The sequence below is a fragment of the Gossypium arboreum genome, chromosome 7, assembly GCF_025698485.1.
Source record: "Gossypium arboreum isolate Shixiya-1 chromosome 7, ASM2569848v2, whole genome shotgun sequence".
NCBI classification, from domain to species: Eukaryota; Viridiplantae; Streptophyta; class Magnoliopsida; order Malvales; family Malvaceae; genus Gossypium; species Gossypium arboreum.
In genome coordinates this window covers 91,449,300-91,521,388 of record NC_069076.1, presented here as the reverse complement: position 1 = coordinate 91,521,388, position 72,089 = coordinate 91,449,300, and the positions used below count along the sequence as shown (strand labels likewise).

Sequence of the window (72,089 nt, the reverse complement as noted above, 5' to 3'; positions counted from 1 at the left end):
CATTAGCCAACATAGGCCAATTCACATGGCTACAACACTTTATCAATACAAGCCAACACCTTTGGCTAAATCATAATATCACATACTCAACATTAAAACCCTATACATGCCATAGACTCGAAACACTAGGATTTACTTACACCAATAGCGTTAACTCGACAGTGTGATAAGATCTCTGACGGCCTCCAACCCAAGCAAACCTCATGGGAAAGAAGGGGGGGTAAGTTTTACGCTTAGTAAGTTCATATGAAAATAATTAGCAGCCCATTTACATGTTTTATCAATGTTTACAACATATACTCAAGTTCACGACAAGCTATCTTCCTGAGCAACAATAACTAAATTATTTATAACTGGAGCTAAGAAACTCTAAATTAAGTTCCGTTAATTTTCCCTAAAACTAGACTCATATACCTTTCTACCATAAAATTTCAAGAATTTTTGGCTTATCTAATTAGTACAGTTTATTCCTCAAAGTTACACCTGATTCATTGTCTGATAGTTCAGACCCTTCTGCATTAAAGTTCAATTATCTTATATATCAGGACTCAAATAATGTTCTCGTCTATTTCTCTTGAAAGTAGACTCATTAAGTATTCTAAACATATAAATCATAACTCATAAACATTTTTTTACAATTTATAATGATTTTCTAAAATCAGAACAGGGGATCTCGAAGTCATTTTGACTCTGTCCTATGCAACTTCGAATATCTCATTATAGGAAATTCTTTTGCTTACACGGTTTCTTTTATAAGAAACTAGACTCAATAATATTTATTCTAATATTTTATACAGCTTCTATCTTATTTTCCACTATTTTTAGTGTATTTTCAAAGTTACACTACTGCAGTAACTCAAATCTGTCAAGGCTAAGTTACTCATAAGCTTAGTGTACATACTTGTACAACTTGTAACATAACTCAAGTACATACATGTACCAACTCCTATTAAAGTATATAATCATACCTTCTTTAACATGCCCTCCTCAGGGCTTTCATCACATTATCCATTTCATTACCCGTTGAATACTCGGGATGCTAAAGGATGTTCGGAATTATCATACGCCGAATAGAATGCCCAAGGCCATGTCCCTCACATGGTCTTACATGGATCCACATATCATTGCCATATCCCAGATATGGTCTTATACGAGGTTTCATGTTAGTGCCAATGCCATGTCCCGGACATGGTCTTATACTAGCACACATATCATCACATTTTCATTGAATCCAAGTCAATTCCAATAGAGGCATACATCCACATTTTGTACAATATCAAGTATTAAGCACATCATAATGAAATTGAGCATTACTTTCATACAAAATTCTAATATTTTAGGCCATACACTTAATGCCATAACAATAAAGAATTTTAATTTAAGCATGATATTGCATTATTGTTACCATACGAACTTACCTCGATACCACAAAGGTAAAAAGGACGTAATCATCCCTTAATCGATTTCTTTTCGTTCTAAGTCCAAATCTCGATTTTCAACATATAAAACATCACATTTAGCTTATTAAAACAATGTACTAATCAAATTAGTCCATTGACACACTTTGGCAAAATTTACTATTTTGCCCCTCTATTTTGCCAAAATTACCAAATTGCCCCTAGGCTCGAAAAATGATTTTTATTCAATTTATTTACTCCTTAAGCCTAGATAAACCATTTTCATAACTATGGAAACTCACAAAAATCATTATTACACACACTAGCACCTTATCTTACAACTTGGCAAACTAGCCCATTTTAAGGTGTTTTCATGCAATTTCTTTCACAAAAGTTGTTTATTAGAGAAATAGGACTCATAATCTTCCATAAAAACACATCAAACAACATATTTACTCTCATGGAAAAACCCTAGACTCTTCATCATTTTTCAAACTAGACCCCTCATATGAAAGCTCATGCTTTAGGGGTTCCAAAAATGTAAAAATCATCAAGAAACAACCAAAGATCACTTACTTGTTAGGGCTTAAAGTGGCTGAAAGTTTAAAACTCAAAACCCCCATTCTTTGCTGCCATTTTTGTGAGGAAGAAGAAGAAATGAAAGAGAAATGGCATTTTATTTCTTTTTCCTTATTTTATTACAAATTAGTCAATTAAAACACCTAAAAGCCACAAATTTTGGCTTTTTGACCAATTGGTCTCCCCTTGGCCGGCCACACACTTAAAAAGGGTCTAATTGCCCTTTAAATGCCTCCAATTTTAGTTCTCTAGTCTATTAATACATTTAGGCATTAACACACAACTTTTACTTTTTACGCAATTTAGTCCTTTTTTGAAATTGGACTAGAAATCGCTAAAATTAACTTACCAAAATTTACATGCACTTATAAAATTATATTATAACACATAAAATAATACTAAAATAATTTTCTCTGGCCTCGGAATAGTGGTTCCAAAACCACTATTTCGACTAGGCCTAAAATCGGGCTGTTACACGCTTTCCTAGGACGTATGTCTGTTCAGGAGTCAGAGGACAATGTGATTTCGCCAACTTTGGGTGGCGATAACCCGGAGCTTGGTACTGAGACATTGACTCGGGTAGTGAGGGAAGTGCTAGAGAAAGTGTTTGAGGCTAGGATAATGGGGTCTAGTGAAATGCTTCAAGCTAGGTGCATAGATTGTGGGAAGAAAAGAGATCGCAGTCCTCCGGGGTTGGAGCCTCGTTCTGTGAAGTGTGTTAGAACACATTCGAGTGGCTCACATTCTAGTGGCTATAGCAGTTTTGCAAAGGTTGGCAGTAGTGGTGCGAGCGCTCCATTTTATGAGCACTGTAAGAAGCATCATCTGGGCAATTGCTGGAAAAAGATGAGAGTATGTTTTCGATGCGAGCCCACAGAACATCAGATTAGGGACTGTCCTCGGCAACTTTAAGTCAGGTATGGTTGTGTATGTTTTGATGTTTTGATTAGAGCATAGAAATTGTGTGTGATAGGATAAATCTGTATCTACTTCAGTAGTTAAGTGTTTTGAGTGTGTGTTTGAGGTCCTAAGTTTGATATAGTTCTGTTCGAGCTAGAGTGTGTAGCGGGAGCGTGGTGGTATAGCTTGTGTTAGATCACTGTTCTGTTAGTTGGAAATTTGGGGGACGAAATTTCTTTAAGGAGGGGTGAGTTGTAACACCCCGAATTCTAGGCTGGAAGTTTTAAGGTTGTGGTTATGGTTAGTGAGTAGGTTGTGCTATTATGTTTAGTTGCATGTTTAAGTGACAGAATGTGTCTGCTGGTCTAGTGGATAAGTGAGTGTTAGTGTACGTCAAGGTTCTATGTTCGAGTTCTTGTGTGAGCGTTTTGGAAAAGTATTTTAAATTTGTTTTGTTTTGTTAAATAGTAGTTTTGTTTAAGTTAAAATATATATATCCATTTATTTATTATTTTTATTTATTTTTCTCTTCTTGGCTGGACATTTTCTTTCTTCTTGTTATTTTCCTCTATCTTGGTTTTCTTTATTTTTCCTTTCTTTGTTTTTATTGAAAATGGTTTTGTTGGCATATTTTGAAGAATTTCACTCTTTCGGTGTTGAATCAAGTGTGGGTTCCTAATTTTTCTAATGTATTTGTGAATTCTTGTTTCAACTCCGTGAAAGTCGGCATTTTATGCGTGTGTTCGCAAAACGATTATTTACGTTGTGGTATCGTTGTCTTATGCTTAGAATTTGTATGATTTGGTATAATTTCGAACTATTGAGGGATAGAAAGTGCTTTGTGGCTGAAAGCACATTTTTTGGGGCTATTTTAGGGTGGTTTTGTGACCATACGGGCGTGTGCTAATTCATACGGTCGTGTGCTTTTGGGAATTAGGTTTTTCGGGCTAATTTGGGTGCCACACGGCCGTGTGGCTGATTTAAGCATTTTTATCGATTTTCACATGGCCGTGTCCCTTGGGTGCACGAGCGTGTGTGATTGGGAATTAGGTATTTAGTGATTTGGTGCCACACGGCCGTATGGCTAATTTGGGAATTTAGGAATCCCACACGAGCATGTGTTTTGGACACAGGACCATGTCTGTCCTATACTCTATTTTAGCATATTTTGGACAGAGATTTACACGGCCTGCTCACACGGTCGTGTCTCTGTTTCACACGGGCGTGTGCCTTAGCTACAAGGTCGCGTGCTTCCCTCCACATGGGCATTTTGACCCCCACATAGCCTAGGTTTTTCCACACGACCGTGTGGCTCTAAGTCACTTATTTTGGTTCTGTGTGTGTTTTTTATCTGAGAATGTGTCTGTGTGTTTCGACCTTGGCTGATCTTTAGACAGAGTGGCTAAGAATTTTGATCTGGGCTTCGATTATGTGTTATTTGTGACTGTTGTGTGAGATGTTTGATTTTGAATCTGATCTGTTGGGTATGTGTGCATATCTGCTTCTGTCTGATTGTCGATTGATGTGTTGATTATTGTTGTGGGATTGAACGCATTCATGCACTTGCATAAAGTATTTTGAGATTGATTGTGAATAGATGGAAGACTAATTCTGTTTTGATCTGACAGTTTATCTGCAAGCTTATTTGTATAACGGATTACCGCATTGCACTATAGTGCACATACGTCAGCTCTGCTGCGTATTGGTATCTGAGTGGCTTAGTTTACATACATGGTGCGTAGGGTTGGATGGGCTTTTCGAGGTCCTATGTGATTTGTTTCGGTTGGATGAGCTTAATCAGCTCTTATGGGGTGTGATCGGGGGACAGAGAGGTGTGTTGGTTGGATGGGTGGGTTTTATTACTTGACTGCATTTCATACGTGTCTGTTTGAGTGTTCTGGGTGCAAGATTATCTGACTGTATTCTGCTTAACTATGTGTGAGTTGGTGAGCTTGAGTTGTTGCGTTCTATTGGAACGTTGGTTCCAAGTATGCTTTCTGACTCTGTGAGTGTCTGTAAGTCGGTTGCGCTCGGGAATTGAGTTCTTTAATTCTATTTTAAGTCTCATTTTAAGCTCACACTTAGCTCATGTAGCTCACCCCCTTACTGTTTCCCCTTTCAAGTATGCTCAGTTTTGGTAGCTAGACTCAGTATGCAGAGATCTCGACCAATCTTTCTTGAAAATAATTTATCGATTACCTTATCAGCTTTCGTTTGATTTACCATTTTGATCTGTAGGCCAGGTTTAGGGTGTTACAAGAGAAGAAGGCTTTAAATTCATTATTTATACCAATTAATCTTATTATTTGATAAGATGAAAAGAGTTATATTCAATTATTAAACTATTAAAATTCATTATTTAAATATTTTATAATATTTCCTTCAAATAAAATTTGTCATAAATTACATCCATCAATCAAAAATTCCAATCAAAATATGAAACAAAATATTAATCATTTTGAAAATGTTAAAACTACAAATTTTATTAAAATATCTACTCATATACTTCAACATATATTTGCTTTGTCGCAGAGCATTACAAGTTGGATTTTTATATATTGCACATACGTTAGCTCTGCTGCGTATTGATATATGAGTGGCTTAGTCTACATACAAGGTGTGTAGGGTTGGATGGGCCTTTTGAGGTCCTATGTGGTGTGTTTCGGTTGGATGAGCTTAATCAGCTCTTATGGGGTGTGATCGGGGGACGAAAAGGTGTGTTGGTTGGATGGGTGGGTTTTAATACTTGACTGCATTTCATATGCGTCTGTGTGATAGGATAAATCTGTATCTACTTCAGTGGTTAAGTGTTCTGGGTGTGTGTTTGACGTCCTAAGTTTGATATGGTTCTGTTCGAGCTAGAGTGTGTAGCGGGAGCATGGTTGTATAGCTTGTGTTAGATCACTGTTCTGTTAGTTGGAAATTTGGGGGACGAAATTTCTTTAAGGAGGGGTGAATTGTAACACCCCGAATTCTAGGCTGGAAGTTTTAAGGGTTGTGGTTATGGTTAGTGAGTAGGTTGTGCTATTATGTTTAGTTGCGTGTTTAAGTGACAGAATGGGTCTGTTGGTCTAGTGGATAAGTGAGTGTTAGTGTACGTCAAGGTTCTAGGTTCGAGTTCTTGTGTGAGCGTTTTGGAATAGTGTTTTAGATTTGTTTTGTTTTGTTAAATAGTAGTTTTGTTTAAGTTAAAATATATATATCCATTTATTTATTATTTTTATTTATTTTTCTCTTCTTGGCTGGACGTGTTCTGTTTTCTTGTTATTTTCCTTTGTCTTGATTTTCTTTATTTTTTCCTTGCTTAATTTTTATTGAAAATAGTTTTGTTGGAGGATTTCGAAGAATTTCACTCCTTCGGTGTTGAATCAAGTATGGGTTCCATATTTTTTTAATGTATTTGTGAATTCTTGTTTCGACTCCGTGAAAGTCGGCATTTTATGCGTGTGTTCACAAAACGATTATTTACGTTGTGGTATCGCTATCTTATGCTTAGAATTTGTATGATTTGGTATAATTTCGAACTATCAAGGGATGGGAAGTTCTTTGTGGCTGAAAGCACTTTTTTAGGGCTATTTTAGGGTGGTTTTGTGACCATACGGGCGTGTGCTGATTCATACGGTCATGTGCTTTTGGGAATTAGGTTTTCCGGGTTGATTTGGGCGTCACACAGCCGTATGGCTGATTTAGGGATTTTTATCGATTTTTACATGGCCGTGTCCCCTGGGTACACGGGCGTGTTTGATTGGAAATTAGGTATTTAGTGATTTGGTGCCACACGGTCATGTGGCTAATTTGAGAATTTAGGGATCCCACACGGGCGTGTGTTTTGAACACACAACCATGTCTATCCTATACTCTATTTTAGCACATTTTAGACAGAGAGTTACACGGCCTATTCATACGGTCGTGTCCCTGTTTCACACGGGCATGTGCCTTAGCTACACGGTCGTGTGCCTCCCTCCACACAGGCATTTTGACCCCCACATGGCCTAGGTTTTTCCACACGGCCGTGTGGCTTTAAGTCACTTATTTTGGTTCTGTGTGTGTTTTTTATCTGAGAATGTGTCTGTGTGTTTCGGCCTTGGCTGTTCTTTAGACGGGGTGGCTAAGAATTTTGATCTGGGCTTCGGTTATGTGTTATCTGTGACTGTTGTGTGAGATGTTTGATTTTGAATCTGATCTGTTGAGTATGTATGCATATCTGCTTCTGTCTGATTGTCGATTGACATGTTCATTATTGCTGTGAGATTGAATGCATTCATGCACTTGCATAAAGTATTTTGAGATTGGTTGTGAAGAGAAGGAAGACTGATTCTGTTCTGATCTGGCAGTTTAACTACAAGCTTATTTGTATAACGGATTACCGCATTGCACTATACTGCATAGATGTGAGCTCTGCTGCGTATTGGTAACTGAGTGACTTAGTCTACATACATGGTGTGTAGGGTTGGATGGGCTTTTCGAGGTCCTATGTGGTGTGTTTCGGTTGGATGAGCTTAATCAGCTCTTATGGGGTGTGATCGGGGGACGGAGAGGTGTGTTGGTTGGATGGGTGGGTTTTATTACTTGACTGCATTTCATACGCGTCTGTTTGAGTGTTCTGGGTGCAAGATTATCTGACTGTATTCTACTTGACTGTGTGTGACTTGGTGAGCTTGAGTTGTTGCATTTCTGTTGGAACGTTGGTTCCAAGTATGCTTTCTGACACTGTGAGTGTCTGTAAGTCGGTTGTGCTCAGGAATTGAGTTCTGTAATTCTGTTTTAAGTTCGGTTTTAAGCTCACACTGAGCTCGTGTAGCTTACCCCCTTAATGTTTCCCCTTTCAAGTACGCTCGATTTTGGTAGCTAGACTGGGTATGCAGAGATCTCGAACAATCTTTGTTGAAAATAATTTATCGATTACCTTATCAGCTTTCGTTTGATTTACCATTTTGATCTGTAGGCCAAGTTTAAGGTGTTACAAGAGAAAAAGGCTTTAAATTCATTATTTATACTAGTTGAGTTTAATCTTATTAAATTCGATAAGATGAAAAGAGTTATATTCAATTATTAAACTATTAAAATTCATTATTTAAATATTTTATAATATTTCCTTCAAATAAAATTTGTCATAAATTACATCCATCAATCAAAAATTCCAATCAAAATATGAAACAAAATATTAATCATTTTGAAAATGTTAAAACAACAAATTTTATTAAAATATATACTCATATACTTCAACATATATTTGCTTTGTCGCATAGCATTACATGTTGGATTTTTATATGTTTAGGTTTGATTCAATATTTCAATTACATTTAGAGGTATTATAATAAAATCATCTATTAAAGTACAATTATTTGGGATGAAATTTGAAAAATTCAAGCTCGTTGGATTATCACACTAACTTTTAAATTTCATTACTATCCGAGTTTGTTTTTGAGTTTAATTTGAGATTTCTTAATACTAATTAAAAATTTAAAAATACTATTAAGCTTGTGAATTACTTAAATCTAGTATTCAATTACTCAAATCCAATCACCGTGATAACTACAATAATTTGTGAGAATACGTATTTCAGATAATTTGTTTTTGAGTTTAAATTGAAACTTCTTAATACTAATTAAAAATTAAAAATGTTATTAAGCTTGTGAAATACTTAAATCTAGTATTAGAATACTCAAATCTAGTAGCAGTGATAATTAGAATAATTTCGAGAATATGTATTTTGTATAGTTTGTTTTTGAGTTTAAATTGAGACTTCTTAATACTAATTAAAAACTTAAAAATGTTATTAAGCTTGTGAAATAATTAAATCTAGCATTAGAATATCAAATCCAGTCACCGTGATAACTAGAATAATTTCTGAGAATATGTATTTCGCTTAAGAAAGTATGTAATATTAGTAATAAATTAAAAAAGATAAAGTAATTTATAGTTTTACATTAGAGTGAATAATTTCTCGCTCGTAAATTTAAATTAAATTTACATACTTTCATGACTTTATATACAACTAATTATTTTAATAAATCAACCATTATATTTAGTGGTACACTTCAAGCATGTACCATTTCAAATAGATCTTATATGCTATATTAAAATTCTGTTCAATTTTACCAAGCAACAACGACAAGCACTTTTATAGTATCTTACTGTTGGCAGTTAGCAAGGTAGGGCTATCACTCTTCCAACAAACAGCGCTGATGAAGTGCGAGCCAATGTCTTCATCGCCGTCATCCATGTCCTTAGAACCAAACCTATGCCATTTTACACAAGTTTGTTTATCACTGCAAGTTTCTCTAATAACAGATTAAAAAGAATGTCAATTGCTTTTATTCCTCACCTTATGGTACACATAAACTTCATTTGTTTAGCTGCCACATGCGATGTACTCACTGTTTACAGTAAGACCAACAAAATTCTTCTCAATTGTATGGCCTCTAAAACTACAAAGCTGCAAGTTAAATCATACATATTGTAAACCCTGAAATAAACATACGAATATATGGAACATATTCTAAAACACGGTTCAATTTTTTTATATATAATATTAGGATCTAGATGGGCGTAATACAGTTTGAACCCATACAAAACGAGTATCTGGCAAGAGCTTTAATCACCATTTCATACAAGTCAAAACTGGAACTTGTATAAAATTTTTAACCCACTTCTAATAATATACAGTCTATCTTAAAAAAAACAAAAACCCAAAATAAAGTTGTTTAAATTTGACTGCTTCTCAAGAAGTCGTATATATTTTTTAAAATTATAATAGTTTCAATAGAATGAATCATTATAAGCACTAAGCTGAATAACAACCTCAACAATTAACTCAATTCAAACTAGCAAATAAGAACAAATTAAATTACATAAGTTGAGACTCGAACGTGAGACCTCAAAGTTTCTAAGACCCTAAGCTCGCCATAGAGCCAAGGTCTTACTGGCAAGAGGTCATATTATTGAATGCAACAATTTAGGGACCAGAAATTTGGGGCTTAAAGCAATAAGAGTCGAAAAAAGAAGGCATCATTGTAAAATGATGAAACATATAAACATGTGTATATAACTTAAAGGTAGCCCATATCAGAATTTCAGAACAGACATGGTTCATCACAGAACGTACAGGAATAGAACAAAAACTGCTCTAACATAATCACGTATTTGTAATTATATCAACTGCAAGGGGTAAAAGCACCTGGTTATAAAAATGAATAATTCCGTGGACATACTGCAATGCAATGTAATAACACTGGCCTCCAGCTTTTTGCACCGAACTTTCAGCTGCTTCATTACCAGAAAATAAATCCATGACATGATATAAATACAAAACCAGCAGCAATTGTTTCCTTTAAGTAAATATATATATACCTGAAAATTTTTGTCCAGATTTGGTTTACCTCAACTCGTCGTCAGTTCGCTCCCTGCATGCATGCACCTATCATATTTTTCAATAAAATAATAATATATTTTCTAATTAATTTTCCAATTCAATATTTTAAACTTATGTATGAAAAGAAAACCATCCTTCAAACCTATAAAATTGATGCCAAGATGTATGCGCAACTCAATGATCACCCAAAATCTGAAAAGTACAAAGTGCACTACTTAACATACCATCTATATATGTACGTGTACGTGTAATGTATATGTATATATGAAGTATTAAATTATTATTACACAATTAAAATGTATATAATTTGGGTGATTAAATTATTACACAAAGAAAGATATATCTTACGATCTCTTGCATATAAGTCCATCAAACTCCACCTCTCGTACCTGAAATTTTTTTGTTCAGAAACCATTCACTTAGTCCAAAATGTATGAGAGGGTGGTGTTAACATATGACTAAGGTGGTCGTTTTATGGGATTCACAGAACAACAGAAAAGTACAAACTTCATCTAGTTTTCTGTCGGCCAATGTTTCAGCACTTATGGTCAGCTCGCCGGAATTTTTTTACCGGCATTTGCCTAGCTGGCGGTCAAAGAACTGTCGGCAAAATCAATACCGATGATTTTTTGTACACTTCAAGCATTTACCATTTCAAATAGATATTATATACTATATTAAAACTCTGTTCAATTTTACCAAGCAGCAACGACAAGCACTTTTATAGTACCTTGACTGTTGGCACTTAGCAAGGTAAGGCTATCACTCTTCCAACAAACAGCGCTGATGATGTGCGAGCTAGCGTCTTCATTTCCGTCATCCATATCCATAGAACCAAACCTATGCCATGTAACAGGTCTCGCAATTTCCCGCAATATTTTGTTTATCACTACAACTTTCTCTAATAACAGATGAAAAGAATGTCAATTGCTTGTGTTCCTCACCTTATGGTACACATACACTTCATTTGTTTCGCTGCCACATGGGATGTAGTCACTGTTTACAATAAGACCAACAAAATTCTTCTCGTTTGTATGGCCTCTAAAAGTATGAAGCTGCAAGTGAAATCATACATATTGTAATATATGCAACATATTCTAAAACACAGTTCAATTTTTTATTATATAAAATTAAGGTGAGGATGGCGTAACACAGTTTGAATCCGTGCAAAACAGGTATCTGACAAGAGCTTAAATCATTGTTTCGTACAAGCCAAAACTGAATTTTGTATAAATTTCTGAACCCACTTCTAACAACATACACTCTATCTTTAAAAAAAGAAAAAAAAAAACCAAGATACAGTTGTTCAAGTTGGACTGCCTCTCAAGAAGTCATATCTATTTTTTAAAATTATAATAGTTTCAATAGAACGAATCATTATAAACACTAAACTGAATAACAATCTCAACAATTAACTCAATTCAAACTAACAAACAAGAATAAATTACAAGACTCGAACTGAGACCTCAAAGTTTATAATACCCTAAACTTGCCATAAAGCCCAGGCCTTACTGGCAAGAGGTCATATTATTGAATGCAACAATTTAGGGACCAGAAATTTGGGGCTTAAAGCAATAAGAGTCGAAAAAGAAGGCATCATTGTAAAAGGCTGAAGCATATAAACATGTGTATATAACTTAATGGTAGCCCATATCAGAATTTCAGAACAGACATAGTTCATCACAGAACATACAGGAATAGAACAAAAACTGCTCTAACATGATCAAGTATTTGTAATTATACCAACTGCAAGGGGTAAAAGCACCTGGTTATAAAAATGAATAATTCCGTGAACATACTGCAATGTAATAACACTGGCCTCCTGCTTTTTGCACCAAACTTTCAGCTGCTTCATTACTAGAAAATAAATCCATGACATGATATAAACACAAAACCAGCAGCAATTGTTTCCTTTTAACTAAATACATATACCTGAAAGTTTTTGTCAATATTTGGTTTACCTCAACTCGTCGTCAATTCGCTCGCTGCATGCATGCACCCATCATTTTGTTTTCAATAAAATAATAATATATTTTCTATTTAATTTTCCGATTCAATATTTTAAACTTACGTATGAAAAGAAAACCTTCAAACCTATAAAATTGATGCCAAGATGTATGCGCAACTCAATGATCACCCAAAATCTGAAAAGTACAAAGTGCACCACATAACATACCATGTATATATGTATGTGTACGTGTAATGTATATGTATGCGTATGCGTATGTATATATAAAGTATTAAATTATTATTACACAATTAAAATGTATATAATTTGGGTGATTAAATTATTACACAAAGAAAGATATATCTTACGGTCTCTTGCATATAAGTCCATCAACCTCCACCTCTCGTACCTGAAATTTTTTTGTTCAGAAACCATTCACTTAGGCTTAGTTTGGATGGGCGGTGTGTTTACCTCCGATGAAGTTAAAAACAGCGGTGGCGGTGAGATTAGTTACTGTAGCGGTGAGATTGGATACTGTAGCGGTGAGATTAGAAACAGCGGTGGAGTGTGTGTTTGGATTCAAACGCAAATGTAGCGGTGAGGTAAAAATGAAAATGACTATTAAGGACATCATATTAGAATTGATATATAATAGAAGTTTTAAATTATTTTACTTATATAAAATTATTAAAATATGTGAATTTATAAATTTATTTAATAAAATATTAAAATGTATCTTTTAATATTTTATTATAAATATTTTAATGAATTATATAATCAATTTAAATTATTTATTAGATAAAATGATAATAATTTTTATTTTTATTTTTATTATATAACCAATGTTTAAAACGAATGAAATCATCGATTTTCTTCCATATGCTCCATTCTTCCTTTTGCCTTCTAAAATTCTAAGTTCGTTCTCCATTCTTGACAAGTAGCTAAAAGCTTGAACTTCAAGCATTTTTCCTTCATATTTTACCCGGGTATAATACGTTGCTGCTGGTGCTCTGTTTGAAATTCTTACTTTACCCGGTTAAAGTGTGTTGAAACTCCAACATAGATAGCAGAATTTGGCCGCCAAATCTGAAAAAAATAACAGATTGATAAAGAAACTTTAAGGATAAAATAGTAAAATAATAAATGGAAGTTCAACGGTGAGCTTACTCTTCTTTGAAAGCTCCAGTTGATTTTGGGATAGCATGTGGTGAGAATTGATTTTGGTTGCACTGAAACACTCAACCAAACAGCTTCCCAGTGAGGTTGGGAGTCCAACTGCACCTCACTGGCTTTAAATGGTGAACCAAAGGAAACCTTAGTCCAAAATGTAAGAGAGGGTGGAGTTAACATATGACCAAGGTGGTCGTTTTATGTGATTCACAGAACACAAAAAAGTACAAACCTCATCTTGTTTTCTGTCGGCAAATGTTTCAGCACTTATGGTCAGCTCGCCGGAAATTTTTTACCGGCATTTGCCTAGCTGGCTGTCAAAGAACTGTCGGCAAAAATCAATACCGACGATTTTTTGTACTTTTACCAGTGCTTATAAATGACGGTAAAAGTGAGTTTTGTACTGTGCATGTCATCTGTATCTTCTTCTAGAAGAAGAAATGTAGATTAAAGAAGAAGGCTTTAGGAAGAAGAAAGCAAAGAAGACTATTTGGATGTCAAGTAAAGTTGTGATCGCTTCGCTGTCAGATTCGGAAAAAAGATATCCTTCAGAGAGAAAAAAGAGCTTGGACCTTGGGTAAATTGCCGGGATTCTTCTAAATTATGGTATGATTGTGGTGTATTTTAGGAATTGGTTCTTGGCAAAAAGAGTATTGTGAGTTGTGGTTTTGATTATTCTTGTTTAAAGAGTTGTGTGTTTTTGTAACTCTATTCTCATGAGCCAAATGTACATGCATTTGATTATATGGCATTAGATATCTCAAATTGCATACAATATGCTTAGCAAAAAAACATACTGAGAAAGACAAAAACCTTCATGAAAATATCACCAAACTTCAAGCAAGCATAAAAAAGTGTAATTCCCACGACTCTTTAAACAAAAATAATCAAACTACAACTCACAGATCTCTTTTTGCCAAAATTCAATTCTTATAAAACACCAAAATCATATCACAGTTTACAAGAAACCTAACAATTTACCCAATGTCCAAGCTCTTTCTGCTTCTTGAAGGATAACTTTTTTTTCGATCTGATAGTGAATCGATTTCAGCTTTACTCCACTTCCGAATAGTGTTTTCACCTTCTTCCTAAAGCCTTCTGCTTTACTCTTTTCTTCTCCATGGTAGTCATAAGTCTGTCTTCAATTTCCATCATAGACCTAATTTTACAATTAGGGTTTAGGGTTATGTTTAGAATTTAAATAACTTACTTGAAATGATTATATATATAAAGGAATAAAAATAATAATTATTCGGTCATGTCACGAAGTGTTTTTTAATTATTTTATTATATTTTAAAAATGAAGTTTTTTTACTCCACTAACAGGATAATTATCTATCGTCTATATATATATATATACCTCAAACAAAAAGAAATAGACACAAACAGAAAGTTGAATGGTTTTGATAATTTTGAGAGAAACAAGAATTTAAGTTGGCTTTGGCAGTAGAATCCAACAACAATTATACTACCAATCTCACATTTATAGTATTATTTTGATGGATTTTTCAAACAACCTTAAAAAAAATTACAAAACCAGCAGCACTTGTTTCCTTTAAGTATATATATATATCATCTGAAATGTTTTGTTAAGATTTGGTTTACCTCAACTCCTCGTCGTCAGCCCAAACCATAAACCGTCCATTCCAATACAGCAACAAATCCCTGTATGCATGCAGGCACCATTTTCTTTTGATAAAATAATAATATATTTTCTAATTAATTTCTTCGATTCAGTATATTCAACTGAAATATTAAATTATTATTCCACTAATTTGAGTGATAAAATTATAACGCAAAGAAAGATATAACTTACTGTGTCTTGCATATAAGTCCATCAACTTCCACCACTCAGTACCTGAAATTTTTGTTCAAAACAAGCATGCTTTTCAAATGTTCTTGCAAGACCACCCAATGTTTACAATACAAAGTAATTAAGCAGACAGAGCACCCAGCACTAGAACTGCCAACATCAATTATTGAACCAAGATTAAACTCTAAAACCCTAAAAAAGGAGCAAAAACATTAACATGTACAGACAGAAATGCCATGGAACTAAACACAACACAGTCCATAGGCATAACAAACAAATACATAGGAACAGATCAAAAGAAAGAGAGAGACAGTATCACCACCATGCCTATATATATATATATAGAGAGAGAGAGAGAGGGAAATAAAGACATACCGGGAGATCGGGTTGTTGTGGGGGACATTGAGAACGTGGGTCTGTCAATTGCAGCACAAGTAGACACGATGTCTATAATCTAATGGAAACCTAACCACCGCCATTCAAAAGGGACAGCTAACGGTGTTTGAAGGCTTCGCCGCCAATGGAAATGGGAAACTGCTGAGTGCTCCAAGAAAAAGCCACAAAGGTATATGAATAATTTGAAAGAAAAAAAAAAAAAAAAGAAAACAAAGAGGGCTTCTTGATTGCAGGAGCCTTACCACTTGCTAATTTTCTTTTCTGCAAATGGATTGAAGCTTCAGTTCTTGGAAGGAGAAATGGGAAGGATGCGGGTTTTATCAATGAACAAAATGATGAAAACAAGAAGGCTTCTCTTCTGATTTGTTACCCTTATAACTGTTTTTCCTTTTGGCCGGGAATTGTGTGCTTATTAAGTTTTAGGTTAAAATATCCTATAAGTCCCTCTACTCTTTACAAACTTGAAATTTAGCCCCTATATTTTTATTTCTAGAAATGAGTAAAAGTTAGAACTAAATATATCATTATGCTAATTGAGTTTAATCTTCCTAGATTAAATAAGATGAAAAGAGTTCAATTCAATTATCAAACTATTAAAATTCGTTATTTAGTCAATTTTTATACTAATTAACAATGTCGATTATATTATAATTTTGCTAAATTAAAGAATTTTCCAGAGTATATCTGTCTAAAAACAGAAGTTAGGCATCATTCTTTTTCGAAAAAAATATATATATAATTAATAAAAGAGTGAGGATATAAAATAGAAATGGATCTCAATTAAAAGAAAACTTAATAACTAATAATTTTTAGTTTAATATAACATTTGGTATTTAAACTTAACATTTGGTATACTTCAAGAATGTACCATTTCAAATCGATCTTATATGCTATATCAAAATTCTGTTCAATTTTATCAAGCAGCAAGGACAAGCACTTTTATAGTACTTTGACTGTTGGCACTTCGCAAGGTAGGGCTATCACTCTTCCAACAAACAGCGCTGATGAAATGTGAACCTGCATCTTCATCGGCATCATCCATGTCCTTAGAACTAAACCTAGGCCATGTTACAGGTTTCGCAATTTCCTGCAATATTTTGTTTCTCGCTACAAGTTTCTCTAATAAAAGATGAAAAAGAATGTTAATTGCTTGTGTTCCTCACCTTATGGTACACATACACTTCATTTGTTTCACTGCCACATGCGATGTAGTTACTGTTTACGGTAAGACCAACAAAAATTTTCTCATTTGTGTGGCCTCTAAAAGTACGAAGCTGCAAGTGAAACCATACATATTGTAAACCCTGAAATGAATATACGAATATATGCAACATATTCTAAAACACGATTCAATGTTGTTTTTCCTTTTATACAATATTGGAGTGGAGATGGGTGTAATACAATTTGAACCCGTGCAAAAGGGTGTCTGACAAGAGCTTTAACCACTACTTCTAACAATATACAGTTTATCTTCCAAATATATATATATATATATATATACCCAAGATGCAGTTGTTCAAGTTTGATTGTTTCTCAAGAAGTCATATATATTTTTTAAAGTTATAATAGTTTCAATAAAATAAATCATTATAAGCACTAAACTGAATAACAATCTCAACAATTAACTCAATTCAAACTAACTAACAAGAATAAATTACATAAGGTGAGACTCGAACCTAAGACCTCAAAGTTCCTAAGGCCTTAAACTTGCCATAGAGCTAAGGCCTTACCGGCAAGAGGTCATATTATTGAATGCAACAATTTAGGGACCAGAAATTAGGGGCTTAAAGTAATAAGAGTCGAAAAATAAGGCATCATTGTAAAATGCTAAAGCATTTAAACATGTGTATATAACTTACTCGCAAATTCTTCTTTACATCCCATAACCTTAGTGTGATGTCTGTAAATGTAGAAACGAGTTCATTTTCAGACAAGAATTTCACGTACGAGACGCCTTTTTTGTCCACTGAACACGTGAAATGGAATACTAATGTTTTTTAAAGCATAGTAATGGATGCGATGATCTGCTGAACCAACCTGCATACCCAGAAAAACTTCATAGTTTTAAGTTCTTTTTCCCACATTAAAAAAAACAAAAAAAAAAACAAAACAAAACAAAACAAAAACAAACAAACAGTTTTTCATATGTCCAAGCTAGCAGGGTTAATAGAACACAGTTAGAACGAAGAAAATTTACATATGAAGTGCTTTCACATTCCAACATGCTTCTTCAAAACTAGTCTTGTAAATGTAAAGTATCTTTCTTATAATACTAAAGAATATAATATATATATATATATATATATATATATGGGGGTGGGGGGATGTGTTACAAAATTAAAGCTGCATGGAGTAACAGCACGTGGTTATAAAAATGCAATGTCATTGATAGTTCCAGGATTATACTTGACACAACATATATTTGCTTTCATATCAATACTAATAACACTGGCCTCCAGCTTGGTGCACCAAACTTTCACCTGCTTCATTACCAGAAAATAAATACATGACATGATATACAATGAAGTTTCCATAAACTTCATGAATAAAATAACAGCAGAAAGACGGTTAGATACATTTGATTAATCATATTAATATCTTAATATTGGCAATCATCCATACTTTGGAAAGACAAAGAAATGGGTATCAAAATTTTGGCACTAGAAATCCGAGATTTAAAGTACTAAAAGTAGGATTGAGATTTGGCATGAGATATTTGCAAGATTTTTGGTCCTTAATTGTATAGTGACTTTGCAAGTTGATCCCTGAACCTCAACTATAAATAGGCCTAACCATTTCTCATTTTAATCATCATACATTTGTTATTCTCTATGTAATATCCCGAATTAGGGCCTAATCAAAATAGTGATTTCGTGACCACAAATTCGAGATAGAAATAATTATTTTATAATTATTTTGATGTTTATGATACGATTGCATGATTGTGTGAAAATTTCGTGATGAAATCCTATGCCTAAAGTGCTTAAATTGAAATTAGGGACTAAATCAATAATTTGCAAAATTTGCATTCTAGGAGTTTTTAGTATGAAATTGCTTTGGAATATTAATGGGGAGGTCTTAAATAGCAATTTGACCAATTTCTAAGTCTATGGACAAAAATTGGACATGGATGGAATTTTTGAAAAGTTTAGTAGTAAAGGCATTTTGGTCATTTGTATACTAAATGAAATAAAATGGGAAAAATAACACAAAATGATCATCTTCTCCATATTGTTGCTACCGAATTTTACCTCTCCCCATAGCTAGGGTTTCTTCAACTTTCAAGCTTCATAGTAAGTGATTTCATGCCCCGTTTTTAATGATTTTTATGTTTTTGAAGTCCTGGTAGCTCGAATTAACTTATGCTAGCAATAGTTCAACCTCGGGTTCATATTTGGAAAAATACCCATAGGTGAAATTTGTGTATTTTGGTGTTTTATGATAGAATATGAGGTTTTAAATTATGTTAGACAATTTGTGCTACTCGGTTTTAAGCGAAAACGAGTAAAAGGGCTTAATCAGTAAAAATACCTAATAGTCATAAGTACATGTTAGAGTGTGAATTTGATGTTGCCATAGAAGGGAAAAATGATCAGAATGTCATAAAACATAAGAATAAAGGATGAAGTTTAATTCCCGAGCCTAGGGGCAAAAGTGTAATTATGCAAAAGTTTAGGGGTAAAAATGTAATTTTTCCAAAGTTCGTATTAAATGTTGTTTTGATGAATGTTGTATTAAATAAGATTAATTTGGCATTATAGATCAAGAGAAACGAGATTCAAATCGCGATCGAGCGAAAAACAAAGTTTACGAAGAATAAGCTCAATTGCTAATAATTTTGTATCGAGGTAAGTTCATGTGTAATGTAGTAACATAATTGTCATTTTAAGCAATTTAATGTTGTTTATATGATATGATGCTTATTATTATAATGAAATGTTATGTTTTGTGGTTATTGTTGAATAATATGTAATTATGTGAATTACTTGATGAGTATGAACTATCACCGAGTATCGGTTCCGATATTCCGTGGAAGACGGAAAAGATGTGAGATAGAGGAAAAAGCCTGTTTGAACCTTAGGAATAGATTAGAATACAAGTGACATGTCACTAGGATATTTGAGTTCTGAACTCGTTGAGTTGAGTCCGAGTTCGTGAGATGTAACTAGGCATCCGAACTCGTTGAGTTGAGTCCGAGTTCACTTATGGATGCGAACGCCCGAGCTCATTGAGTTGAGTCCGAGTTCACTTATGGAAGGGTTACATGGTAGCTGCTACATAAGTTCCGCAAGCTATTGAGTTTGTCTAGCTGCGGGTATGGCACTTACGTTCATGAAATCCGCGTATTCGAATTATATTCCGATGTTTTCAACGGGTGAATCTTAAGTGAATGAGAAGAATGCCTAAAACGAAGGTGACATATTGGTAAGTGTGGTGAATGAGAAAATTTGACAGGTATGTGCTTAAATCTTCGGGTTGAGAATTTGGTATGATGAAATCGTAGAAAGATATTAAATGCAAATGAAACATGAATGTCTTGGTGTTGTTTATACAAATGATGTTTTATGTGGAATTGCATGATTATGTTACTTGCTATTTGCATGTAAACTTACTAAGCATTTATGCTTACCCCCTTCTTTTCATTCATTGTAGTTGTTGACAAGCCGGCTTGAGAATCGGGATAGGTCGACACTATCCGAAGGCCTAAATTGGTAAAATGACTTGTGTATTTTGAATGTGGCATGTATGGCAAAATACTCACTTTGTGTAAATGATCTTATGATATGGCTATGGTTTGGCAAGAAAAGGGTTTGTAAATGATTAGCCATTGGAATGGCCAATCTAAGTCATATTTGATGTTATGTATGTTTAAAATGCTATTTAGTCCATGAAAATCTATAGTAAAGTAAAATTTGCCATAAAATGTAATCGACAAAGACAATGATGTAAATTTGAAAAATCACTAAAAATATTGGAAATGGAATTAAATGATGAGTTAGTTATGAAATTGAATCTTGATGAGTCTATTTTCATATGGATGGAACAAAACAAGTATATGAGTTATATTTTGTGAGATATTTAAGTTTTAGTGGAACAGGGTTAGAGTGATCTCTGTATCCCCTGTTCTGACTTTAAAAATTCACTATAAATTGTAAAAAACAATTAGGAGTTTTATCTTATATGTATGAAATCCTTTTTGAGTCTAGTTTTATAAGAAATAAACTTCATATTCATTGAAACTCTGTACAGGGATATATCTGATTCGTAATACATAGAGGTCAGAGCAGTCAAACCCTAAAACAGGGGATACTTTAACTAATAAAATGTACTAATTGGCTTGACCAAAAATTCTATAAAAAAATTAGTAAATATATATATGAGTCTAGTTTCAGGGAAAATTTACAGATCTTAATTTTTAGTTTTGTAACTCAAGATATGAATTTTTAAGCGACTGTGACATAGATTGCTAGCTTGACTGGAAATTTTAAAAATAAATTGTTTGAGCTGTTTAAGTAATGAATTAAGCCCGTTAACACCTCGTATTCGACTCCAGCGACGGTCTCGGGTACGGGGCGTTACACTCTACCTAAGGAATTGTTCTCTCTCCCTATTTGTAAATTTTCACTTGTATTTTGGAGTGAAATATATTTAGTAGTGTCCGAGGACGTAGGCAAAATTTGCTGAACCTCGTTAAAATTATAGTGTTCTTTATTGTATTATTTTGCATATTTTGTGAGTGTGATTGTAGTGATTTATTGTGCTATTAAATTACGATAGAGGGATATTCTGGCTAGGAAAGACCTGGTACTTAAGCGATCTTTGTGATCCACCTCTCTTTCACTTAGTGTGATTTTTTAGTACAATAATTTTACTCTTTTACACGCTTCCGCACAACACTTAACATAAACTCATTTGAACTCAGATATTGCATTACTATTGCATTATTAATATTTAAAATATTTAACTTATTAATCATATTTAACTAGGTAAATCATATGTTTTAAATAAGTTGAACATATTTAAACAGATAACTTATGTGTCAATGTACAAGACTTACTAGTTAAATGTGTAAACCATGCAATCTTGTGTAACTCACATAATAAATGTGACATGTTCATGTCAAGAACCTTAACAATCATTTACGCTTTGACCTATTTATCTGATATACAAGATTAAGGCTCACCAACACAAATTGCCAATCTTCTGTGTAGATAATGAATGGTTATCTCTTCATCGTTTAAGCAAAGAAAGAACATTTGGTTGAAGATATCGAATATGTCACTGTACCTAGCAATCATCGCTACTAGATACAAGCATCGAGGGTTCTGTCTGAGAAAAATCAACACTCCATACTCATTTTTCATGTTCTTCATATTCCATCAGACTCTTCCAAAGAGATTAAAAAATTTAAAATATAAAACAAAAATTAAAATTGGATCAACACATAACTTTGGCGTCTAAATGAAATATATAAGAAAAACCAAAGTGATATATTGCAAAATTTCCAGTAACCATATCAGTCCTCATTACCTGGCAAGTAGTCACATCCCACACAGTTACTGTCCCCTCATAATCACTACTATCTATATGGTTCTTACTATACTTGTTCCAGCTTAAGTAACTAAGTTTAGAACATGTGCACATCTCCACAACAGGACAGTGTACATCCGCCGGTTCATTTAGGACTTGGAAAACAATTACATAGCTAGTGAGAATTAGTATAGCTAAGGATTGAAAAGAGAAGTATTAACTACAAAATTCTTTGTTAATGTGCAGATCCATAGCTACCCAGTGACCGACTTATTCAAACAAAATACCAGCCTCCTTCACAAGGTTTTTACAAATTGTTGCAGTTGGCATGCATGCAGCACTTGAACAGCCAATGAACAGACTATGCAGTCCAAGTTATATGGATGAAGTATGAAGATCAAGCTGCTGTAGTATTTCCAAATGAAGTACATGCAGCTACTGAAGTTGATGCTACTATTCAATTTTGGGTTTATTTTGTTACTTTAAGTAATATTTTGTAACTTAGTTTAATTAGAACTAAGAAGGTAATGTATTTAATGTAATTTATTGCTGATAAGATTGATAGATCAGCTTACCTAATTGTGCAAGTTGTGTTGTGCAAGTTTCAATGTGCAAGTTGTGCAAGTTACAATGAAACTTAAAAGTAGTAGGTGAAACTTGTTAAAGCTGACCAGCTTATGACTGGTATATGTATTGGCATTATGCCATCTTTTTAATTAATGAATTTCAATAGAAATCATTCAAGAAAAATACTCTCATTTTTTTTTTGGCATTCATAGTTCAAGCTAGATTCTGTTCGTTTGCTCAAAACCTCTATACTTGAATTTCAAGCTTTTGTCATTCTTTATTCGGATTTATTACGTTGTTGCTAAAGTTTTTTACTGAGCTTCATACTTTCTCTTGATAAATTGTTCTAAAAACTCCAACAATTTGTATCTAGAGCCCTATTCTTAGTGGACCTGTCATTTTCAATCCTTAGAACAATGCCTTCATCAGGATTCTCACCAGCGCCACCACCAGTGTTCAATGGAGAAGGCTACCACATATGGGTAGTGAAAATGAAGACCTACCTGTGAGCATTTGATTTGTGGGAGGTTGTCAACTCAGATGCTAAACTCGTACCTCTAAGAGCCAACCCAACAGTGGCTCAAATAAGGCAGCATTCTGATGAAAGAACCCAAAGGCACAAAGCCATGTCTTGCATCCAGAACAGTGTGTCTGATGTGATTTTCACAAGAATCATGGCTTGTGAGTCACCAAAGCAGGCCTGGAATAAGTTAAATAAGGAGTTCCAAGGGACTGAAAGAATAAGACAACAACAGCTACTGAATTTGAGAAGGGATTTTGAAAACTTGAAGATGAAGGAGAAAGAAACAATAAAGTAGTACTCAGACAGAATCATGGCTGTAGTAAACAGCATAAGGCTACTTAGAGAACAATTCAGTGAAGCAAGAATTATGGAGAAGGTGATCTTAACCTTACCTGAAAGGTATGATGCAAAGATCTCATCTCTTGAAGACTCGAGGGACCTGACCAGCATTTCATTGACAGAGCTGATCAATACTTGTTATGCCCAAGAGCAAATGAGAGCCAATAAACTGGAGGAGCATCAAGAAAGTACCTTCCAAGCCAAAACCAGACCAACCTCAAACTCCTCTGCCTATAAGGGGAAGAAAACCTGGAAAGACAAGCCTAGAATAGATGGTGCAAGAAGATATCTTGCCCATACTGCATAAGGCTAAGTCATCCGGGTGAAGTATGTTGGTTTAGGCCCAAATCTGCAAAAAGATGGACCATGCAAACAAAGTTTACAAAAACAAAGGCAAACAGAGGCCAAATCAACCTCAACAGCCAAAAGCTGAAGCTCGAGTAGTAAAAGAAAATAGTGACTAAGAAGAGAAAGTCTTTGCAGTTTCTTGTTCAGCTGCCAAAAGAAAAGCCACAAAAGGATGGCTGATTGGTAGTGGGTGTACTAACCACATGACTCGTGATGCTTTCATCTTCAAGAAAATTGACAGAAGCTTCAAAACAATGGTGAATGTTGGAAATAGACACTTCATCAAAGCAGAAGGCAAAGGAGATGTGCTGATTGACACTCCTACAGGTACCAAACTTGTTTCAAATGTACTTTTGGTGCCTGAAATAGATAGAAACCTGCTCAGTATAGCTCAGTTGCTAGAAAAGGGTTATTATGTGGTGTTTAAAGGCAATGAGTGCCTAATCAGTGATCCAAATGGATCCAAGCTCATGCCAATGACCATGGCTGACAAAAGCTTTGTTGTAGACTGAAGCAAGGGCTCAGACAGTGTATACACAACTGTTTAAGATGAATCCAAGCTGTGGCACAAAATGCTTGGCCATGTCAACTACAACTCAATGACTCAGCTAACCAAAGAAGATTTGGTTGAAAACTTCACAAACTCAATTGAAAAAGAAGAAGTTTGTGAAGTATGTCAGCTAGGAAAACAAGCTAGACTACCATTTCCTACAAACAAAGCCTAGAGACCTTCTGAAAGACTACAACTTGTACACACTGATGTGTGTGGTCTAATGAATACTCAATCTCTTAATGGAAGCAGGTATTTCATCTTATTCATTGATGATTACTCGAGATATTGTTGGATTTACTTCCTCCAGCATAAGTATAAAGTAGCCTCAGTATTCTGGAAGTTCAAGGCTGTAGCAAAAACTGAAACAGGTTGCAAGCTGAAGACATTGAGGTCTGATAATAGGGTTGAGTATACTTCATCTAGGTTTCAAAGGTTTTGTAATGAAGTAGGCATCAAACACCAGCTCACCAACACTTATACACCTCAACAAAATGGTGTAAGTGAAAGAAAAAATAGAAGTCTGATGGATATGGCCAGATGTTTACTGTTTGAGAAGAATTTGCCTAAAACCTTGTGGGCTACGGTAGTTAACACTGCTATATACCTCCAAAACAGGCTCCCAACCAAGGCTTTGGCTCATAAAACTCCATTCGACGCCAGGTTTGGGTTCAAAATCATCACTGGCTCACCTGAGAGTATTTGGATGTATATGCTATGCTCATGTTCCTGCTGTTAAAAGGGACAAGTTAGCCGAGAAGGCTCAACCTACCATATTAGTGGGTTACAGCAATGTTAAAAAAGGTTACAAGATACTTGATCCTTGAACAAACAAGGTTTCTATGAGCAGAGATGTTGTATTCAATAAGAAGTCAAGTTAGAACTGGGATAAAACTAAACCAGAAACTACTATTGAAGATTTGGTGACAGCTCAGACTGAAGCTGATCAAAATGGTCCTGAAATGGACATTAATGATGAACCAGTCAGGGGCACTAGACCATTGGCTGAGATTTATGAAAGAACTTATGTGGCTGTAGTTTAACCAAGCTGCTTTGAAAAGGCTTAAGCTCAACAAAGCTAGAAACAGGCAATGGCTGATGAAATCAGTATGATTGAGAAGAATCAGACCTGGCAGCTAGTTGAAAGACCACTCAACAGAAAATTCATTGGAGTGAAATGGGTGTTTCGAGCCAAGCACAATGCTGATGGAAACTTGAACAAACTAAAAGCAACGCTGGTTATAAAAAGGTTCAGCCAAAAGTATGACATTGACTACTTTGAAACCTTTGCACCAATAGCTAGGCTTGACACCATAAGGCTACTAGTTGCCTTAGCAGCACAATTGCAATGGAAAATCCATCAGCTTGATGTGAAGTCAGCAGCACAATTGCAATGGAAAATCCATCAGCTTGATGTGAAGTCAGCCCGTCTCAATGGTTTTCTTGAAGAAGAGATATATATTGAATAGCCTAAAGGCTTCAAAATTGTTGGTGAAGAGGACAAGGTGTTTGAGATGTCTGATTAGGGACAAATGTCTTACTTCCTTGGCATGGAAGTATCTCCATGCAAAATTACAAGGCAACGAGTACACCAGTTGCCATTAGAGAGAAACTATCGATATCTAAGTTTTTCCTTTATTTTAATCAAGTACCTATGTTTTTTTTCTAGAGCACATGTTTCAATAGAAAGACCTAATTGATTAAAACCCTGTGAGTCTGCTCCACTTAAGGCATCTTTTCTCTGAGCTCCGTGGCCACTCACCTGTGTCTTTCCATCTAATTTCTTGTTTTGAAGATTCCTTGCAGACATACCTTCCCTGAAATTAAGAGAACTAGAGGCAATTCCAATACTGTTCCTTTCTCTAGAGGAATCCCATGGCTTTCTTATACTAGAATCATCTCCAAGTATCCTCAATTTCAGTGTGTATCTATCTCTTGCACAATACAAATCTATTCTATGCCTGTCCACAGAATTTATGTCCTCTCTAATAAAGTGAAGATATGTTTGTATCTACAAAAAGGGAAAAGAATATTTTTTATTAAAAGAAAATCAGATCAAAAAACTTGTCAATTAGTGTAGTTATTTGTACCAATATGTGCACAGAACTGTTAAACTAAGATTAGAGGAAACTAACTACTGAAGCAAGGGAATATCATAGAGCTACTGAAGAACAAATGCCACATCTAATGCCATATATAAGAAAAAGGCATCCAATAATGATCAGTTCAACTGTTTACAATAAAACCACTCAACGTCAAATTGCTCTCCAAATCAAACTAGCCCATGTTTTGAAACCATGGGTAAACCTATCAATTTAACACGGGCGTGCGCCTGCATACACAGGCTTGGGAGAAGCGAACGGAGATTGACACGGTCGTGCAACATTGCCGTGTACACCAATGCGCCTAATTTCGAAAATTACGAAATGCACGGGCTAAACTTAAAGCACACGGACGTGCCCCACGGTCGTGTGCCCCAATTTCTCTATAAACACCTATTATTTATTTTATTTTATTTTTATCTCTATATTTTGAAATTATTTTTTTAAGTCCTTTTAATACTATTTTATCCTGAGTTTTTACAATTTTTAATCTTCGGCTATTTCATTACGAGTAATTATGCTTTAGTATACCTCTTAAAGAGTTTCTGATTTTATCACAGTCAAAAAGAGCTCCAAAGCTCATCCTCGCATAGGAACTAAAAACTCCACTGGGAAAGGTTCTCCACGACTGCCATGTCCTGCTCGACCACGACCATAGCTACCACCAGATATAATATTCTTTTGGCGCAGGACTTATGGGCTAATGAACCTCTTTCACCACCAGAGTATCCTCCCCCACTCTTACGCCGATTATCCTCCAAAACTCCAGTTCAAGGAATTCATTCATCATTCAGGAAGTTTCACTTCTCTCCCTATCTTATGATTATGAATCTATCTTTTTCATTATATCTATCTTTGTACATTGAGGGCAATGTACATCTTAAGTGTGGGGGGTCTTTTATATCATCATTAGAAATCCATGAATTTTGTCTTTTTCTCACGTGAATCACTCATATCACTATTAAAATGAATTTTAATTAATTTATGATTTTTATTGATATATCTTGAATTAAAACATAGGCATTTATGTATTGATTGTTTAAACTTTAAGACATTAAGGAATCAAGCATGATAAGTTGATTTTTGAAGAATTAAAAAATTTTAAGTTGTTTCCCCAAGTTTAGGTATTATCTTGAATTGAAATCCACAAGTTTAAACATCAAAAAGCCATAATTTTTTGTGAGATCTTGAGCCTTCAAGAGCATCTATTAATTCTTTCATACTCACTTTTATTATTGCTATGAGTGCATCAGTATTCAATTGTTATTCTAGAACTTGCTTGATTATGCATGTCAAGACCACACCATTTGATTTGATATGTCAAAATGATAAAGACACTTATGTTTAACCCACTCATTCCATAAAAGCTTACCTTCACAATTAACCCTTAGTGAACTCTATTGAGCCTAACAACCCATTTATTAATTTACCCTCAATATTAACCCATAACTCATTATTGTTGAAATCCCCTAAATTAATTTGATCCCTATTTTTGTCGAGATTTGAGTTGGAATAGTTGCTTAGCTATGTTTTATTCTATTTTGTAATTTGACTTGTTCTTAATATATATATATATATATATATATATATATACATGTATACATATTAGTAGTAGTGATCTTCTGAGCTAAAGAAGTTAAATTCCATATTCTGAGAAAAAGCTCTGTTGTACGCAATTGATGACTAGTCATTTTTCTAGTTAGGCAATTTTTCAATTCAATCTTGATTCTAACCCTTTTTTTTTCAGTTTGTGACCACACCCTCTAACCAAAGTCACGTTACAACTCTCTAAAGACCTTTTGATTGATGTTTCATCTCAATTTATAGTGGTGGAGATTTGATTTTCATGCAAGCCTATGGTAATGACTCTTCATTATTGATTATTGAGTGCTTCATTTATTGTCCTTAAACACCTCGAGTGATTTGAGTGAATCTTTAGTGAGGATGTGAAACTCTATGATATTTTGAATCAAAGGTAATTAATTAGACGAGGGGAGACACCTATGTTTTCATGATAAAATGCTCAATTTAGAATGTTTGAAACTTTGAATTTTCATGATAAAATGCTCAACTTGGAATGTTTGAAATTTTGAGATATTATTGATAGAAATTATAAGTTGAGAAGAATTTATTTTGATTATGAGTTGAGGATTTTGCTTGAGGAAAAGCAAATGCTTAAGTGTGGGGGTATTTGATAAACCGTAATTTATACATATTCCTATCCCATGCTTAGCACATTGTATGGATGATTTTTTCTTAAAATTGGTGAATTCGATACTCCTGATGCCTTAATTTCATATTTTATACTTAGGTGAGCATAGGAGAGTGAAAGGAATGACAAATGGGCCAAAAACGGAGAAAATGGGCCAACGTACGAAATCAACACGGCCTGAACCTCCTCACACGGGCAGACCACATGGCCGTGTCAATTTGGCAGAACCGAAGCACGACTCACATGGGTGGACCACACGCCCGTACCTATTTAACAGGCTTGACCACGGCCTGAAGTAATTGCACACGGGCGTGTCACACGGGCGTGTCCCTGTCGAGCCCAAATTGAGTCTAATTCGGAAAAGGCCAATTTTGAGGGTTTTTAGGCATTCTAAAGCCTATAAATACACCCTAGAGGAGGAGGAAAGGGGAGGCCATAGGGAAGGAAGCAGGGAACTACTCAAGGAAAGCCGACTGATCCATCTCAGAAGCCAGATTCATCATCAAGACTGAAGACCTCCCTTCAATTTCCCTTCAGGAGTTTTGGGTTTTTCTTTATGTTTTGTATTCATTATTCTTCTGAGATGTTTACTTTTTTATGAACTAAAACCCCTAAATACCTAAGGGGTATGAAACCTAAGACAGATCTTGTTATTATTATCTGAATTGTATGATAAATATTTGACTTGTTCTTAATTATGAGTTCTTAATTCTTGTCTTGATATTCCAGGATATTAATTCAAGTTAAGCTCTTATTCAGAGGAGGAATAGACCCTGTCTAAGGGTACATTTGTCATAATTAAGTGGAGTTGATTGCGCGCCTAAAGATAGGGTGACAAGATTTTTTCGGATTAGGGTGAAACCTAATAAGGGGATCCATAGATCGAGTTAATGCAACCCTAAGGAGTTAATTAGAAAGAGATTTCAATTATTCAACCTAAGGTTAGACGTTGTTAGTCTCGAAAGGGATAATAATATAACTTAGGGATTTCTACAGATCAAGTCAAATGAATAAATTGTCTGATTTAGAGTCAAATAACAAGTTCAGTCTAGGTGGATTTTTCCTTAGGTATTGTCTTAATTCAATGTTTTTCCAAAAGTAATTCCCCAATTCTATTTTCTATGAATTCTTAGTTTAGTTAATTAGTTAGTTAAAACAAACCCCATTATTCTTAGGATAGAAAATAAAAAGACAGTCATTACTAGTACTTTTAGTTCCTTTGGGTTTGACAATTCGGTCTTGCTAAAGCTATACTACTGTTCGATAGGTACACTTACCTTCATCGTGATAATAGTTAGTTTCAAGAACGATTCATTATAAATATTTAAAACCTGTCACGAATATCACGTATCACGAGACTATATAAGTTCAATACGAACTAATACAAGTATATACATGAAATATATAGAAATGATGGTACGTGATATATTGGTATATTGAAATGGATGATATATGTATATAAAGAAACGATAAGAGAATGATATGTATCATGACATGTACATATATGAATATCTTTGAAATGTTGATACATGGAAATTATGTAAGCTGAGACGTGTAATAAACTCAAAAGTGAGATAATAATAAGGTTCTCGATATTGAATTTATATGAAATATGTTCAAGTTTGCTAACAAGTGTTGTTGTTTGATGCTTAGGCAAGTGCCAAGCTATTTGTTGGATGGTAATATGTTTAATTATAAGTTGAATTAAAATGGTAAGTGCTCAAATAAAAATATGCTTGAGCTCATGAAAGAGTGGTAAGGTTTAAAGTTATTTAAAATCCTACTATGCTAAGAATGATATGTATAAGTGATGTTGTAGATTTATTCATCTTGTGAGTTGCTGATATAGCTTCATGAATCATGCGGTATCGATATTGGATTATCCTTGATATGTATAAATTTCATATTTGAAATTAATTGATATGACTAAAGTTTATAGGAGCTTACTAAGCATTCATTGCTTACGTAGTCATTTTCCTTGACTTTTCAGATTATCGGAAGCTCGATCAGGTTGGAAGCTTGTCGGAGCTATTTTCACACTATCCATCAGTTCTATCGGTACTTTTGGATGTTTTGATTTTGGTTATAAAGGCATGTATAGGTTATTTTGGCTAAATGTTGGCCTATATGTGTTTTGTTGAGATTAGCCACTCATTTGGCTTGTGTTTTGGTATTTTGATATGTGTATAGTTTGTCTTAAAATGTTGACGTATGGAATGATTTGTGGTTGAATGATGAAAGGTAAAATAGTAGTTGAAAATGCATATGAGGTATGTTTTATAACTTGGTGTGATTTGGTACTATGCTATAGTAATTGTATATGTATTTGATGCTATTGAAGAAGTGGTACAATTGGTACCAAATGATAAGTTTTGGTAAATGATTTACAGGTAAATATTGCATTACTATTGCATTATTAATATTTAAAATATTTAACTGATTAATTGTATTTAACTAGGTAAATCATATGTTTTAAATAAATTGAACATATTTAAATAGATAACTTATTTGTCGATGTACAAGACTTACTAGGTTGTCCAATTCCTTTATTGAAATTGCATAACCCTGTTTCCAGAACATAAAAGAATCAAATTTAGACAAGAAAAAGAAGCTCAACTGTAAGAAACTATGAGCTAATTTGCTCCTACTCCATTTGAAGAAGACATTGGATGCATTCTTAGTTAAGAGCAACAATAAATAGAACATTAAAAACTATTATTCATGAAAATTCACCTCGGACTCTTATACGGTCAATTTTAAGGTAAAAGGTGACTCAATTTGCATTTTAGGGTTAAAAAGTGACAATTCATATTTTAGGTCTTTCTTCCACCTATACGAAAACCTGTTATCACTAATTAGAAGTTTCAAGATGCAAACACAGTTTCTAGTAATGGCCATATATTTGCTTCGGTACCAAACATGGTATAAGAAAATTCTTGTACTACCCTCTGCAACACATTGCCTAGCAAACACAACTTAAGGACATTAGACAGCAAGTAAAGCACCAAATTGATTGGAATGAAAGACCAAGTCTGTAAATCAACTAGTGCACTTACTTTAGCAAGACTTATTTGTGCATGGCACATGTATGGTAAGAAAAGTTGCACTCGTAATGTATTTATTGCAGGGTGCAAGTGTGTCTCAAATAAAAAGAAACATCATTTGCAGAATACCCCTATCGAAACTTGGAACATATTCACGATGAATGAACTCCTGAATATTTAATTAAATGGACACATCAATTTTATATAGATTACATGTAAACATGAATTGACTACCATCTATGGATATGGTTGATTAATAAAAATGGCTCTTAAGCGACAAATACTTGGTTAATAAAACGAAAGTAAGATTAACTGTAAATTTATTGTCCCGAAAAACCCAAAATAATTTATGCAGAATAAGTACTTTGAAATTGAAATATTCAAGAAGCAATCTAAAATCTTAACAAAAATTCTCAAATATCTGCAACTGTATAATCAAATATCTAATAGCCATTCTCAACTAAACCGTAAGGCCCAAGAAAATGCAAAATACCTTAAATGACCTTAAATCCTATTACTCAGACGGGAAGTAAATACTACTTAGTATAAATAATTTAAATAATATAAAATACCTTATATAATCCAAAAAAGCAAAATTTTGGCTGATTAGAAAAGTAGGATAAAAAAACGTGTTTTACCTTAACTAACCTACTACAATGCATCACAAAATTGTTCTATGCAGGAAGCAGTTTTGATTTTTAACAAGCTGAAGTCTTCTTCAAAAGCTACAAAAGGGTACAGAGAAAGTGTATAACTGGAGTAGAAATAGAACATTTCAAGATACAAATTATCATGTACTTGCATGGTCAAAAACAAATAGTTTACTTCCCTATTTATGAAACCATGTAGTCATCGTCACAAGATAAATAAATCTAAAACCAAACCAAAACAAGGTTTCACATTTATTATGGTATTCTAAATTTTCAACTATTCAATGTTCATCTTCACTGCTTGACCATTAGCTGCAACTTTTTGGACTAAGAAATTGAATAGCTAAGAGTATTAAATTACAAAAGTAAAAAAAAAAAAAAAAGTATGAGAATCACAAAAATCAATTGTACAACCCTCTAATTAAAAAGCTAAAAGCATTACAACTGTCCTAAGTACATAACGAAAGCATGAGAAAAATATTTGTAAGACATAAGCTAAATTATGATTCATGCAACTATTTCTCTTCACTAAGTACAAAATTTTAGTTAGGAAACATCAAAAATGATTGGTGCTTTCTAGTTGATAGATTTTTCTGATCATATCTAAGTCGAATTTTCAAGAAATTGTATAAACAGAAACTCCGATTACTCTTTTTATGAAATTAATTATAACATATTTATTGGGAAATGGGATAAAAGACAAAGTTCGAGCTAAGAAAATTGAAATCAAAAACCTTATTGAGCAACACGTTAGGGAAAAGCTGATTGTTAGTGATAAATTGAGAGCAAGAAGGGCAATTGCTCTTGCTCCGGAGATGAGTTGTAATAAAAGTATGGCAAAACTGTGACCACAAGACGTTAGAAACGCATCCTTGATTATCTACATACATATCGGACACAACAAGTCCTTGTCCAGCTCAGCGACTCTGGAAACAGTAGCAGCTACGGACGCGGTGGCAGATCCTTCGAGGGGCAGCGGACACTGTGGCGGGTCCTTCAAGCTATAGCGGAACTTCCTCAAAGGGAGATTGCTTGGAATCCGGTTTCACCGCTGGCACTCAAAGCTCAGTGCATGTTGAGACTTCTTCCATGGTTGTAACTTACATTTCATCCGTATTACATTTTGATTCGACTTTGTTGGGATAGTCATCACCAGTCCATGTCCACATTATAAGGGATAATGTAAATATTTAATCCTTAAGCTTAATTATATTTTCCAATTTAGTTAGACCTTTTCTCTTTCCATATTAATTCCTAAACTTGACAATTTTTCTTAAATTTGGTCCATGCGGTGAATTGACACTTCAATGTTTTGCCATGTTGTTATCTAATTTTTATTCAAATTTATTAGTGGCGAAACTAAGGGACTCATAAGGCTCCGACCCCCTAAAATGAAAAATTTTCCATATGGCTCTTTTAAAATTTATAAAATTTTAAATTAGTAAAGGAAAAAGTACACTTTACCCCTTTAAAAATATAAAAACTTTATTTAATCCTTTAAAAATTATAAAGATATAGTATATTAAAATGGTGAAATTATATTTTTTTCTATCATAAAATTACAATTTAATTTTGCCTCCTAAAAAGTTTTCTGGTTTCGCCTTGTAGGTGATGATATGATATCAAAATGTCATCTCATCAAATAGAGAAAGATAGAAAAAGTTGTAAAGTTTGAGAATGAAGTGTTGCTTTCTCCACAATAATAATAATATTATATTGGTATTGTTGGTTAAGGTAAAAGATTTAGGTCTTTGAATATTTAAATTGAGTTTACAATGTGTGAGTCTTTCGTTTCAAAATATACATATATCATAAATGTATTTTATCTTATTCTTTCTAATTTTTCATCTATTGTATTTTATATTGGTTTGATTCTACGATATAATTACTAAAGGTTAATATATTATTTGATATTTAAGTTTGGTTTCAACATTCAACTTGGTTTAGAGATTTTCTGTTCCAATTTGATATTGGAGTTTGGCTTCAATGATCATTTTGGAACAAGATTTTTTTTTTTCAATTAGATAATTAAAGTTCTTTTGATCCTATTGGTATCTAAGTTTTTAATTTATCTAAATTATGTACCTATATTTTTTTCTAGAGCACACGTGTCAACAGAAAGATGTGATTGATTGAAACCCTGTGAGTCTGCTCCACTTAAGGCATCTTTTCTCTGAGCTCCGTGGCCACTCACCTGTGCCTTTCCATTTGACTTCTTGTTTTGAAGATTCCCTGTAAACACACCTACTCTGACATTAAAAGAACTAGAGGCAATTCCAATACTGTTCCTTTCTCTAGAGGAATCCCGTGGCTTTCTTATGCATTGGATATATGGTTGTTGGGTTGCATCGTGCTTGAAATCATTACAGGAACATTTCCATGGGACACTTATGATCTAAATGATTCAAAAGACAAGTTGTTGAGGGGAGAATCACCCAACATCTCGAAAAACATGTTGAAACTAGGAAAGAGTTTCTCAAGGGAATGTTTTACTATTGATCCAAACAAAAGGTAGAATTCTAGCAAGCTACTATGTTATTCGTATCTTCTTCTGCATAGTGAAATTCTAGGAAGCTACTATGTCATCCGTATCTTCTTATGAATAATCATCATAAGTGTTGTGTGGCCCAAGTTCATCTGGCCCAAACAGAAACCAAATAAATAAATAAAATAAAAAGCCTAAGTCCATTTACAAGAACAGGCAAGCCCAAATACTAACCTAATACATTCAAGCCCAAAACCTAATAATAAAAAAAAAGAATGTTAGAAACCCTAAGACCCTAAGCTATTAGTGTCGCCGTCCCTTTGCCACGTTGGCAGACACCACTTCTCGCCGCCACCACCTGTAAAAAGAGTAAGAAGACAAAGAATAGAGGATAGAGATGTAGAAGCAGGGAATGGCAGAAACAAACAAAACATAAAAAATATGTTGTAATATTCGGCTATAAAGCCGAAGCCACTATGTAACAGAAAGAGGAGACCATCAATAAAATACAAAAAAATAACAGAGTTCCAAAAAGATAGCTCTTTTATTTTTTATTTCGAAGCAAATATAAAAAAAAAGAATAAAAGACAGATTTATTTTTTTTACCTGTTATAGCGCCATCGTAGAGCCCCTTTTTTCGACTCAAGAAACCTCAGAACCTCTAGGGTTCCGTCGAGGGCCTCGTTTGAAAAGGGAGAAACTGAAAGGTTTCTTTTCCTTCGGCCGAACATCGACCAAATTTCTAGGAATTTAAAACCCGGATTTGTATTCTACTCGAAAAGGGGGTCAAAAATGCCTATTTTGGGGAACTCCTGCGACCGGAGGTGGAGATATCAATTGCTAATGACTGGTGGCCACAACGGAGACCCACCGTCCCATGGCTGGACAAGAGGGAGAGTTTGAGAGAAAAAATGGGTAAAAGGATTTTTTTTTTAAAAAAAAACTTGTCACAAAAGATTTTTTTTATTTTTTGGTTTATATAGCCTTTGAAATGGTGTTGTTTTGGGCTTAACTTTCAGACGCCAAAACGGCACCTTTTTGGGTCTAACCCGATAACCCAATCTGGATCCATCTAAGATCTCAATGATCGTAAATCCTATTACTCGGGCAGGAAGTAAATACTAACTAATATAAATAATGCAAATAATATAAAATACCCTATATAATCTAAAAAAGCAAAATTTTGGTTGATTAGAAAAGTAGGATAAAAAAAACGTGTTTTATCGTAACTAACCTGCTGTAATGCATCACGAAACTGTTCCACTGGGGAAGCAATTTTTGATATTTGACAAGCTGAAGTCTTCTTCAAAAGCTATAAAAGGGTACAGAGAAAGTGTATAACTGGAGTAGAAATAGAATATTTCAATATACAAATTATCTTGTACTTGCATGGAAAAAAACAAACATTTTAACTTCCCTATTTATGAAGCCATGTAGTCATCATCACAAGATAACTAAATCTAAAACCAAACCAAAACAAGGTTTCACATTTATTGTGGTATTCTAAATTTTCAACTGTTCAATGTTCATCTTCACTGCTTGACCATTAGCTGCAGCTTTTTGGACTAAGAAATCAACTAGCTAGGAGTTTTCAATTCCAAAAAGTAAAAAAAATGTATAAGAATCACAAAAATCAATTGTTCAACCCTCTAATTAAAAAGCTAAAAGCATTACAATTGTCCTAAGTACATAACGAAAGCATGAGAAAAATATTTGTAAGACATAAGCTAAATTATGAATCATGCAACTATTCCTCTTAACTAAGTACAAAATTTCAGTTAGGAGACATCGAAAATGATTGGTACTTTTTAGTAGATAAATGATTCTGATCATATCTAAGTTGAGTTTTCAAGGAATTGTATAAACAGAAACTCCGATAACTCTTTTTATGAAATTAATTCTGTCATACTTATTGGGAAACGAGATAAAATACAAAGTTTGAGCTAAAAAAAATGAAATCAAAAACCTTATTGAGCAACATGTTAGGGAAAAGCCTATTGTTAGTGAGAAATTGAGAACAAGAAGGGTAATTATCTGCATACATATCAAACACAACAAGTCCTTGTCCAGCTCAGCGACTCCGGAGATAGTAGCGGCTGTGGACACGGTGGCGGATCCTTCGAGGGGCGGCGGAGCGGTATCGGGTTTTTCGAGCAGCGTCGGAACTTCCTCCAAGGGAGATGGCTTGGAATCTGATTTTACCGCTGGCATTAGAGGCTCGGTGCTTGTTTAGACTTCTTCCATGGTTGTAACTTACATTTCATCGGTATTACATTTTGATTCGACTTTGTTGAGACTGTCATCATCGGTTAATGTCCACGTTATAAGGGATAATGCAAATATTTAATCCTTGAGCTTAATTACTTTTTCCAATTTATCCCTTAGACCTTTTCTCTTTCCACATTAATTCCTAAACTTGAAATTTTTTCTTAAATTTGGTCCATGCGGTGAATTGACACTTAAATGTTTTGTCATGTTGTTATCTAATTTTTATTCAAATTTATAAATTTTTAGGTGGTTAATGGCGAAACTAAGGGGCTCATAAGGCTCCGGCCCCTTAAAATGAAAATTTTTCCATATGGCCCTTTTAAAATTTTAAATTAGTAAACGAAAAAGTGCACTTTACCCCCTTAAAAATATAAAAGTTTTATTTAAGCCTTTAAAAATTATAAAGATATAGTCTATTAAAAAGGTGAAATTGCATTTTTTTCTATCATAAAAATTCAATTTAATTTTGCCTCCTAAAAAGTTTTCTGGTTTCACCCTTGTAGGTGATGAAATGATATCAAAATGTCATGTCATCAAATGGAGCAAGATCGAAAAAAGTTGTAAAGTTTGATAATGAAGTGTTGCTTTATCGACAATAATAATAATAATAAAATAATAATATATTGGTATTGTTGGTTAAGGCAAAAGATTTAGGTCTTTGAATATTTAAATTCGAGTTTACAATGTGTGAGTCTTTCGTTTCAAAATATACATATATCATAAATGTATTTTATCTTATTCTTTCTTAATTTTCATCTATTGTATTTTATATTGGTTTGATTCTACAATATAATTACTAAGGGTTAATATATTATTTGGTATTTAAGTTTGGTTTCAATATTCAACTTAGTTTAGAGATTTTATGTTCTGATTTGGTATTGGAGTTTGGCTTCAATGATCATTTTGGTACATGATTTTTTTTCAAATTGATAATTGAGGTTTTTTTTATCCTATTAGTATCTAAGTTTTTCATTTATCTTAATTATGTACCTATATTTTTTTTTCTAGAGCATACGTGTCAACAGAAAGACCTGATTGATTGAAACCCTGTGAGTTTGCTCCACTTAAGGCATCCTTTCTTTGAGCTCCGTGGCCACTCACCTGTGTCTTTCCAGCTGACTTCTTGTTTTGAAGATTCCCTGCAAACATACCTACTCTGACATTAAGAGAACTAGAGGCAATTCCAATACTGTTCCTTTCTCTAGAGGAATCCCGTGGCTTTCTTGTGCATTGGATATATGGTTGTTGGGTTGCATCGTGCTTGAAATTATTACAGGAAGATTTCTATGGGACACTTATGATTCAAATGATTTAAGAGACAAGTTGTTGAGGGGAGAATCACCCAACATCCCGAAAAACATGTTGAAACTAGGAAAGAGTTTCTCAAGGGAATGTTTTACTATTGATCCAAACAAAAGGTAGAATTATAGCAAGCTACTATGTCATTCGTATCTTCTTCTACATAGTAAAATTCTAGTAAGCTACTATGTCATCCGTATCTTTTTATAAATAATCATCATAAGTGTTATAGTGGCCCAAGTTCATGCGGCCCAAACAGAAACCAAAAAATAAATAAATAAAATAAAAAGTCCAAGTCCATTTACAAGAACACACAAGCCCAAATACTAACCTAATACATCCAAGCCTAAAACCTAAAAAAAAAAAATCAGAAACCCTAGGACCCTAAGCTATCAGCGCTGCAGCTCGTTTGCCACGTTGGCGAACACCACTTCTCGCCACAACCACCTGCAAAAAGAGAAAGAAGACAAAGAACAAAAGATAGAGACGTAGAAACATAGAATGACAGAAATAAACAAAACATAAAAAATATGTTGTAATATTCGGTTATAAAGCCGAAGCCACCATGTAAAAGAAAGAGGAGATCATCAATATAATACAAAAAAAGAACAGAGTTCCAAAAAGGCAACTCTTTTATTTATTATTTCGAAGCAAATATTTTAAAAAAAGAATAAAATGCAGATGAGTTGTTACGGTAAAACACGTTTTTCTGTTCCAATTTGGTATTGGAGTTTGGCTTCAATGATCATTTTGGTACTTGATTTTTTTTTCAATTTGATAATTGAGGTTCTTTTGATCCTATTGGTATCTAAGTTTTTCCTTAATTAAGTACCTATGTTTTTTTTCTGGAACACACGTGTCAAACATTCATTGAGTCACATACTATTATTTAGTCTAGATATTAAATTGAACCTTGAAGCCAAATTTAGGTACAAAATTAGAAAAAAAAAATTAGATATCAAATTAAATATTATTAAATATTGAAGCTAAAATCAGGTACAAAATAATATATTAACCCTAGTAATAATAATAATAATACAAATAGAGACCACTAAGTAGTTTTGTGGAGGTAAAAATATGCCACATATTCACTTTGTTTTTTTTGTCTTTTTCAATTCTTATTATTTGAATTTTGGTCCGCGTTGATGAGTTACAAGGCAGCAACCTCCAAATTCCTTTAGTGATGGCTTGTTATAGTAGCGAATATATAAAATATTTATAGCTTTTAAAATATATATATATTAATTTGAAATTTTTATTATTGTATTAAATATTAATATTATTATTCAAACTCAAATTAATTAGGAATGAGTATATTTTTGCCTCTATTTGGGTTTTTTTCGTATTGATACTTAAGTATTTTTAATTAGGAATTTTGAATGATGTAAAATTTGATAATTTAAAATAAAATAATTATAAAAATTCAAAAAGTGTGAAAATGATAATTAAATCACAGTTACTTGTCATTTATAGTTAATGGAGTATTTTAATTAACTCAGTTTTATTTATTTATTTTAATATTATATAATGTTTAAAAAATTATTTAGATTTTGAATTTTATTTAAAATAAAGTGAAATGTTCAAAAATTAAGGATAATTTTTTTTATAATTTAAAATCTAAATTTTTAATACTCATTTTTCTCATACTTAATTATTTCTTTTTATCAAATTATACCTAAATTGGCATCAAATTGGGATCTGAATTTGTATTCGAAAACACTTTTTTTATTAAGGACGTTAAGAAATGATAGCATAATTATATCTCACAATCACTTAAAATTCATAAATATATTTATATTTAAAAATATAAATTATAAATAATTCATAGTATATAAAAAATAAAAAATTCACAATATTCTAAAAATGTAAATCTAGAAACAAGTAACAACCCACATTTTGTTTTTAATTACACGAATGTAATAATAATGGGCACATATTCTATTTTATATTTTTTACTTGATTTTTAATTTATACTTTTGTCCAATTTGATTTTTAATATATATTAAAGGTAGGTAGGCTCTTCTAGAGCTGGACGGAGGAAGTAGCAAAGGGCTTTAATTTAATCAAATTAAGTCACACATGTGACATATTATAGATTCCTTTTGTTCAACAATGTGACATTTTATAGATTAAAATTTCATTTGTATATAAATGTATTAATCCTCAAAACTTACATGATCAAAAGAAAACCCAATTTAATGTTCACTAAAAAATTTAAAGCATCGTTTTGTAATTTGGATGATAAAATTTCAGCTGTCATAAAAAAATTAAAAAGAAATCAAAGAACAATTACTTATTAGTTATTGTGTAATAGCTGTATTTAATGAATCGTGTAAATATGGTTTCAATTACTAAGGGTGAATCTACAAATTTTTAAAAGTTTGAAATTAAATAATAAAATTTTGAAAGATAAAAATATAATTTTATAATGTATTAATTTATTATTTTTATATTTTTAAATGATTAAATATTTTTTATTTAAAAAAAGATCAAAGTGTAATTTTAGGAAAAATTAAATCACATCTATTTGATGGGGTTAAAGCTTTTGTCTGCTGCTCAAATTTAATTTATAAAAGAAGCTCTTATAATTTAACATATATCCAAGATGTAAATTGATATTTTTACTTCAAATAAGGACAGAACGAGGTAGGTACAAATAACAAGATTTGTTCGAATGCAGCAAAAATAAATAAATAATAATATTTTAATAAAAATGTTTAAAACATATAATTTATAAATAATCTGATGTTATTATGAAAAAGAACATTTTAACATTTTGTCGAGAGAATACCACTCCATTGTGAGAAATACGTGAAGTTTTTTTTTCCGAAATTCAACAAACTTTTAACGGGTTGTTATTATCTTAAAAAAATTGTCTCCCAACAATTCGAAGATGATAAATCCATAAAATACGAATGTCTCGTCTAAGTAAATCTCATATTTACACCTGGTGAAATTTGAACTTATATCATAAATAATGAGAATAAATGTATCTGAGTGATCCATCCCCGGCACTATTAAAAAATCATTTATTGATAGAGGGGTTATTGGGTAAGTATAACTTTAGCCACTTGAGTTTTCGACCAAGTCAGAAAACAAAATCTCTCAAAAATAAAACTGACCAGTTAAGAGATCGACATGAGACTTGAGAACGGAGGTTCGTGGGTCCCATAAAACCTTTAGCTTAGGGAGTCAGACAAGGCTGGTTTCTTTCTTTTTCGTTTTGAAGACCGTCGGGTTCCACTCCTCCAAAATCTAACTGTATCCATATAGCACCATGAATCTGACGATGACAATTTGTCACTTTTTTTTTCTGTTTTTTCATCCGTCAAAACGACAAGAAATTAAAATGAAAATAAATTAACGTAGATAAGATATATAGTGCTCTGTTATAACTAAATAGTATCAAAAGACATTTACAACCCTCTATCAACTATTTTGTGAACCACGTGATAATAAGAGTTAGTTTTATTATTTGGGAAGAAACATTTGTAGATAAAAAATTTTAGGATAATTATATTTATAGTCATTTAATTATGATTTTTTATCATTCAATTATAAAAATTATAAAATAAATACTTAACTATTCATTTTATCTTTTTAATCACTTAATTATCTTAAATTTTTAATATTTTCACTTATACATTACCTCAATAACAAAAAAAAACAAAATTAAATAATTAAAATTAAAAATCAAAGTTTACCCAAACTTTTATATCGGGTCCCACACTCCCCCATCGTAGGTTCAAATCCACTAGTCTAGACCTCATCGCCGCCTCCCAAGTTCGCGCGCTTTTGACGGTGATTTAGATTTTATAATTTTGTAAAAAAGGGAGGGAGCTTCCGTCTCTTTGGCCGTAACCTACACGGTTATTTGTTTCTATTACTGAAAATTAAAAGGACAAAAATACCCTCGTTCTTTTGCACATATTCAATTTGGTCTAAATTATGTTGGAATTATTATTTTCAGCTATGTTAATAATTGTTTTTAATTTAATTTTACCATTTTAATATTTCCGAAATCATGGATATAAATTTTACCTAAAACACTATTATATGAAGCTTTGACAATTTGATTTGTTAATTAATTCGTTATGAAGTTAGTTATAGTTGAATGTTTATATTGATTAATTTCGATTACAATTGTTGATATAGTTGTAAGTTTAAAAGTTTTTTTTATTTTCTTAAAAATGCATGATTTGATTTAAATACACAAATTAATTGTTTTATAATTGATATTACATTTTAATTATGAATTATTTTCTTATATCTTTTAGAAGGTAAAAATAAGATACATACAACTAATAAAAATATCTACTAATTGAAATCTTATTACTTAGTAGAATACTTGAATGCTGTAAATAATTAATTTTTACTTTACAAATTGATTTTAGTTAGAATAGTAAATATTGATAAATTTCCCAAATTTGAATAAAAATGACATTTTAAACTTAAGAAAATGATCGTTATTGAATTTTTAGCTTTAAAAACAATAAAATGTCAGACCCAGGTACAATTGGAGTGGGTAAAGACCTGTTGAAAGCTATAATTTATATCTATTCATGGTTTAGTCCTTACACAACTTATACCTCTAATCTAATTTGAAAGAGTTTAATAGGCCGAGTTGAGGTTCTAGCTCAATCCGTTTAAATTACCCAAGCTCATTTTACTCTTCCAAAATTAAAAATATATTTATTTATATTTAATTATAACATATATAAATATTAAAATATTTTTTTATATTTTTAAACAATAAAATCGGCTGGAATTTTAAAATTATAAACACAAACCCAAGTCAAAAGTAGGTAAGACCTCTCCTCTTTGTAAAAAGTTATTTTAAAATTTGAATAATATATATAATTTAAAGATAAATTATACTCAAGGTCATTAAATTATTAGTAATATTATGTTTTGATTACTCAATTTTAAAAAGTTATAAAATGGTGACTAAACTATTCAAAAAATTCATTTATGTCACTAAACTATTCAAAAGTTTTTATTTAAGTCACTGAATTGTTAAGTTTTTTAAAAAATGCCTGGCTAATGAGTTTCGAGTAACAATTCGACGATTAGTACGGTAGATATCCATCAACAAGTAGAAGAACATACTTTAAATCTAAATTGATCTGATAGTCAATGTTGAAGATCGAAGAAGAAAATTATTTAGATTTTGGTTCGATTATTAGTGAGAATGAAGCAGCTCATAGACTAAAATGAAATCTTTTTAATAATTTAGTAATTATTTTATAATTTTTTAAAATTAAGTTACTAAAACGTAAATTTAGAAGTTTGAGTATAATTAAGGGAAGAAAAAAAGTAAAAAAGACCAAACCTGTAGCGGTCAATAGGGTAATAATGTCTTTTGACTAAAAGAAAAAAATTTATTGGTGCAGCAGGACAAAACACAGAAGCTTGCTCGAGAAAAAGAAGATTTTCCCTTACAGCAATAAAAAGAGAAAAGAATTTTTAATTTCTACAAAAATAAAAATAAAAATCAAATTGGAATATTTTCTACGATTTCACCTTTTGTTTCTTTATAACCTTTTTTCATAGGTTCCGCAAGAAAAAAGAAGAAAAAAATTTCTCTCTCATTGAACTCATTTGATCGTCGTCGTCATCATCATTTGATTTAAAATCTATTTTTTTGGAAAATCAGACGAATTTGCCTTGATTTATGCCCTGCAATTGAATTTTTTTAAATCTCGTGTTGCTTGGGTTTTGATTGTTTCGATCAAAAGTAAGATACGGTTTTAAAAAATTTTCGTGCCGCATCCACCGATGCCAGATAATCGGCAAGTTCAGAACAATGTTGTTTCGAATCAATCCGCTGATAACATTGAAGGTAGCATCGATTCTTTGTGCGCTCTTTTTTACTTCAAATTAAATGAAGATCTTATGCCACTTTATAATTTTTCTCTATTATTATTTATTTAGAATTCTTTTATTGTGATCGTTTTCCATTGTGATCAATGTTTTTAAATTATTGTGAAATTGGTAAATTTCTATTCATTCAATAAAAAATAAGCAACTTTGTATAATTTAATCTGAAAGTCTGTCGTTCTTTTAATTGGAGCTTCTAAAATTGTTTTTTCTTTCTTTCTCGTTAAAATTATAGTAGAATAGGTTTGGTTAGGAAGCTCGTTGTTTCAATTGTTAAATGTGATGGCTTATTTGGTGCAATCAGATTATAAATATTTGAGATTCTGATTTTTCATTAATTTCGGGAAAAAAAATTCTCTCTATGTTTTCAGAAGCAATTTTGCGTTTGAAAATTAATGATAGTAATCAAGAGGTGGGTGTTTCCAAATCAGTCTCGTACCCTGATCGTCCTGGTGAACCGGATTGTTCTTATTATTTAAGGACCGGATCATGTGGTTATGGGAGTAATTGTCGTTTTAATCATCCGGCTTATGATGCTCAGGTAATCTAGTCTTTGTTCTTCTTTTGAAGTGAATGGCATTTAGTGTGATTATTTCAAGATGTAAAGCAAGTAGATTCAGATTCTCATTATATATCTATATTGCTTTACTGATGTAATGGTTGAATTTGTTGTTATTTGGTGCAGGGCGGTCAATATCGGGAAGAACTCCCTGAAAGAGTTGGACAGCCAGACTGTGGGGTATTGATACTTTCTCATTTAAGATCAGTGGTCTAAATTTGCCTTTCCCAAAGATGTTTGTGTTGCCATTTTGTGCTGGGGTGTATCTTAACTCTTGCTAAGAAAAAGGAAAGGCAACTAACACTTGGTTATGACAGTAGATGTTATTTGATTAGAAACAAAATATTCCATTGAATATTAGCAGGCATGATTCTGTGTACATGTGCAAGAATGTTAACATGGTATGCGGTCAAATGGAGTTTTCTGGTTATGCTAGTCATCATCTTGCTGTTGCTTTTATTTTGATGGTGTATTGTTTTGTCAATAATTCTTTTTTACCAGTGGACGGACTAGGATCTTAATCTCACTACTGTGCTAATGTTTCCTTTTAACCCAGTGAATTGATGTAGCTCAGGATCATGGGTGATATCATTTTTCTAATGCTAAATTGTTTTGACATCAGTCATTGCTGTCTCTTTTTATTTTTTTCTTGTTCTTGTGATCAGAGACTAAGAAGACATTTGTTATGGGAAGTTTTTTTTTTTAATTAAAAAATTTTCAATAACCTCCCTTGCAGTACTTTCTGAAGACAGGAACTTGCAAATATGGATCCACATGTAAATATCATCATCCAAAGGACAGGAATGGAGCTGGACCTGTTACATTTAACATTCTTGGACTCCCTATGCGTCAGGTGCTTTCTTGTTCTCTTATTTGATGTGCATGCTTGACCTTATGTTGTCTCATGCTGGCTCTGGATTTAGCAGGATGAAAAATCATGCCCTTATTTCATGAGGACCGGATCATGTAAGTTTGGAGTTGCATGCAAGTTCCATCATCCCCAGCCTGCTTCACCTGGAACTGGCTTACCTGTAAATGGACCTGTGGGATCATCAGTTTTGCCACCAACAGGTGTGCCATATGCTGGTGGATTTCCCCCAGGGTCATTACCTAGGGCACCATTTGTCTCTGGTCCACATTTACAAACCCAAAGCTACATGCCTGTTGTTGTTTCTCCTTCTCAAAACATAATTCCTGGAAATGGCTGGAGCACATACATGGTAAGTGAATGTTTCTTTTGTTGAGTAATGCTTATCTGAAGTCCTGGCTCCAATCAATAAAATCTAATCTCTGCAAGTGCAATCGTGTACTGTTTTCTTAAAATTTGAAATTTAAACATTTCACTTTTCTAAAAGCAAGCTTCATAAATTCTCTGCAAGTATAAACATCTGTTGATTCACTTGACTTACGATTCACTTTAACTTCCTATTGCTATATTGTATGTTGTGTTTTCAATCACTGGATATGAGAATAATGTGAACCTTGGCATTTTTCTTAAAATAAAGTGATATGGTCTTGATTATTTTTAAAAGTTATTTATGAACTTTCTTTTTTAACAGATGTAACTAAGACCTGAACGGTCCGTTCCAATTTCTTGTTTCTGCATTTACTTCTTGTTTCTTAGAAAAACTCATAACATGCATTTTCTTCTTATCTGCTGACAACATCTTATATCATTTTCTCATAAAGACTTAAGATGTGTGTTTTTATCAGTTGGTTGATAAACTGAAAGTTCCATGTTCATGATGATGCTGCTACATCCCATATCTATAATATTTAACAATGTCTGTGTCAATTGATTATGAACGGTTAGTTCAATGACTTGTTCTCACCGGAAGTGACTGTCATTCAGATGTTATGATAAAATTATCTGGTCTTGACTCCAATTTTATACGAATTCATTTACTATTAAGACACATTTTCTTTTGCATAATTACAAGTTTTAGACACCTTAGATGTCCTCATCTTTGCTCAATTTTTGCTTGGGCTGCTTTCTGGGGAAAGCTGAGAGGCATATGCATGCTTTTTTTTATTTGAAATGAATACTTAAAACGAATAACTTAATTGCTCGTACAAGTGACTGTTGTCCAAAACAAACTCAATGGTGTCTTAAATGTGTTACCCTGTTTTGCAAACTTGCATATCCATTCATATTTCATATCCATGTCATTCACTGTTTTTTTGTGGTGATTGCTGCAGTAATATAGATGTAGGGCATGTTTGCTTTTCATATTTCATGTACATATATCTGACAGTTCCCTGCAACTACAATGTCATATATAACATATTTCTGCAGTTCTGATTCTTTATAGGTAGCTCTTGCCGATTGGAATATCTTTTCTTATTTTGCCTCATTTCGTTTTTCTTCATATCTAATTTAATTTTGATCAGGGAAATATGAGTCCTGCATCTTCTGCTGGTATTCTTGGATCCAATTACACTTACAACTCGATGAATCCTGCTGAGTTGGGCTCTAGTGGACAGATGCTTTTGTCATCAGCACCTGCTTCTAATTTTCCCGAAAGACCTGATCAACCAGAATGTAGGTATTATATGAACACCGGAACTTGCAAATATGGATCTGATTGCAAGTACCATCATCCGAAGGAAAGGATTGCTAACTCAGCCATGAGTAGTGTTGGCCCACTTGGGCTTCCTTCAAGACCTGTAAGTTTCATATCTATTTTTCACATGGTTTGCTATAGCTACTAAATATCCATTCAGGTGAAAAGATTGCTTTTAATATACACACACTGGCTAAATAACAACTTTATAATTTCTTGTTCTGAATGTAGGGGCAACCTGTATGTTCTAGTTACACTATGTATGGACTCTGCAAATACGGGCCAACTTGCAGATTTGATCATCCTTATACAGGATATCCTTATAATTATGCTCTAAGCTATCCTTTATCCATGTTTGATACGGCTCTTCTGACATATCAAAGAATGACACCATCACCCAATTTATACGAAGCTCCTCTACCATCAAGGGTTCCTGATTGGGCACGGAACACCGACCCCGCAAGCAAGAAACGTCAAAACTTAGTGACCAAGAATTCAGATGATTCATCTGAACAGGTTGCTTCTCCACCACATTCTTTGCAGAGTTCTTCAAAAACCTCACACGATCAAAACTGATAAAATCCGTGTTGTTTTATCATCATTTTTAACTTGTCTGTTTTGTTAAATTCGAAACCTTCCGAGAACTCTTCCATGATATGTGTACCTCCTGCACCCCCTTTCACCTGTGATCCGATAGTGTTGTAGGTATCTTTTTTTTTTTTTTTTTTGAATATTTGATATATGCAAAATGCTGGGGGGACGGGAAGGCATTTTTCTTTTTCTTTTTTGTTGTGAATAAAATGCAGGTGAAAAGTTGATATCTTTCTCATTATTATTGCTTCTATGTTAGTAGAATGTGATATTTGTGCCGCAAACTATTCGTGGTTTACTTCAGATATGTCTGAGTTCAACTTGAAAATTTGGGTTTAATTCAGAAAATTACTCTAGTCTGATCATTGTTGAGCATTATATAATTTATATAATTTACATCATTTAGAAAATTTGTTATTTAATGAAATTTAGAAAAAACTGAGTTCAGCTTTTGGACATGCTTCATTGGGTTCGACTGGCCCTGAACGTGAAACCGTGCGGAGGAACTTCTAAAGGCGGTGGACGGGCGAAATAGGACTGAGGTTGTGATATTCACAAGGGCGAAGACAAGAATTTGTTATTAAAGAACTAAAATAAAGTTTTAAAAGTTTGGGGGTTAAAAAGGTAATAAATTTGCTTTGAAAGAGCTTAAATTTAAGATTTTATAATTGAAAAGGATTAGAGCTGCTGATATTATACCAATTAACTAACGGAGCTAAGGTCGCCATTTATAGCTACGTATAGAGTAGGGGCCGGGTGGATGTGGATGGTGCTAAATTTATCCTCTACTATTCGTCTCACTCCACTATGAATGAATAATTTTGAAAATTATTATCACCTTCATTAATGTTTTATGTATCTATTCTCATATCACTTTAATTTAATTTTAATATAGATTTTCTATTACATGTTATTACATTTTAATCTTTTTAATAGTTAAATATATACACAGATAAAATAATATTTTTCATATAGTAGAGAAAGGTAAACAAACAATTACCATAATCCCTCTATACCTAATGTTCAAAAGAAAAATTCCATCTCACCCCACCTCGTACTGCTTTTCAAGAAAAAATAATTCACACCATTTAGAGGGATCAGTTCAATATCCATGAGGTGGTTCAAGTTTTGTCATTCCTAACTACGATCTTGATTATCATATGTTATTGTTGTAACTTACACATAATATAAGGACCGATAGTAAATTTTCACCATTTTAGATAAACTTCACCCAAAGTCACTAAACTATTAGTAAATTTATGTTTTGGTCACTCAACTTTAAAAAAAAAATACAAAATGATCACTGAACTATTAAAAAGTTATTATTTAAGTCACTAGACTATTAAAATTGTTATTGTATGGCTTTCTTTGTTCGTAAAGCTTGCACCAATTGAAATCACTCATTTCCCTTCCCTTATTCGTTTAAATCTTTTTTTTGAAACAATTTTGAAAGTCATGGATCTATGAACCAAAATCCAAACAGTTTTCTTATTCAACCTTTGACATCGATTGTCAGATTGACTTGAATTTAAAGTATATTATTTTATTTATCAATGAATACTAATTCACCATATGGATCATTGAAGCGTCGCTTGAAGTTTGCTAAAGTAAATAAAAATTTAACAGCCCAATGGTTTAAATAAAACTTTTTGAATAATTCAACAATTATTTTGTAAACTTCTAAAGTTAAATGATCAAAATATAAATCTTTTAGTCACTTTGGATTAGACCTGATTATGGGGTAGGCCACCCGGTCAGGCCCAAAGGTCCGCCCGAAATGTAAGAGAGTTTAGGCTAAAATATAGGCCCAAAAAATGAGCTTAGACAAAAAAAAAAGTCAGTTTAAAACACGGGTCGAGCCTCGAGTAAGGAATTTTTAGCCGGGCCGGCCGAATTTACTAAAAGACAAAAAAATTTGTACTTTTTTTTTTGTTTTTGGATGTTATTTTCTTATTATTTTCTCCCTATTTTGCTACCATTTTACTATTATGTTGCTATTATTTTATTGTTATTATTTGGATATTATATAAAACTTAATTTATTGTTAATTTTTATTATTTTAAAGGCATTTGTTAATTTTGTTATTATTTTAGAGGCATTTGCTTGTTAAGTTGTATTTATGTTAGTGTTATTTAAGTCTACATATTTTTTAAAATTTATTATTGAGAAATATTTATTTTGATTTTTTAGTATTTTGATGTATTATATATATTTAAAAATAATATAAAAATTAATCTGAGCAGTCAAGTCGAGCTCAAGTTTTAACATTTTTATTCGAATTAAATTTTTACAAAATTTTAAATTTATTTTTCGGTCGAGCCGAAATCTTATAAATGCTCCTAAATTTTCAATTGAACCCAACCCAACCCGAGCAACGAGCACTTCTATTTTGGATATAATTTATTTTATATATATATATATATATATATATATCAGTCAGGTCAAGGAATATATAATAAAAATCGAAGTACAAATTTCTCATTATGACTCAGGAAAGATCGTCTTTCCCCAATATCCAATTTGTTTAATATTAGTACATATTTCATCAAAAAAATTATTACATATATATAAACACCATAGAATAACTAAGGATCCTCTGGATCTCGATCAACCAAATTCTCGCTTGCTACAAGAACCTTCCTTCAACTAAGAAACCATTTAATCCCTCCCCCCCCCCCCCCTAAAGAAAAAAAAAACTCTAGGGTCTTTTTTGTTTTTAGTTTTCTCGATCTGGGTATAATCTAAAAACTATTGTGCTTGTTGTTGCTGGTGGGGTGGTGGTGGTGGTGGTGGTGGTGGTGGTGGGGATGAGGAAGAGGGAAAGAGAGAATCCTTGTGGGATATGTGGTCACTATCACAAATTCGAAGAGGGGGAGGTTTGTGGGGTATGTGGGCATAGAGCTCCCGTTTCATCTGACAAAACGTCGCTTCAAGTCAGTGCTTTCCCCTCCGTGATATTGCCTGATTTTCTTTATTTGGGTAGCTACGATAATGCCTCTCGTTCTGAGCTTCTTAAGACTCAGGGTATTACTCGTGTCCTCAATGTAAGCCTGCTCTCTTTTGATGTTCTCTTCATTATTGTTTTTTTTTTTTTTTGCTTGTAATGTTGTATCAGCTTATGGATGTTGAATTTATGGATTTTGGAATGGATTTTTTGTGTTGTATGTCGAAGATTGTGTCCTTAACTATGATGGGATTTTTGCATTTTAGCTACTTGGCATGTTGGATTAATGATTGAATTAGTCTCTTGTGTTGGGAAAATTTTTGGTATTTTTCTGATCTAGATAACTTTTGTGTTAGTTTTATGGTACAGAAGTCTTATTGTTATATGTGGGATTAAGGATGTTAAGGAAAGCTTAGTTTACAACTTTGGGAATCTAGTGAATTTAGTATGGTTATTGTCCAAGTACATTGCATTTACGTTAATAGTTGAGACTCTAGTTTAGGCCTTTTACCTTTTGGCTAAACTTACAGATGTGTTGAATGAATTTCTATGGTGATATTGCATGTTTGGTATGTGTGAATGAGGGTAAGGCTAGTATCATTGATCATAAGTTAGAGATATGGAGAAGAAGTTTAAAATCAAATGTATGATTTTGGCATGAGGCGATACCAAAAGAGGATGTATGGCTGCAATGTAGTAATGCTAGAACTAGAAGTAATAGTAAGCTTTGTCATAGTTAAATATTTCTACGAGTGATTGCTTTTTTTCTTAGTCTTGTGTGTCGAACGGAGAATCTAATAGTGCAATTAGTCATAAAATTGAAGTTGTAAGATTTGCATAATGTTCACTTGAGAATTTGAAAATAGGATAAGCAGAGGTAAAAGCACTATGGAGGCCCTTTTACTAAGAGTCGGATTGCATTTTGCCCCTTCTACTCAAAAAATGGGTAACTTAGTCTCTGTAAATTAGATCAAAGATCTAATTAATCATTCTTTTAAAATTTTTATCCATTTCTACTGTTAAAAAGTAGTCTATGTACATTAGAACGAGGTACATGTGGCATACCATGTGTAACTATCTGATTATTTCATCAACCACGTCAGGTTTTAACTATAGAAATGGCTTGCTCTTTGATCTAGCGTATATGGACTAATTTTCCCATATTTTTTAGTAAAGAGGGCAAAATGCAATCAAAATCTTAGTACAAGGGCCTCCTTGGTACTTTATCGATAAGCAGATAGGTGTAGAGTAGCAATCAGTTTGAAGATAAGGAGTGAATGATAGATGCATTGAAGTTCCTTTTTTCTTATTTATTTTTGAAAAAGGTTTCATTTACTATAGTAATGGATCCCTTTTGATAGTAATTTAAAATTCTAGTGAGCCTTTCAGATGTTTAGAATTAACCAGAAAGTGCATAAACATAGCAGCAAATAAATAGCTTGTTTGTTAGATTTACATGATATTGAAGTTTATGTATTCCACTCGCGTTGTCTAAGGGCTATAAACTGGACTTTACTCGACTCGGTCAAAGATGAAAGATCTTCTTGCATCAAAGAATGGAAAGGTGTTAAAGTTTTGGACATAATTTAACTGAAACTATAATAGGAACGAGGAGAAAATGGGATTGGGGATTTTTATAGCTGCAGTCTTAGGGTTTTGATGTTTTGAATCATAAGTTTTGGGGTAAACTACACCATTAATCACAAAACTGTGTGTAAGTTTTTGTTTTGGTCATTTAACTAAAAGAAGTTACAATTTGATCACTAACATTTTCGAGATTGTTTTTTCCAGTCACCCGATTGATAAGTGGCATTTTTTTAGTTGGTATAATAACAATTTTAGCCTTCAGTGTTTTTTAGTTAAGTTAAAAAAACTGAGGATGAAAATTGTTATTATGCCAACTAAATAAGTGCCACTTAACAGTTGGGTGACCGAAAAAAAATTTTCGGAAACATTAGTGACCAACTTTTAACTTTTTTTAGTTAAGTGACCAAAACAAAAACTTACCCGTAGTTTAGTGACTAATGGTGTAGTTTACCTTAAGTTCATACTAAGAAAACAAGCATTCATTATCATCTCATTGCTTGGTGATGGGATTGAAAGGAACATGCAGGATGGTGTCGAGATCCATTCTTTTATATTTTCTATTCTGCAGTTTGCTCTCTTCTTTGGATACTGTGACTGCTACAATGCGTAATTGCAGAATATCACTGTCAAGTATCAAAATTATATCTTACTTATATGGCATGTTCTTATGTTATTTGTATTATCTCTTTGCAGACTGTACCTGCTTGTCAAAATCTCTACAAGAATTCATTTACCTATCACTGCCTACAAGATGACAAAATTTTGCAATTTGATGATGCGGTACAATTTTTAGGTCCGTTAATCCTCGTATTGCATTTTGAATTTTTAGTTCGTAGTCATGCTTATGACTTTGATATCCCCTCTTTCATGCATGTCTTTGGTATTTCATCTTTCACATTGAGTTTTTTTGCTTATGCAAATTTTTAGATGTACACAATAATACTCACTTTTTTTAGGTCTTGAGAAGCATTTATATTTTATTGAGTATATTTTCTCTCATTCTTATTTACTTGAGGTAAAAGTTCCACGAAAGTCTCTACTTTAGGAGTCAAATTGCATTTTGACCATTTTACTCAAAAAAAGGGGTAAATTAGTCCCTGTATATTAGATTAAAGAGTAAATTGGTCATTTCTGTTAAAAGTTTCATCCATTTCTACTATTAAAAATTGGCGTAGTTGATGGAATAACTAGACAATTACACATGACATGCCACACGCACCTCATGCTGACATATAGTGACCAGTTTTTAATAGTAGGATCAGTTTGCTCTTACAGGGACTAATTTGCTCCTTTTTTAAGGGGCTAAATGCAATCTGACTCAAGTACAAGAGTCTCCATGATGCTTTTACCTTTACTTGATGAGTTGTTTCTTTAATTTCTTCTTTCACATGGCCAATAGTGTGTATTCTTCTCTCAATTATATGTGCTTCCCTTAGGCTTCAAAAACCATTTTTTTTAAGCCCCAATTTCTTCTTTCAACTTGTTAATCTTCTTGTTGTTTGCTTTACTTGAACCACCATGCCCTTCGTTACCCTAGTGAAAAAAATGGCTTTTCTGGAGCTTTCACGCTGATCTTATTCCCACAATAATTAATTTATGTTTGTCAGTTGCATTGCAGTAGCTCAGACACTTCTAGTTGACATGTTGCATAGTTTTATAATCTCTTTGGCATTTTTCTGACCTGTGGTCCATTTTTGCAGAGCAATGTGAGAGAGATAAGGCTCGAGTCCTCGTGCACTGCATGTCAGGAAAAAATAAGTTGAGTTTACTGCTTCTTCTTATCTAAAACATTCACACTAAAACAAACATGAGCGTATTGAAGTCACTTGCTAAACTGCTATATGAGTGTTTATATACATATATATATTCTTTTTATTTGAGGAAAGGGGTATTCCAACTCTTCAAGAAAGGAATGAGCCAAATGCTCGTGTGCTTGTGTGTAATGCCGATTTAAACAAAACGATATTCTTTCTGGCAGGTCACCGGCTATTGTAATAGCTTACTTGATGAAGTCTAAAGGATGGAGGCTTCAACCAAGCTATCAGTGGGTTAAGGAACGGAGATCATCTGTTGAGTTAAGTCAAGGTATTTTCTAGCCTCGACTTTGATTAACCTTATATCATGAAAGCCATTAGTTAAATTGACTGTCAGTTGCTTAATTGAAAAACGTCCCTGAAACTATCACTAATAAGTACTTTGATTTTAGGTATGCTTTATTCCCATACGATGTTGTTGCTATTACTCATCTCTTGTATATATACTTGGCCTTTTTTTTTTTTTTTTTGGCTTTGGAAACGTTTTATTACCTTCTGACAATTGTGGTGTTGGTTACGATTTTGTAGATGCGTACCAGCAATTGCAGGAATATGAGCAAAAGCTTTTTGGATCGTGTGATAATAGCAATCTTGCAGGAGCCCCATCCTTCAACTTTGGCTTCTCGAACCCAAGTGATCCACTTCCACTTCCTGTTCCCATTCCCGCTTTCAACAACCTTGGTGCTACTTCCATTTTCGCCCGTCCACCGCCTTTTGAAGTTCCTCCGCACGGGTTTACGTTCGGTTCTGACCGAACCCAGAGAAGCATGTCTGAAAACCTATCAAATCCTAGTGGAAGTGATATTCCAATGGATAGTTCTTAAATTCCTCGAGTTTCTTTTGCAACTTCAACCCTTTTAACCACAAAATCGGATTAGGACGACACCTTGGCTGTATATTAATGCTAAACTTTTCTGGTTCACTAGATTTTCTAATGAGTGCCTTAAACGTTAATGAACGAAGCACCATTTCGGGTTTCAAATACAAAGATAATTTTCAGTAGAATCAATTTCATTTCTTTCTTCTTTTTTTCTTTCCCATTTTCGGAATAAATACAGTTAGTTAATTCGAATAAATTTTGGGTATGGATATTTATTTTATCATCTGTAATGAATTTAGGATAGTTTTAACTTTGAATGCTAATCCTTGGCTGCATGATATTTGAACCAGTTTTAGCTGATACATTTTGTGGGAGTGTCTTAACAACTGCCCTAAGGCGATGCCAGCTACCGGCCACCACCCGATCATCCCTTGTCAGGATGAGGTCGCAAGGTGTCGCTTGTGGACTGTGGTGACTCTTGTAGGTGTTTGTTTTTCAGGTTTTTGCTCGAGTTCATCTCCTTGCCTTGGGTTACCGATTGGGTTGTTTTCGTTGAAGTCTTCAGTTCCCATCGCTGGTCAGGTGCTCCTGTGATATTGGTTTGCCATTAAATGAGAAGAGATGGAGGTCTGGTGTTAACACGGCAGTTGTTTCTTCTGGTGGCTAAATCTATCATTGTTGGTTTTATTTCGGCCAGCTTCAACTTCCATCAAATCTCTAGGTGGATGCCGGTGCTTGCTTTTAGGTTCAAAATGATGTTACTCTGTTTTGATTTTCTTTTTCTAGTTTAACTGTATTCTATTATTGGGGCTTCATTTTCTCAGTAATTTTATCTCTTTCGCTTAACAAAATTCCTTTATTTAAAACAAATAAGTCTAATTGTAATTCCTGTAACATTGAATATTTGATTTCATTACTTTAATATATATATTATAGATTTACGGAACTCAATTTTTTTCTAAATTATATAATGCTCAACAATGACGAGTTGAGGCTAGAAAAGTTTTCTGAATTGAACCCAAATTTCGAGCTGACTCAGACATCCAAGTCAAACCTGAAGTTAAACTGAACTCCCGAATAACTTGTGCACTAATATCACATTTAAAAACTTTATAGTGACGCCACTAACATAGAAGCAATAATGTTGAGAAAGATATCAACTTTTCACCTGCATTTTATTCACAACCCACACACAAAAAAAAAAAGCCTTCCCGTCCCCCCAGCATTTTGCATATATCAAATATTCAGGAAAAAAAATACCTACAACACTGTCGGACCACAGGTGAAAGGGGGTGCAGGAAGTACACATATAATGAAGTGTCCTCACAAGGTTTCGGATTTAACAAAACAGATGTTAAAAATGATGATACAACGACACAGATTAAACTAGTTTTGATCGTGTGAGGTTTTTGAAGAACTCTGCAAAGAATGTGGCGGAGAAACAACCTGTTCGGACGAATCATCTGAACTCTTGGTCTCCAAGTTTTGATGTTTCTTGCTCGCAGGGTCGGTGTTCCGTGCCCAATCAGGAACCCTTGATGGTAGAGGAGCTTCTGATAAATTGGGTGGTGGTGTCATTCTTTGATATGTTAGGAGAGACGTATCAAACATGGATAAAGGATAGCTTAGAGCATAATTATAAGGATATCCCATATAAGGATGATCGAATCTGCAAGTTGGCCCGTGTTTGCAGAGTCCATACATAGTGTAACTAGAACATACAGGTTGTCCCTACATTCAGAACAAGAAATTATGAAGTAATTGTTTAGCAAGTCTGTGTATATTAAAAGCAAACTTCTTCACCTGAATGGATATTTAGCACCTATACCTAACCATATGAAAAATAGACATGAAACTTACAGGTCTTGAAGGAAGCCCGACTGGGCCAACACTACTCATGGCTGAGATAGAAATCCTTTCCTTCGGATGATGGTACTTGCAATCAGATCCATATTTGCAAGTACCGGTGTTCATATAATACCTACATTCAGGTTGATCAGGTCTTTCAGGAAAATTAGAAGCAGGTGCCGATGACAGAAGCATCTGTCCACTAGAGCCCGACTCAGCAGGATTCATCGAGTTGTAAGCGTAATTGGATCCAAGAATACCAGCAGAAGATGCAGGACCCTGGTAGAAATTAAATTAGAAATGAAGAAAAATGAAATGAGGCAAAATAAGAAAAGACATTCAATCGGCAAGAGCTACCTATAAAGAATCAGAACTGCCGAAATATGCTATTTATGACATTGTAGTTGCAGGGAACTGTCAGATATATGTACATGAAATATGAAAAGCAACCATGCCCTACATCTATATAACTTCAGCAATCACCACAAAGAATGGTGAATGACACATTTAAGACACAATTAAGTTTGTTTTGGACAACAGTCACTTGTATGAGCAATGAACGTATTCATTTCAAATATCAAAAAAGCATGCATATGCCTCTCAGCTTCCCCCAGCAAGCAGCCCAGACAACAATTGAGCAAAGATGAGAACATCTAAGGTGTCTAAAACTTGTAATTATGCAAAAGAAAATGCGTCTAATAGTAAGTGAGTTCGTATAAAAATGGAGTCAAGACCAGATAAATTTATCATAACATTTAAATGAAAGTAACTTCCAGTGGGAACAAGTCATTGAACTAACCATTCATAATAAATTGACAAAGCCATTGCCAAATGTTACAGATATGGGATGTAGCAACATCATGAACATAAAACTCAGTTTATCAACCAATGGATAATAACACACATCTTAAGTCTTTATGAGAAAATGATATAAAATGTTGTCAGCAGATAAGAAGAAAATGCATGTTATGAGTTTTTCTAAGAAAACATGAAGTAAATGAAGAAAAGAGACATTAGGACTGACCCTTCAGGTTTAGTTACATCTGGTAAAAGAAAGTTCATAAATAAAATTTTAAAATCATCAAGACCATCTCACTTTATTTTAAGAAAAATGTCAAGGTTCACATCATTCTTCTATCAGTGATAGAAAACATAACAATTTAGCAATAGGAAGTTAAAGAGAATCATAATCAAGGGAATCAACAGAATGTTTATACTTGCAGAGAAATTTATGGAGCTTGCTTTTAGAGAAGTGAAATGTTTAAATTTCAAAATTTAAGAGCACTGTACAAGATCGCACTGTGCAGAGATTAGATTTTATTGAGGAGCCAGAACTTCAGATAAGCATTACTCAACAAAAGAAACGTTCAATTACCATGTATGTGCTCCAGCCATTTCCTGGAATTATGTTTTGAGAAGGAGAAACAACAACAGGCATGTAGCTTTGGGTTTGTAAATGCGGGCCAGAGACAAACGGTGCCCTAGGTAATGACCATGCGGGTAACCCACCAGCATATGGCACACCTGTTGGTGGGAAAACTGATGATCCCACAGGTCCATTTACAGGTAAGCCAGTCCCAGCTGAAGCAGGCTGGGGATGATGGAACTTGCATGCAACTCCAAACTTACATGATCCGGTCCTCATGAAATAAGGGCATGATTTTTCATCCTGCTAAATTCAGGGGCCAGAATGAGACAACATAAGGTCAAGCAAGCACATCAAATAAGAGCACAAGAAAGCACCTGACGCATAGGGAGACCAAGAGTGTTAAATGTAACAGGTCCAGCTCCATTCCTGTCCTTTGGATGATGATATTTGCATGTGGATCCATATTTGCATGTTCCTGTCTTTAAGAAGTACTGCAAGGAAGGTTAATGAAATTTTCTAAATTAAAAAAAGCTTTCAATAACAAATGCTTTCTTAATCTCTGATCACACGAACAAGAACAAGAACGAAAACAAAAAAAAAAATGAGACAGCACTATATCAACCATGATCCTGAGCTACATCAGTTTTCTTTAGAAAAAAAAAAGTCATGCATCAATTCACTCGGTTAAAAGGGACCATTAGCACACTGGTGACATTAAGATCATAGTCCGTCCACTGGTAAAATAGTACTATTGACAAAACAATACACCATCAAAATAAAGGCAACAGCAAAACGATGACTAGCATAACCAGAAAACTCCATTTTACTGTGTACCATGTTAACATTCTTGCACATGTACACAGAATCATGCCTGCTAATATTCAATGGAATATTTTGTTTCTAGTCAAACAACATCTACTCTCATGACCAAGTGTTAGTTGCGTTTCCTATTATTAGCAAGAGGTAAGATATACCCGAGCACAAAATGGCAACACAAACATCTTCGGGAAAGGCAAATTTAGACCACTAATCTTAAATGAGAAAGTATCAATACCCCACAGTCTGGCTGTCCAACTCTTTCAGGGAGTTCTTCTCGATATTGGCCGCCCTGCACCAAATAACAACACATATTCAGCCATTCAGTAAAGCAATATATATACGTAATAAGAATCTGAATCTACTTGCTTTACATCTTGAAATAATCAGTCACTAAATGCCATTCACTTCAAAAGAAGAACAAAGACTAGATTACCCGAGCATCATAAGCCGGATGGTTAAAACGACAGTTACTTCCATAACCACATGATCCGGTCCTTAAATAATAAGAACAATCCGGTTCACCAGGACGATCAGGATACGAGACTGATTTAGAAACACCCACCTCTTGATTATTATCATTAATTTTCAAACGCAAAATTGCTTCTGAAAACATAGAGAAAAAAATCCCGAAATTAATGAAAAATCAGAATCTCAAATATTTATAATCTGATTGCAACAAATAAGCCATCACATTTAGCAATTGAAACAACGTGCTTCCTAACCAATCCTATTACTACTATAATTTAAAAAGAACGAAAATAAAAAAATAAAAAAAAATTTAGAAGCTCTAATCAAAAGAACGACAGACTTTCAAATTAAAATATACAAAGTTGCTAATTTTTTTATTGAGTGAAGAGAAAATTTATCAATTTCACAATAATTTAAAAACATTGATCACAATGGAAAACGATCACAACAAAATAATTCTAAATAAACAACAACAACAACAACAATAATGGAGAAAAAGCATAAAGTGGCATCAGATCTTTGTAAAATTTGAAGTAACAAAGAGAGCACAAAGAATCGACGCTACCTTCAATGCTATCAGCGGATTGATTCGAAACAACATTGTTCTGAATTTGCCGATTATCTGGCATCGGTGGATGCAGCACGGAAAGTTCGTAAAACCGTATCTTACTTTTGATTGAAACAATCAAAAAACAAACAACAAGAGAGAAAAAAAAAAAAGAGTCAATTGCAGGGCCTAAATCAAGGCAAATTCGTATGGTTTTAAAAAAAAAGGATTTTAACTCATAATAACGACGACGACGATCAAAAGAGTGCAATGAGAGAGAAATTACTTCTCTTTTTTTTTTTTATTTCCTCTTCTTTTTTGTGGAAACTATGAAAGAGATTATAAAGAAACAAAAAGTGAAATCGTAGAAAATATTCCAATTTGATTTTTATTTTTATTTTTATTTTATTTTTATTTTTATTTTTATTTTTGTTTTTGTAGAAATTAAAATTCTTCTCTTTTTATTGATGTAAGGGAAAATCTAAGGATTTTTTTCTCGAGTAAGTTTCTGTGTTTTGTCCTAGCGTACCAATAATAATAATTAGTTAAAATATGCTATTAATCTTTTTATTTATTTAGAGTTTAAGATTTAATCTTTATATTTTAAAAGTTAAAAGCTAAATATTACTTTTCAATTTAAAATTTTCGTCCAATTATCAATTTTGTTGATAGTTTTTAAAAAGTTGTTTTGTTGATAGTTTTCAAAAAGTTGTTAACTTGATATCTCTATTTTCTTTTAATCAGATCACATAATATGAAGATAACTTAATAAATGCAATAAGTTGATAAATTTTATGGGAAATTCAAATAATGTTAATTATTTGATTGGGATTTTTTATAAGCAGAAAAGTAAAAGGACTTACTTTTTAAGTTTTAAAGCACAGAAACTAAATCTCTAATTTTGTCAAAATATAAGGACTAACAGCATATTTTATCCATAATTATTGTCTTTTAGTCAAAAGACATTATTACCCACAAGTTCAACTTCTCTCGTTCAGTTATTGACCGCAACAGGTTTGGTCTTTAACCTTTTCTTTCTTTCTTTTTGAAAATGAAGTGCAAAATAATATTTAATCATTTATGTTTGTAGGGCCCAAAATTTGCCCAGCCCAAACCTCTAAAAACCAACAAAAACAGACTCAAACCTAAATACCTATTTGCAAACACGGCCCAAATGGCCCAAAACACAGACAGACTTCAACAAAAACCCAAGGAGCTGCCGTTTGCAACCGAAGCAGTCCCCAGGCACCGCACATCGCGCTAATCTCCGCACCGTGCGTCACTCCACCTCCACGTAGGAGACGTACACGCCCATGAACCTGCAAACAAGTGAAATAGGTTGTAAAATCGGCTATAAAAGCCTTAGAAATGTATTGTAAAAGGGGAATTTTTTTTTAGGGAATCAAATACCAAAAATACACATTCATATTCGAAGCAAGAATACACACAAAAAAAATTAAAAGCCATCGAACAGAAAATCAATTTTGTTTGAAGGTGGTTTCATAGATTTTTAGTTTTGATTTTTTTCTTTTTTATTTATTGCTTAGAGTAGAATACTATTGGGTTATAAAAAGGGAGAATTTTGCTTACTCTTTCGCTTGAAGGACGGAGGTGCTGCATGCGCCGATGAAATCCGTGGATTGACGGAGGGGGAGGGGAGAAGTTAAAGAATTTTAAAAGAAAGATTTGAAACCCATTTTTTTCAGAAAGAAAGTCCGCCAAATGAAGTTTTAGTTTTTTCCTTTTTTACTTATAGCAGAGATGGTGCCGTTTGGGTGGGATGGAATCCATGCTTTTGGGCTTTGTAAGGGAAACTTATGCTACTGATCCTTCCCCTTTGCACTAGTGTTCAATCGAACCGTGTTTCAATATTTCTTAAATTTACTAAATTTTCCCCCAAAACTCCTACACTGTTTTAATTTAGCCCATGCTTTCGTACTGCATTTTTGGGATTTAGAACATTTGCGCTTTTTGTCCTCCTTTTGTTATGTGTGCATTCAATTTGGTCCAATTCCCTTTTACTTATTTCCAAGTTCACCCTAAACTCCTATTTGAAGTTCAATTTAGTCTTTTCCATTATTTTTTGTTTTTAGATTAATTCACTTTAATGTTATTTTTATCATTATTTATTACCTTCTATTTTTATTATTGATATTATTTCATGATTATTATTTATTTCTATTACATTTTTTTCATATATTTTCTCTATTACATTTTTTTCATATATTTTCTTACTCTTTTCATTAATATTATTATTGTTATTATCCTTACTGTTATACATTATTATTATTATCGTTACTATTTCTATTATTGTATTCTTACACTGTTATTTATATGCGGTATTAGTACTATTTTATTATTATTAGTTTACCATTATTTTTAGATACCATAGTGGTTCATTCATTATTATTGTTACTTTTTTCCTCCCCTTCTTTTGATATTCTTATTGTTCAAACAACTCTCATAAAATATAGTTTTGAAATTATGTAAGATATTTAATGAGATCAACTTTATATATTGTTACATTCGTAAAATTGACATTAGTTTTATTTATGTGTATTATAAACCTAATGCTATATCATATTTGGATTTTCTCAAAGATTTACTTATGTGCTATCTATTGCTTTAAAAATATCTTACTTTAGCATAATTGAAAAGCACTCTCATCAATCATTATTTTCTATATTTTATTTTTATTTTCATTTATTTTACAACCACTTGCGTTTTTAAAAAAAGAAAAAGGAAACCCTCAATATAAGAAAATATTTCATGTTTGGGAGCTTGAGAGATCGTGCCCAATCGTGCTAGATTTCTATTTTTCTTCGTTCAACTGAAATATGGAATATCCTTTGGAATTTTCGCCCATGTTTTTAAAATTAAAATAAAGGCAATGTTCGGTATTTAAAGAATTCAAAGGATCGTGCCCTAACGTACTGGGTTTCGCTTTCTTCGTTTGTTTTGAATATTTGAATATCCTCTTAAAGCTAGAACGTACATTTTAAAGGCAAGATCACATTTGAGGGTCAAAAATGTTGTGTCTTGACGTACTGGATGTAATGTTTTACCTCAAGGTGAGATAGTTTTTAATACACATTTGACTTACCTAAATGTTTTAAAAGCCAATAAAAGGAGGATCGCATTTTGAACTCTGTTCAAATCTTTAATTTTCGACATTTAAGACACTAATTAATCAATTAAGTACCAATTTTGGGCGTGTCGAGGGTGCTACTCCTTCCTCGTACATAACCGACTCTCGAACCCGCTTTCTTAAAATTCGTGGACCAAAATGTTTTATAAGGTGGCCCAATTACACCTCAAAAAGGATTGGTGGCGACTCTCAACTTTCGTTTTCAAAAGTCGATTCCCGTTTTTAAAAAATGGTTTCGACAATGTTATTCAATTTTTTAAAATATTTAATTTTGGTAAAAAGACTCTAATGTCTATTAATTTTGATATTAAGCAAATTGGTCCGTTTTAAAAAATCGAAACAATTTGATCCTCTCAATTTCTAGAGTGAGCACTAAAAACAATTAATCACTGTATTAATGATTTCATTGAGCACTAAAAACAATTAATCACCGTATTAATGGTTTCATTAATTTTACATAATTTTAATTAGGATTATAAAAATTTAACTATCATAATTTACACATTCTATTAATTTGATAATCTATTAAAAAATTTAACTTGCAATATTTTTGAAAATGTGCAAATGTTGAGGCTAAATTTGTTGAACTTTTTAAAATCAATAGCAAATTAACAAAATAGGTAAACATCGAGGGTTAGCTTTGTTATTATAACAATCAAAATTATGCAAAATTGATGAAAGACATTAACGTCATGATTAATTGTCCTTAATTGCTTACTTTTAAAATTGACAAGGATTAAATTGTTTTAATTTTTTTAAGAGAGATTAATTTTCTCAATTTCAAAATTGAGAGGGATTAGATAGGCCTTTTTACCTATAGTTTTTAACCTCTGATCTTCACAGCTAAGCTCATTTCGATACATATATCTTCCGTCCACTTCAGTTTTTAGACTTAGCAATTAGATTTATTATAGTCCCTACATTTGGTTTTCATCAAGATTTAGGTGTGTTCTTAAGGTTGTAAATGAACCAAGCTGGAACGAACAAACTTTTGTTTATGTTCGTTTATTTATTTTTAAGATTGTTCGTATTCAGTTTGTGTTCGTTAAGAATTTCAAATTTTTGTTCATGTTCGTTTATTTAAAATTATGTGTGTTCATGTATGTTTGTTTAATGTTCACGAACATGTTTATTTAACTTAATCAAACATGTTCACGAACAATATTAATAAATAATAAACAAATAAGCAAACAATAAATACACACATATATTGTTTATATATAAAGTAGTCAAATATAAATATTAATAATTATATTATAAATGAAAAAATACAAACTATGATAATTTTATTAATATATACTAATGGAACAATAAATGAGTTTTAAGATAATTTTATTAATATATACTAATAGAATTTTTATAAAAAATATCATTAATAAATAAATGAGCGTGTTCGTGAACATAAACGAATTGAACACATCTCTATTCGTATTCATTCGTTTATTAAACGAACATAAAAAAAAATTCATACTCACTTATTTAACTTAATAAACAAACGTTATATAAACGGTTTACGAACAATTAATTGAATTCTATTCATTTACACCCTTACGTGTTCTCCATTATAATGAAGAAACACTTTCAAGTTAAAATTATTTTTTTCATAGTAAAAGTATCCAAAAACATTTGGCGTTTGGAATCAAAGTGCGGACAAAAAGTACTCTTTCACCCAAATGTAAAAAGGTAAAATTTAGATGCTTTTGTGCTTTTCATTTGGAAGTGAAAATTATAAAAATATCCTATTTATAATAACTATTATTTAATGGGTATATAAAATTAGATTTATTTATATTATATATATTTATCTTCAATTATTTAAATATTATTTTTATTATATTTATTTTTAAAATAGTTTATATATTATTAATTTCACAAATAATTTATATTAATTACTTAAAAGTATTTAAAATTTATATATTTCATGTATCATTATATTAAATTATTTAAATATCATATAATTTAATTAAATTTTTTATTTTCTATTATCATGTTTAAACACTAAAATTAACAAATTACACTTTTTCATAACACTTTTAGTGTATTTTTAAAAATACTTTTCTAAAAGCAATTTTCAACTGCACCAACAATGAAGAATTAATCCTTAATAGCTATAATTATCTGGTATCAACGAGGGCTAATAAAAATTCAAATACGGATTTAATTGTAAACTACAAAAATTCAAAAGTTGTATTAATTCCTTTACTTTTTTTATTTAGCTAAGGATTTATCGAAGTATGCATGTGAGTATGTCAATGGAATATTTGGACTAGAGTCTTTTGCCACTCCACCTGTAGCTTAGGTGATATATTTATTGTTTTTGTATTACATTATTTAAAAATAAATGCACAAATTAATTTATCTTAAATATTAAATTTTTAAATAATTTAATAACCATCATGCGATTTTTTAAAGTTGATGAAAATGCAAACCTATTCTTTCAACTATTTATTATAGTTTTTTTTTTAGAATGCAGTTAAACTGCTACAAAAGAACAAATATATATATATATATATATATATATTGTTTAAGCTATACTAACAAATTAACCAATGATACTCCAAGAAGTACGAACTGAAGCATTAACAGGATTAGTTCTATTGATTGGCCTTTCTCCTAAACGAGCTCGCACAATCTCTTTAATATGCACGAAGACAACATATTCAGTCAAGAAAGATGCACCAAAATACCTTTTGTTCCTCTATCTCCATATTACATACAAATATGTACTCCAAGCAAGTTTGAGTATAGCAATAAGCAAGGACTTTCCTTTTAAGTTTCAATATCGCCTAAGTTAACTCTTGCTTTTTTAAGTCCCCATAGCGCTATGAATGGAGCACAGGCGTAAAATTGAATGCCACACCTTTTTTTGAAAAACTGCATTCAAAGAAAATGTGATCATGTCTCTCTGTAGCATCTATATAGAAAAAGCAACAAGTATCAACCGAAATCTTAAAAGTAAGCGATCCCGGGTTGAAAGCCTATTAAGAATGATCATCTAAGCAATAAGAAAATGCTTGGGAATATGTAAAAGGAACCATAGCAAATAATGTCATTCCACCTTTATACCACGAGTTCTAATTGCCTCCCACAATCGAGAAGTGCTCAATTTAACATTAGCAAACTGTTGAGAAGTGACAGCAACCAAAGGCTTCAACTTAAGCATCATTCGTCAATTGCAGTTACTCATTGAAGTAGGAATCACATATAGAAAACTCTTACCCTTTAACTCATATTCACTAACCCAAGCGATCCAAAGAGACCCCTCTCCTACAAGCAAGGCATGAATAAGTTACAAAATACAAGCTTGATTCTATTCTACCACATTTTTTAGTCTCAAGCCTCTCTTAGATTTAGGTAAACAAATCGCCTTCCAACAAACATGAGTCCCTCGACCTGAGCTAACCTTCCCTTTCCAAAAGAAGCTAAGATAAAATTGACAAACCTTCTTGAGAACACTCTTAGGCATTAGAAATTGATGACTCCAATAAGCTTATACGCTAAAGATCACAGCCTTAATGAGTTGCAGTCTATCAGCATAACTCAAGTGCTTAGTAAACCACCCTTGAATCTTGTCCAAAATCCTATTGGTTAAAGCAGTATAGTCAGACCGAGACAACTTTCAAGAAACAAGAGGAAAACCAAGGTACCTCATTGGCAGCCTACCAACTTTAAACCATGTGCAAGTAGTCATGAAAGCCAACTCCTCTTGAGGCACCCTAGCAACAAACAATTCACTTTTGGAAGCGTTGAGTTGCAACCTAGAAAGTAAGTAAAACTACTGAATAACATAATAAATACCAACCACCGAATAAGCAATACCCTTAGAAAAATTAAGAAGATCATTTGCAAACATGAGATCAGTCAACCACACTCGAAGGCACTGAGGATGATACTTGAAGAGAGTATTTATGGCAGCAACATCCAATAATCTGAATAACACATCCATTGCAAGCATAAAGAGGCAAGAAGAAAGAGGATCTCCTTGCTTAATACCTCTCCTCCCTCGAAAGAACCCCACAAGGTTTCCATTAAGGGAGACAGAGAATCGAGGAATAGTTAAGCAAACTTCAACCCACTTAAAGAACTTTTTAGGAAACCCTTGAGCTCTAAGTACTTAAAGCAAAAGGCCCTAGTGCAAATAATCAAACATTTTTTAAAGATCAACCTTCAAGGCACATCTAGGAGAAATATGTCTTCTACCATACCCTCGCATTAGCTCATGAGCCAACATGGTATTATCAATGATACTACGCCCTTTAACAAAGGCACTCTGACTATTAAAAATCAAAGCAGGCAGAAAAGGAGTCATTCTATTAACCAAAACCTTGGTTATGCATTTGTAACACCCCAAACCCGGCCTAGAAGTTGGCCCAAATCTGGCGTGTCACATTGAAGTGTTTTTCGAAAACCATGTTTTCATTGAAAACCCTTCTTACTGATCAAAACCTCTGGCCATTTTAAAACTTGTGAAACGTTAATTCCCTTAAAACCTTACTTACTACGGAAGCTTACTTTTAAATAGTTGCGAAAACGTAATATTTTGAAAACCAAATGTTGTTTTGGAAAATCGTGCCCTACTTCTAACAAATATTAAGCATACTAAATAAATTTCCCAAATAAAAAGTTAAGAAATTAAAGAGGCCTTAATACAACCCAAATAAAAAACCAAAGTGCTTAACTAAATAAAAGAAAGAAAAAAAAACATATGCAGTTGCGTGGTCGTCTCTGAGTCCCTCTGCGACACCAATCCACCTAACGCTAGAGATTACTTGCACAGTTAATAAACGAGGTGAGTTTATGAAAACTCAGTGTGTAATCCCCTTACTAGAGTAACAGTCAGTAATCAGACAGAGTTCAGAATCAGTTTGGGCCGGAGCCATTACAGTAATAGTACAATCCAGTTTAGAGCGTACGTGGGCCAAAGCCCGTTATAATATCATTTTAGTCACAACCCATAACAGAATCAATTGGGCTAGCCCATCTTAGCCTCAGTTGGGCCGAAGCCCACATCGCACTAATATCACAATAATATCATACATGCAATGCTGTGCAACCTACCCCAATAATCCAACCGCTACACACCAACTCGGTCCCCTGATACACATTATGTAGGGATATAAATATCGACTCACCTATCCGATACACATCAATGGTAGCCCGGTTGCGGTACTATCTTCATTACAGCAAGCTGCTAATCAAATATTAGGCTTAATAGCCATCGATGGATCCACGGTCCTCAAGCAATCATGCAATCCTCATATACTTCCTCCGTTCCATAATTCTCAACCCATGCAATATGTCGTGTATGTCATGCTCAATCATCACACGTGTATGCAGAATAGCCATACTCAGTAACAGTCTTTTAAACATATATTAAAAGTATATCAGTCATACAACGATAGTCAAGTCAATTAAAACGCAGTCATACATTCATAATCAAATCAGTCAAATTCGAAGTCTAAGTCGGTCATTTACCCTCAAGGGCAAAACAGTCATTTTACCCTATAGGGGTATGTCGGTTATTTTACACTACAAGGGTATTTCGATAATTCTACAAATCGGGGGTGTTTCGGTAATTTTACAAATCAGAGGTATTTCGATAATTTTACAAGTCGAGGGTATTTCAGTAATTTCTCTTTATTATAGGTTTATTACTTACCAGATACTATGTACCAGGTAGGATTCTAGAGAAGAGGAGGTGAGTCATTAAGACCGCTTAAGTACCAAGCTCTCCCTAGATCCAATCCTAGACATGCATATACCCATTGCCCCTTTACTAAACACTAACAGCTCCACACTTATTCATTTGGCCCCTTTAGGCCCAACTACTTCCCACCTAACAGTTAGATTTACACAAGCACGCCCACGGGCCCAGAACAACCTCAGCATACGAGAACGCTTGTGGCGGCTTTCAGCTTTTGTTGATTTTTAACAAAGAAGGGCGTGAATACACACCTGTTTATGAGAATGCGCCGAAGTCCACGATCACCAACCTTGGGAAAATTCATTATTTTCTTATGACCACCTCAACCACAAAGTTCCAGTCCAACTCCACCTCCTACACAGCTTAAACAGCAAAATAAATACTTCATTGCGCATCCTAAGACTTGAACCTTAGACCTCATAGTTACACAACACGCCACCTTGCCACTCCACAAGCTCTTTCTGTGTCATATTTTATCCTCAATTAAATATAAGGCCTATAGGCCAAAGTCTAAGTTCCTTTAAAAGAAAAACCAAAATAAATTACAAGAGCCAAGACTTGAACCTAGGCTCCCTTGCAACTTTAATGACGCCACAACCACTAGACCACAAGTTTCCTTATATTATTTATTTACCACAATAATTTAAAAGGCCTTCATCCAAGCATCAAGGGTTTTATTCACTTATTACCAAAAAATTTGCTAAAACCCAGGTTTGAACCCAAGATTTCTCCAACACTTCTCAGGGTTATTAACCACTAAAGCAAACATTTAATTGTGTCATTTCCTTGTACAATTAAATGCTTATATACAACCTCTTTACGGACCTATACTAAAGGCCCAATACTTCTAGACCCAAATTCGGGGCGTTACAACATTTATAAATTGTGTTGCAACAATAAATAGACCAAAAATCCTTTACATAGCTAGGATTATCACACTTGGCAACCAAGGAAATTAAAGTAGCATTAAAGGTAGCCAAGAGAGTGGAGGATGCAAAAAAATACTGAACAACCTCAAGAAAACCAGGCTTCACTATACCCCCTGTAGATTTGAAGAAGAAAGCCGTGAAATTGTCGAAACTAGGGGCTTTCTCATTCCCCTGCCCAAAAATAGTTGTCTTTATCTCTTCATTAGTAATAGGGCTAGTCAACACACGATGAGCATCGTTAGATAGTTTAGGCAGTAACTTTTAAAGTAAAAAATCTAAGCACTCAACAACATTGAAATCAACTACACCGAGAAGATTCTGATAAAACCCTAAAATCTCTGTAGAAATTTGATTAAAAGATTCCAACTGATTACTAGTTTCATCAAAAAAAGAAGTAATAGTGTGCTTATTCTTCTTAACCGCAACAGTACTATAAAAAAATTGAGTGTTTTGATCTCCCTCCCCAATCCATTGCACCTGAGCTTTTTGTTGATAAAAATATGCTTTAGCCTATTGCAAAATGAAAAGATCAGCTCTCACCTGATCAATATGACCATTTATAACCAGACCACCCCACAACAAATCAAGCTGCAAGCTCTCCAGCTCCTTAGCCTTAGCCTTAGTCTTAGCCTTAACTCGAGCAAAAATATTCCCTAAAGCCTCAGAATTGAGCATCTTCAAGACATGCTTAAGTCTCTTAAGCTTGGTAAATAACTTCAACATAAGATTACTTACCACAATAGGCTGCCAAGATTCAATAAGCAGCTACAAAAACCTATCATGTTTAGCCTAAAAATTAAAGAAACGAAAAGGCTTTGACAGGGATTGCACAGGCTGCTCTAACTAGGCAATAAAATGACAATGATCTGAACAACCAAGAGCAGCAAACTCAACCCATGAATGAGGCAAAAACTGCATACAAACTACATTAACAAGAACTCTGTCAAGCTTCTTCACAATTATTTTATCCAATTTAGTCCCTAAACTTGACAATTATTCTCATATTGGAGCCTAAACTTGACAATTGTTTTCACATTAGAGCTTGAAAACAATTGCCAAGTTTAGGGCTTAATTTGGACAAAAAAAAGTTTAAACCCTTATATGAGAACACTTGCCAAGTTCAAGCCCAAAAAGTGATTTAACAAAACCCCAATGAATTAAAACGACGGCGTTGAAGGCAAAGCAGTACTTTGCATTTGCCAAATGCCAAGCTTTAGGGTTCTTCTTCCTTCATCTTTGTACCTCTCCTAAAAAAGCCTGAAATTTATTGATTGAATGAAATGGAGATGTATTATCTCTCCAGAAAACACCTCAATCAAAAGCTTTTCCCAAGTCTCCATTACTATCAGTCTTCTCTTCTCTTTGCCCTTTCCTCCAAATCACTCCCTCCCCTCTGTTCAACCCCCCCAAATCAGATTCTCAGTTCCCATCAACTCCACACCATTCCCACTTCCCATTCTTCAACCCCTTTCATTTCCTCATCTGTGTCTTCCCCATTTCCTTCTACACAATACCCATTTTCCCGATTTTTAAATAGACCCGATTTTAGTTGGTTTCGCAGTTTCTCAGCTTCTTCAAGAACGAATGCGAGTGGAATGCAAGTTTCTGAGATTATCAATTTGATTCGAAGCGGTTCTAATGATTTAGAATCCAAATTGGATGCTATGAATATACGTCTTTCCGAGGTATTATTGAACACAATTTTCCGAATTTTGAATCGCGAGAAAATCCCTGCATTACGTTTCTTCAATTGGATTCGAAAATCCCATCCTGAGTTTCGTCATGAGTCTGATATTTATAGTTTGGTTGTTGATAATTGTGGGAGATTAGATGATTTTGATTCTATATTCAATCTTTTAAATGACTTTAGGATTCATGGGATTTGTTTGAATCAAAAGGCTTTTAGTTATTTACCTGTTATGATATCTAATCAAGCTGCAATGAAGAAATCTATATGCAAAACAATGGAAATATTGAACAAAATTGGTGGTTCTTGTGGTGT

At 33.2% G+C, this 72,089-nt stretch overlaps 4 protein-coding genes, 1 long non-coding RNA gene and 1 pseudogene across 9 annotated transcripts in view; 3 read left to right on the top strand and 3 right to left on the bottom strand.

The window, feature by feature from the left end:
* Positions 1–16,494: 16,494 nt before the first annotated feature.
* On the bottom strand, positions 16,495–23,352 carry LOC108476116 (E3 ubiquitin-protein ligase COP1-like; annotated as a pseudogene).
* Positions 23,353–43,897: 20,545 nt separating this feature from the next.
* LOC108470021 (zinc finger CCCH domain-containing protein 3-like) lies at positions 43,898–48,455 on the top strand. The gene is made up of 7 exons (XM_017771202.2): positions 43,898–44,338; positions 44,748–44,917; positions 45,062–45,115; positions 45,672–45,788; positions 45,862–46,155; positions 47,327–47,602; positions 47,731–48,455. Exons 1-7 carry the CDS (start codon positions 44,275–44,277, stop codon positions 48,073–48,075), a joined length of 1,320 nt encoding a protein of 439 aa, XP_017626691.1. The 5' UTR covers positions 43,898–44,274; the 3' UTR covers positions 48,076–48,455.
* A 2,080-nt stretch (positions 48,456–50,535) lies between these two features.
* Positions 50,536–55,440, top strand: LOC108476108 (protein-tyrosine-phosphatase IBR5-like). Of its 2 annotated transcripts, none has more exons than XM_053030718.1 (5): positions 50,536–51,134; positions 53,315–53,401; positions 54,322–54,380; positions 54,600–54,706; positions 54,964–55,440. In XM_053030718.1, the coding sequence occupies exons 1-5, from the start codon at positions 50,898–50,900 to the stop codon at positions 55,257–55,259; spliced, it is 786 nt and encodes a 261-aa protein (XP_052886678.1). In that variant the 5' UTR covers positions 50,536–50,897; the 3' UTR covers positions 55,260–55,440. The 2 variants fall into 2 exon arrangements, with proteins under 2 accessions (XP_052886678.1, XP_017633692.2); XM_017778203.2 differs by having other exon boundaries at positions 50,538–51,134; positions 53,315–53,414; positions 54,322–54,379.
* A 959-nt stretch (positions 55,441–56,399) lies between these two features.
* LOC108467316 (zinc finger CCCH domain-containing protein 3-like) lies at positions 56,400–60,647 on the bottom strand. Of its 4 annotated transcripts, none has more exons than XM_053030715.1 (7): positions 60,325–60,647; positions 59,725–59,894; positions 59,527–59,580; positions 58,847–58,963; positions 58,479–58,775; positions 57,116–57,382; positions 56,400–56,986 (listed from the first exon to the last, which is right to left on the bottom strand). In XM_053030715.1, exons 1-7 carry the CDS (start codon positions 60,386–60,388, stop codon positions 56,642–56,644), a joined length of 1,314 nt encoding a protein of 437 aa, XP_052886675.1. In that variant the 5' UTR covers positions 60,389–60,647; the 3' UTR covers positions 56,400–56,641. The 4 variants fall into 4 exon arrangements, with proteins under 4 accessions (XP_052886675.1, XP_017623430.1, XP_052886676.1 ...); XM_017767941.2 differs by having other exon boundaries at positions 58,479–58,772; XM_053030716.1 differs by lacking the exon at positions 59,725–59,894.
* A 522-nt stretch (positions 60,648–61,169) lies between these two features.
* Positions 61,170–62,089, bottom strand: LOC128295520 (uncharacterized). The gene is made up of 2 exons (XR_008285998.1): positions 61,897–62,089; positions 61,170–61,625 (listed from the first exon to the last, which is right to left on the bottom strand). It is a non-coding gene; the product is annotated as an uncharacterized LOC128295520 (long non-coding RNA).
* A 9,278-nt stretch (positions 62,090–71,367) lies between these two features.
* Positions 71,368–72,089, top strand: part of LOC108469494 (pentatricopeptide repeat-containing protein At2g18940, chloroplastic-like) — a 1,455-nt gene continuing 733 nt past the window's right edge. Inside the window, exon 1 of the mRNA XM_017770376.2 lies at positions 71,368–72,089. This exon is cut by the window's right edge and continues 733 nt beyond it. Within this exon, the coding sequence (XP_017625865.1) occupies positions 71,368–72,089 (722 nt within the window).

Bases quoted from the DNA above. Each gene is read 5' to 3' on its own strand.
- LOC108470021 (XM_017771202.2), top strand. From the start codon at position 44,275: ATGCCAGATAATCGGCAAGTTCAGAACAATGTTGTTTCGAATCAATCC. The intron at 45,789-45,861 runs GTGCTTTCTTGT...TGGATTTAGCAG, and splicing joins TTGGACTCCCTATGCGTCAG to GATGAAAAATCATGCCCTTA. The intron at 47,603-47,730 runs GTAAGTTTCATA...TTCTGAATGTAG, and splicing joins TTGGGCTTCCTTCAAGACCT to GGGCAACCTGTATGTTCTAG.
- LOC108476108 (XM_017778203.2), top strand. From the start codon at position 50,898: ATGAGGAAGAGGGAAAGAGAGAATCCTTGTGGGATATGTGGTCACTAT. The intron at 51,135-53,314 runs GTAAGCCTGCTC...ATCTCTTTGCAG, and splicing joins GTATTACTCGTGTCCTCAAT to ACTGTACCTGCTTGTCAAAA. The intron at 54,707-54,963 runs GTATTTTCTAGC...ACGATTTTGTAG, and splicing joins ATCTGTTGAGTTAAGTCAAG to ATGCGTACCAGCAATTGCAG.
- LOC108467316 (XM_053030715.1), bottom strand. From the start codon at position 60,388: ATGCCAGATAATCGGCAAATTCAGAACAATGTTGTTTCGAATCAATCC. The intron at 58,964-59,526 runs GTATTGATACTT...CCTTCCTTGCAG, and splicing joins TTGGACAGCCAGACTGTGGG to TACTTCTTAAAGACAGGAAC. The intron at 58,776-58,846 runs GTGCTTTCTTGT...CCCTGAATTTAG, and splicing joins TTGGTCTCCCTATGCGTCAG to CAGGATGAAAAATCATGCCC.